We start from the raw sequence: 72,089 nt of genomic DNA, 5'->3' as shown, positions 1-72,089 counted from the left end.
TAAAAATATATAATATACGTGTCTCAATTTCGTTGTTTTCATTTTTTTTATAGAGTGTATACCACTTAGCCAAGATGAGGTCAGAATAGCAATAAATCGGCTGAAGAACAATAAAGCAGCAGGTGCCGATGGTTTACCAGCCGAACCAGACTGGTGGTCAGGAGCATGCGCCAGCTGATTAGTACAATTTGGCTAGAGGAATGCATGCCCAATGATTGGAACCTCAGCATCCTGTGTCCCGGGCACAAAATAGGAGACAAGACAATATATGTGCTAAATGTAGAGGAATTAGTCACCTTCCCATCGCATATAAAGTGCTATCCAGCGTGCTGTGTGGACGACTAAAGTCAATGGTCAATGAAATTATAGGACCATACCAATGCGACTTCTGGCATATTCACCAATGGTCAGATTTTCACTCTGCGCCATATCCTGAAAATGACCCACGAAAAACACATCAACACATTCCACCTATTCGTCGACTATAAAGCCGCATTCGACAGCCCTATTCGTTCAAAGGTAAAGCCATGTCTGCGTTCTGTATTCCTGGAAAATAAATACGGGTATGCAGTACAACTCTAAGTGACACAAGGTCAGCAGTTATAGTCGGAAAGGACCTATCGGAGCCCATTAATACCAAACGAGGATTCAGACAAGGTCATAGTTTGTCGTGTGACCTTTTTAACATCCTGCTGGAAAAGAGGTCATACGAGACACAAAGGTGGACAGAAATGGCACTCTGCACTTCAAACAACACATGTTACCAAGCTGATGGCATCATCGCGAAAGACGTCCATTAGACTCGGACGAACTGTGAAACTTGAGAACTACAGCTTCGAGGTAGTTAATGATTTTATACACCTTGGTACCGCCATAAATAAAACTAATGACATCAGTTTTTAAATTCGGAGAAGGATAGTGTTGGCCAACAGATGCTACTATGGTCTAAGTAAGCAGTTTAGAAACAAGGCCACCTCCTGCCAGACCAAACTCGCACTTTACAAGACGCTAGGTACTTGCGCAAGCAGATGAGACAGCTCTTGGGGTATTTGAGAAAAAAATTCTCCGAAAGATCTTCGGACCGATCAGCGTCGACGGTGAATATCGGCGTCGAATGAACCACTAGCTTTACAATCTATATGCGGAGATTGACATAGTCAGTCGTATCGAGCTGCAGCGACTACAGTGGCTAGGTCATGGACGAGTATGCCCCAGCTCAAAAGGCATATAAAAGCGAGGCTACTGATGGCTCACGCAGAAGGGGAAGGTCACGAACTAGATGAAAAGATCAACATCTCAGAACATAGTCTTTCGAATAGGAGGAGATGAAATCTTTTTTAAGCTCGGCTTATGGAACAACCGTTCTGTAACAAGCCAGCTAAGTAAGTAAGTATTCGATATATAAATTATATATACCGATTTCTCTTACTTATACTAAAATTTGATGGAAAATGTTTGTGTCCTTTATACTATCCTTCTAAAACATCTAGTGGGAAAAATTAGTACACACTTGGAATAAGATCGGTTTTAACCCTATAATTATCTTTCATATTTTTAAATATTTAACATTTAGGCAGATTTTCGGGTTTAGGTCCATTCTGAGACTTATAGTAAAACTTTATGGCAAACACTTCTGTAGAATATTCTGTCCTTCTACAACCCAGTTTTAAATGAATCATTTTCGGAAAAGGGGACAAATGAAAAACATTTCAGACACACAGACTGTGGATTAACGTATTATTCAAATATATCCCTCACATTTGAATTAGTAATATTTCCAAAGGCTAGGTATAAATTGCCTTTGAAAATATTATTATCCTTTATACTATCCTTCTAAAACATCTAGTGGGAAAAATTAGTACACACTTGGAATAAGATCGGTTTTAACCCTATAATTATCTTTCATATTTTTAAGATATTTAACATTTAGGCAGATTTTCGGGTTTAGGTCCATTCTGAGACTTATAGTAAAACTTTATGGCAAACACTTCTGTAGAATATTCTGTCCTTCTACAACCCAGTTTTAAATGAATCATTTTCGGAAAAGGGGACTGAAAAGACATTTCAGAGAGTCGACTGTGGATTAACGTATTATTCAAATATATCCCTCACATTTGAATTAGTAATATTTCCAAAGGCTAGGTATAAATTGCCTTTGAAAATATTACTAATTAAAATTAAATTCAAAAATTTCGTAAAATCTTAATCCGAAATATTGTCATCCGAAATATTGCCACGCCTTTTTAGGTTACATCCCGAGGTAAACTTTAAAAATAACGATGCAGTTTTTTATTTTTATTATTTTTTGTGGTATCATCTAATACCACGCCCTTTTTGCCCTGAACATCAGCGGTGTATACAACATATACGATGTATATAGAATTGTTGTAAGCTTTTGAGTCCAAAAAACATACCTTTCCAAAAATTGTAATTGTTAAATCCCGACTATTTTATTTATACACGATATTTTTCTCCACGGAAGATTTATTTCTATAATCGTTTAAATAATTTGTTTATCTACTCCATATACGCATTCAATTTAATTTTGCCACGAATTCATACTCAAATACATATCTGGTTCAGTAGTATTGTCACACCGGCACAAAGGACATGCTAAGCAAATGTGGTTTCTTTCTTTCTCTTCGCACAAAAAAGAAACACTTGTGAACAAGTGTGGTTGATGTATTCTTCGTTCTCCTTCGTTCTATTTGTGGTGCAACAGTCATTTAAACTAACTAATTGAAAGATACAAAACATAATAAGTCCATTCGCACCACAACAAAACGTCTGATGAAATCTCGATTCTCTTTATTTCGAAGGACACTTTTTAAATACAAACACACACACAAACACATAAAAGAAACCACTTGAGCTTGTATTTATTATTCTAGGACAAAACGCACAAATACACATAGAAAGTCTATACAAATAATTGAAACATGCAACCACTCTGTACAGACACAAATGACCGAATGCAACAAATCACAAATTAAAGAAAATAAATGTTGTGCAGTTGTATTTCTAAACAAATATAAAGGGTTATTTCAATTGGAGCATTATATTGATGTCATAATATATGAGCTTACTAAAATTTATAGAAACATTGAGGAGATTGATCTGAAGGACCTTCAAAATATTGAAAATTAGCACGGTGAAATTTAGAACGATTCATTAAATTGGTCGAATGACAAACTCAATGGGAAACCAGTAAGGAAGGTACTAAAGTCGGACGAGGCCGACTATATGATACCCTTCACCAATATGGGTATATTAAACAGGACTATCAACATTAAATTGGATGAAATAAAATATGTGATATTTATCTAAATGTGAATCGACTTCAAACAAATATCAATAGGTCATCCGCTGGGCTATGTCTGTACTTCTAGAAAACGCAACTAAGTAATTCTATGCTCAATTTTGTACGTTATGCAAAATTTGAAGCCAATCTGACTCACATGAGGAGTTTGATGTGCAATTTACTTAAAATCGGGAAGTTATATCCAAATATTAACCGATTTCAACGAAACTTGTCACAGGTTGGATTATCCTAATTTCAGTACGTTTTATTCGTATTAACCATATATTGATTGGTTCCTTGGTGCGTCAATTACTTAAAATCAATCTATAATATAAGGGAGCTATATCTAAATCTCAACCGATTTTCACGAAACTTGGCACACATCAATCTGGACTAAATTCAGTACGCTATGCCAAATTTCGTGCAAATTGAAGGATTTATAGGGACTTTGGTGCACCATTTACATGACATCGGACGAAACTATATATGGGAGCTACATCTAAATCTGGACCGATTATCACAAAACTTCTCAGATATCACTCTAGGTCAATTCTGTACGCTATGCCAAATTTCGTGTAAATCGAATGATATATAGGGAATTTGATGTACCATTTACATGAAATCGGACGAATCTATATATGGGAGCTATATCTAAATCTGGACCGATTATCACGAAACTTGGCAGACATCACTCTAGGCTCAATTCAGTACGCTGTGCCAAATTTCGTGCAAATCGAAAGATATATAGGGACTTTGGTGTACCATTTACATTAAATCGGACGAAAATATATATATGGGAGCTATATCTAACTCTGGACCGATTATCACGAAATTTGGCAGACGTCATTCTAAGCTCAGTTCAGTACGTTGTACCAAATTTCGTGCAAATCGACAGATATATAGGGTCTATAGTGCATCATTTTCCTTAAATCGGAGGAAACTATATATGGGAGCTATATCTAAATCTGGACCGATTTTCACGAAACTTGGCAGACATCATTCTAGGCTCAATTCAGTACGTTATACCAAATTTCGTGCAAATCGAAGTATATTTAGGGACTTTGGTGCACCATATTAAATCGAACGAAAATGTATATGGGGGCTATATCTAAATCTGAACCGATTTTTCCCAATTTCAATAGGGTTCGTCCTTGGGCCAAACAAATGAGCTGTGCCAAATTTTATCCAATTGTGATTATAAATGCGACCTGTACTTTGTTTACAATTTAACACCAACAGAAGGACAGACGGACGGACATGCATAAATCGACTAAGAAAGTGATTCTATGCATATTCTCAAAAGGAACTATGGGTCTATCTCGTTTCCTGTTACAAACATATGCACAAATACATAATACCCTGTATCACAGTGTGGTGAAGGGTATAAAAATTGGGGAGATTAATCTGAAGGACCTTCAAAATATTGAAAATTAGCACTATTCATTAAATTGGTCGAATGACAAACTCATATCATAAGATTTAGATATAGCACCCGTACACATTTTCTTGTAATGGTGCACCCAATTGGTTGTTGGCGTAGACATCCGTTAACTCCCCTTTGGCTAGATTCTTAAAATATCAAAAATAGCTCGGGACCTTTATGTTGGGTCAATGTCAAATCATGGACTTATTTAGTTTTGTATATCATCCTCCGAAACCCCTAAATGTTTAATTTCTGGTGCTTCACTGAGAAAACTCGAATGAATCCTTAGAAATACTTATAATGGGGTTAATGTGGGTTAAACGTGGACATATATTGATCTATTTCTGCATAGGAAATGAGACTGTAACATTTTTTGGTTTAGTTCTTTAATAAATGGTTTTCTTTAGAAAGGTGTTGTATTTACTATTTCACAACCCTATCTATTAAATAACAAATTAATACAAAGCCAAGTGTAAAAACCATTTAAACAAGAAATAAACTCTGCACACACCCACTTATACAAATAACAATTGCAATTGAACAAACCAGTGAGCGGAGCAGTATAGTCGGACGGGGCCAACCATACGATACCCTACACAACTACCACGAACTCTAACTTTCTGAGGATGTTTATTCCGAGTCTGAGTAGTATTTCGTGATATTTGCCCCCTCTTGTCCGATTAGAGGTCAACAACACCTCTTTCTTACTTTTTTTCGAATATTCAGTACAGTCCTTCTAATTACTTGTCCAGATTACCTTCACGGTGGGTTGTGTTGTGATTTTCGGATTATACTCTACTCGAAAACACACAAAAATTATGTTTTCCGTCCATTTCATCCCAAAATTTTATCCTGATCATCACCGAAAATTGTAGGCGTTGTTCTTGACTATAACTGGAACTTCATGAAAAAGCCATCAGCGCGATATTTCTCCCTCTAATGTGGTAATGGGTTACTAAATAATATCTGAATACATAAGCACCTGTAAATATTTGACTGTAACTCCCACATCTGAGTAGATACATCACTATATTTGGTATCAATTTAAAGGCCAACCACTCCTCTTGGATATGCTATCAACTCCTGGGGTCTACATCCTCCAGGAGTAAATATATATGCCATAGAATACAAATTTTGTCATTCTTCACACAAAAGTCAGGGTCCATTTGACCCGCTAAATATTGACCGATCTTTATCAAAACATGCATGCTTATTCTCTGGCCCGATCCCCTTCTCCATGCAAAAATTCGCGGTGTTTAGGCCATAATTGCGGCCTCTGGAGCGACCAGAAAAACCGACAAAAATTTAGTATTTGGTCCATTTCATCCCCTAAATATTAACCGATCTTTTCCAAAAACAATAGGGGTCTTCATTGACCAGAACCCATCCTACATGCAAAATTTCGTGAAGATTGGTCCATAACTGTGGCCTGTATCGTGTTTACAAATTATAATGGACAGACGGACGGACGGACGGACACACACGACTCAGCTAGTCAGATATGACATACTTAAAGGTGGGTCTAGGACCAGTATTTCGCGGCGTTACAAACATTTGGGGCTGCACAAAGCTATAATACCCTGACAACATAGTTGTGTAGGGTATAACAAATCAGAAAATAATCATCAGTACTACTGAGAAAAAAAAATAAAAACAAAACACTAACAATAAAACGAACAATGAATTGTTAAAGAAAAAGAAACACAAGCCAGATAACAAACATGAACGAACGAAAGAATGAATGAAACACACATCTCAAAATGTCCAACCAAATGGATGTGTACGTACACAACAACAACAGAAATAGACTTCGTCGAAAGTGTCTGAATATTGGACACAAGACAAAAAGGATTCATTGTCCAGTCAGTGGGTATAGCTTTAACCACTGCTTGTCCATTTAAAACAATAACAAAATCAACATCAACATAAGCTTTAACAATAATACAGGCTATGCTGCAACACTGGAGCACACACAGCACCGGCTAACGTCAGGATGTCATTCTGGCATTGCTGCATGGTTAAATCCGAAAGACAAGAAAACGACTTAATTGCCTTTACCAAGACGGAATTAAAATAACAAAAAAATGTAGAAATTACCAACTAGGGGATAACCTTTAAAACGCAAACAAACGGCTTAACACTGACAATATAAATTCTTAATGTCATTTGAACAAAATACATGTCAAATGTAAGTATGTATAAATATGGATTTTTTAATGTCATTTACCCTATAGAGGGTGCAATACATTTAATATTTCGTTTATAACTCGTAGACATTATATAATAATATAACTTATAATAATATTACACTAAATTTTGGGAAGAGACACGAAATGTTGGGTTACCAGCAGAACTATTCAAGACTGGTGGCCAGATGCTGGTCAGGAGCATGCACCAGGTGATTAGTGCAATTTGGCTAGAGGAATGCATGTCCAATGATTGGAACCTCAACATCCTGTATCCCGTGCACAAAAAAGGAGACAAGACGATATGTGCCAACTATAGTAGTCTCCTTCCCATCGCATATAAAGTGTGCTGTGTGAACGACTGAAGCCAATGGTCAATGAAGTCATTGCACCATACCAATGCGGCTTCAGACCTTGCAAATCCACCATTGACCAGATTTTCACCCTGCGCCAAATCCTAAAAAAGACCCACGAAAAACACATACCACCTATTTGCCGACTATAAAGCCGCATTTGACAGCTCTATACGTTCAGAGGTGTTTAAAGCCGTGTCTACGTTCATACGTTCATTAATACGGCTATGCAGGATAACTTTAAGTGGAAAATGTCAGCAGTTAAAATAGGAAAGGACATATCGTAGCCCTTCAATACCGAACGAGGATTCAGATAAGGTGGCAGTTTGTCGTGTGATCTTCTTAACATCCTGTTGGAAAAGGCCATACGAAACAAGGCCACCTCCCGCCAGACCAAACTCACACTTTACAAGAAGCTGATGCTACCCGTGCTATAAGCATGGGTATTTGGTCAAGCAGACGAGGCAGCTCTTGGAGTACTTGAGAAAAAATGCTTCGAAAGATCTACGGGTCTTACTCGATCTTACTCGATTAGTTATAGTGTTAGTTTCGTTTTTTTCTGGGAATAATTGGTCTGCTGTAGCCTGTCCTTGACTGTAAAGCTGTCATCTATTTTTGCCTAGAAACAACGGCTCCTTGCATTTTATGGAGTGGTTGGGTTCATTGCTTATTTAGTATTCCCAATTTCCTCTGGGCGTGGCTAAATACCAACATTCTAATTTAGTGTTATATTTTTTTTGTTTATTCAGATGTTGGTGATTAGAATGTCAGGGGCTTCAGATGCATAGGAATCTCAAGGGCGTTATAAGTCTCTTTTTAAAAATATTCGAAAAATTTCGCTAAAAGTGAATTTTTACTACCCAGCTGGAAATTGAACCCGAGAACCCGGTTGGTAGTCTGACACACAATCCACTACACTACGCCTTTGTCCCCATATAAAGGTTGGGACATGTGCCTAAGATCATCATATGGGGCTGGTTATTAGCTCCTATGCCTATTTTCCAAACAAAGTGGATGTAATTTGACATTCTGAGTTCTTGGTGGATAACAATTCCTATTCAAAAAATTTTCAATGGGTCAAGTTTTGGCACATCTCCCATATAAAGAACGGGACACCTTTTTAAGTTGAAGGTCCTAATCGAATTTTCCAATATGCGTTTTTTATGTACGCAATTATTTTCTTTTTTTACAGAGGACAATAGTTAGCCTTAGCATTAGTCCAATTTTCCAAGCGACATGGCCATATATACTGACATTTCGGGATATCAATGGATATAAACCGTTCGCAGTACCATGAAAATATTTAAATGGGCGGGATTTTTATCTGGATTTTAATCGGGATATGTAAAAACATTGATCATTATAAAACGATCAAAATACCACAATGGGGGCTGTATCAAAACGATGACCGAAATACAAAATTTCGAAGCACTATCTTGAGTATTGCTATTTTTATCATAATTTCAGCTGACATGGCCACATCGACATAGATTATTTTTAAGAATTATACATATGAGTCGTTTAATTTGACAGGGATTTAAGTCCATTTTAGGTTCGGATACAAATCATGGTTTTCTAGAAAAGTTTAAAAAAACTTAACATTAAAATTAATACCACTTAATAATATTTTGGAAACAAATTAAAACCAAACCTTTCAATATCTGAAAAAATTGACTTATACCACTTTTAAAATAAACGACTCATATAAGACTTCAAATGGAATGACAAACAAGGGTATATTAAATTCTAGGTTCCAAAAAAGTGAATTCCCTTTAATACAACATTACTTGTAAATGAACCTAATTGGGACAAACCTATTGGATTTCCGACTTACCCAATATTTACATGGTACAGCCTCTTTTTAGCTTTAATTTGGTATTCTTGGTTCATAGACTAAAAAACCTGTGCGTATTTATACCCTACACAACTATGTTGTCAGGGTATTATAGCTTTGTGCAGCCCCAAATGTTTGTAACGCCGCGAAAAATTGGTCCTAGACCCACCTTTAAGTATACCGATCGTCATATCTCGACTAGCTGAGTCGATCTAGACATGTGTGTCCGTCCGTCCGTCTGTCCATTATAATTTGTAAACACGATACACGCCACAGTTATGGACCAATCTTCACGAAATTTTGCATGTAGGATGGGTTCTGGTCAATGAAGACCCCTATTGTTTTTGGAAAAGATCGGTTAATATTTAGGGGATGAAATGGACCAAATACTAAATTTTTGTCGGTTTTTCTGGTCGCTCCAGAGCACAGTGGGCGAAAAGACTCATCTAGCGGCGTTTAATTAATAGCGCTTAGGGATTTTGTTTTTTTATTTTATGTAATGTTTTTTTTAGTTGAAAATAGATTAAGCTACAGATTTAAACCAAAAAAAAATTAAAATTTAATTTATATATATATATATATATTTTTTTTTAAAGTTTCAATTTTTTAATTTTTTAGACATTGTTTATTTCATTCAGGAAAACATGATTAAGTTGGAATATTTAATGTTTCTCATTCTTTGGGGCTAAAAATATATTAAAATTTAATAATAAAAACATTTTTTAAACATTTATTTATTAATTTTGTTAACAATATTTTTGGCCTTATTCAGACTTCATACATTTCAATTGTTTTCATAACAAACATTTAATTATAAATACAAAAAAAGGAAAAAATACAAATCGAAATATGAAACTATTATTACTATTGTAATAATAGTTTCTTATTCCGATTTGGATACACATTTTTTTGTTTGCCTTGTGGTTTGCCTAAGTTTGAAATCAAGGGATCTGATAAACACAAAAGCGGATGCATTAAGTCTTTCATTTATTTAATCGGGATGTCTTTCGCGTATGGTGCTCACGGAAATTGCGGTAATCTTCTCCGGGCTTCTAACGCTTCTTCCGACATTTTTCCTAATTGAAGTGGTGATACTTTAATTATATCGGCTCCATGTATTAAGATTTTATGTATGGAACACCGCATATAAAACCAAGGATACAATAAGTTCTGCGGTCTGTAAAGCATATTGCCTAAAAGATTCAATATCGACTTTGAGCCCGCAAAAAATGAGATTCTGCTCACTCCGTTCACCAACATTAAATTCTGATCGAAGAATGAGCTTCTTCGAGGCGCGTAACAATATGATCTACCATATCTTTTAAAGGCACTTGAGCTGAATAGTTCGTAAATTGGACTCCATTTGGATAACATGTTAGTTTCGTTTTGATGGAATATTCGTCAAACTTCTTATCGGGTGTTCCGCGATTAGTCAGTGGATTAACTAATAAAAGTTATCCGTCTAACCACTACTTGTTGTTTTCTTCAAATTTGTGGCTGCTTCTACGATCGAATTTCCATTTCTCAGCCAATTTTGCTACAAATTTTCTATTTTTTTTTATTATTAGATGAAATTTATTAGCATTAGCACATGTTAATATTAATAATATTATTAAATAAAATATGGCCTAAACACCGCGAATTTTTGCATGGAGAAGGGGATCGGGCCAGAGAATAAGCATGCATGTTTTGATAAAGATCGGTCAATATTTAGCGGGTCAAATGGACCCTGACTTTTGTGTGAAGAATGACAAAATTTGTATTCTATGGCATATATATTTACTCCTGGAGGTTGTAGACCCCAGGAGTTGATAGCATATCCAAGAGGAGTGGTTGGCCTTTAAATTGATACCAAATATAGTGATGTATCTACTCAGATGTGGGAGTTACAGTCAAATATTTACAGGTGCTTATGTATTCAGATATTATTTAGTAACCCATTACCACATTAGAGGGAGAAATATCGCGCTGATGGCTTTGAAATTTTTCATGAAGTTCCAGTTATAGTCAAGAACAACGCCTACAATTTTCGGTGATGATCAGGATAAAATTTTGGGATGAAATGGACGGAAAACATAATTTTTTGTGTGTTTTCGAGTAGAGTATAATCCGAAAATCACAACACAACCCACCGTGAAGGTAATCTGGACAAGTAATTAGAAGGACTGTACTGAATATTCGAAAAAAGTAAGAAAGATGTGTTGTTGACCTCTAATCGGACAAGAGGGGGCAAATATCACGAAATACTACTCAGACTCGGAATAAACATCCTCAGAAAGATAGAGTTCGTGGTAGTTGTGTAGGGTATCGTATGGTCGGCCCCGTCCGACTATACTGCTCCGCTCACTGGTTTTAATATAGGTCCATGTTTTGAGAAAATGTCCAATTTTAGTTCACAGCCCCAATTTGGTGTTCTATTTCATTATTTTCCCATTTGCTCAATATTTACAATAATGTTTTTAACATAATCTGTTTATTATTTTTATACATTTGTGATTATTTCACAGAAAAATTATAAATAAAATGGCATTGTTATCTCTTTTCTTCTTTTATTCACATATAAGCATACAAATAATCCATTTGTCTAAGTACGGTTATGCCCTGAAGCTTCTTTTTAATCTTGTTTATTTGACTCTTAGTGTCATTAAAATTAATTAAAGCTAAAAATGGCAAAGAAAGGATTAAAAATTTTAGTTAAAAAAAAACACTTCCAAGTAAAGGAATATGTTTTTTAATCACATCCAATCAACTAGGAACAATGTGTAGGGGAGACTGGGGCACCTTCGGCAATCGCGTTTTCGATATGAAGCTCTCACCGTACATCACTAGTTTCGATACATAGATATAGAACATCGAAATAAATAACTGACACAATGTTTGAAATTTCTAGCTAATAAGCTTATTTAGATACGTAGGTTTTTGTATTTTTATAGATGTTTCTGTAATATTTCAATTCCATTTCGTAAGTATTTCGTGTATAAAACTTTTTAAATTTTTAAGACAATATTATTAAAAAATGGTTAACTACGATGTGTATTATTATAAAAATATTTAAAAATATAATGTTTTTACAAATCTGATCAAAAAAATGAAAAAAACTATAAAAAGTACATTCGGGGTACATTCGGCATTTTAAAGTGGGGCGCATTCGGCCATATACAGATTGTGCAATGTTATTTCCTTAAAATGTTTTTGAGTTTGTCTTCGAAAATTGTCTCGAAATTGCATATATAAGATCAAACGTGCTTGTATTGACGGAAATGCGATAGAAAACCCCTACTTCTGATGGTGTGTGCGACCTTGAGATGTAAACGCCCGCCGCTAGAAAATAAAGCCCTATAATTCAAACCTTGTGTGGCGTATTAAAACCAAATAGAGCCTTTAGAGGATCAGAATTTCAACCAGACTGATAGCGATGACAATTACCCGGCTATGACTATGGCGCCGAATGTGCCCCATCAAATGCCGAAGCTACCCCGGGTTGGGGCACATTCGGCGAATTTGAATTTTTTTACAAAACTGTAAAATTTTTTAACTAATACTATTTTTTATATCTTTTCGGTACTATTTTTTATAATTAAGAGTCAGAGGACAATAATCAGCCATAAAGTTGTTATATATGTTGAATAAGTACTGAGATATAGAGCTCTAAAAAAAAGTGCCGAAGGTGCCCCAGTCTCCCCTATATTTTTGTATCTCTTGTCACTTTAATCTCGTTAGAAGTCAAATTTGCAAGTATTTTTATTATGCGCACACAACCTCCAAGGTTTTGTTGTGGCTTCTGGAAACATAAAAATATTATTAATTACACTAAACATAATTTCTTTGCAATAGCAGCAAAATATTCGTCGCACCATAATAGAAAAATTTATCCTTGGTGTATCTCCACTTCTGGGTTTTTGATATTCTCTCCAAGGAGTTTCATCCTCAAAATGAATTTCCCACCGACAGAGTATGTGCTTCTTTTTGTCGCACAGTGTTACCAGGGACAAATGTTGCTTTATTAATACATAGTGTACTAAATTTAGTACCATTCAGTACGAAATAGCACCCTTAATAAACATTAAAATTGTAACACAATCCGTCCACTAAAAATGTAATAGTATTAGTACATTTAGTGTAGTTTAAATCGATTTATATTATACTCACTAATCAAATATCCGAAAATATGTGAGTCACTTATTTTGAAAGTAGTTTAAGTCCATTTTTGGTTCTGATACAAATCTTGATTTTCCAGAAAAGTTTAAAAAAGATATTACGTTTTATATTTTATTAAACAAAATTAATACCACTTAACAATATATTTGAAACAAATAAAACCCAAATCTTCAAATATCTCAATATAAGAAAAATGGACTTAAACCACTTTCAAAAAAATCGACTCACATTTTAATATAATTTTAGTAGTTGGTAAATTTTTTCTTCTGAATAGAAACCTTAAATCATATTTTTACGAATTTATATTTTAACTGCAATGTACACAAACTAACATATAAACATTTCCACCGCTCGGAAGCGGATTAACTGATATTTTACATCGTTTTCCTTTTTTGTCTACATAGAAGTTACTTTTAATATTTCCTCTTCATAACCACTTAAGTTTGGAAAGTACTAAGCGGAGACAACTACAACCAATATATATTTTTAATTTTCTTCTTTCGCCTGACAGTTAGATGTACTTAATTTTTGTACATTCCGTTGTGTTCTGGTTTTACTCTAAATATATGTTTATATAACGCAAATAACTTTTAATTGGATCAGAAGATTTTTTTACATTTTGTTATTGTACCGTGTTCCACTTTTATGTTCAGTTCAGTGGTGTTTTTCGGTTAACCTATTGATTGTAGGTAAAAAATGTTGATATTGTTGTCATTTTAATCATTTTAGTATTCGACATGGGCATATAAGGGTAGGCATGTGCATAGGTTTTCACATCGAAGGTCCTTTGGAACTATATAAACAATTGCTTGTTTGCAGTAATATATTTATTATATGAAAAAATCATTTAGAAAGGGGATGCCTTACTGGTTTTTAGACAATTTTAACCTATAATATTCCGTAATAACAAATATAAACTTCGGCAATAAAATTCGATTTGGGGCGGTACATGGGATTATGTTAGTATAGTATAATAAGTCAACATGAATATTTGAACACAGATATTTTTCAAAAGCCGAATTATAGGCCCATCAAATATATGAAACTCTATAGGTTCTCATTGTACTTGCTGGATCTATAAACTCTTTCGGAAGATATGTATTTATACGCAATGGAGCGTTGCCAAAAATATATACTAGAAGGGTTTGTGAAACTGATATGAAAATGCGGTGTGGAAATACCCAAAGTGGAAGCTTTGTTCGTTTTCATGACGATTTATCGTTATATTATAGACAAAACTGAAGATGTATGGCGGTGAAACAAAACACAAAACGTGCGAGAGCTCTTTAAACCAATGTTGCCAAAATGCCCTTTATAAGTGTTCAAATATTCAATGTCCTTATTCTTTAGAACTTCCTCTAACCGTTTCTGCAAAAATTATAAAAATCGGTTAAGTAGTTGCTGAGTTATTTGCATTGCAATTCAACGATGGTCCGAAATACGCGTCCTGCTCGATTCTGGGCGCCTATTACCTGAAAATGAAAAACCCCACAAAAATTGATCTTTTAAAAATGGAATTTTTTTGTCATAACTGCCAATGTATGTATGTGTAAATACTTCCTGTTGGGTGCTGGGCGCCTATTACCTGAAAATGAAAAACCCCACAAAAATTGATCTTGTAAAAAAGTAAATTATGCATAAATCACAAACAACTCCACATATATATATCTATGTTATGTCGACGAAATGTTTTTGACCTAAAAGTATGCTATACACTCTTTACAACCCAGCAGCAGTCATTCTGAAACTTTGTCGTTTTTAAAATACCGATTTTTGAGGGTTTTTCTTTTTTAGGTAATAGGCGCCCAGCACCGAATAGAAAGTATATTTTGAAGGATGGTACAATTCAAATTCTAATAACTCAGCAAATACTTAACCGATTTTTATAATTTTTGCTGATATGGTAAGAGGGGATATTGAAATTTTCTCACATATAGAAAACATATATAAAACATATATAAAATGGTTTTGTATAAGAGAAAATACATCGCATTTTGTAAAAGTTCCCGGATATGTAAAATATCGACTTTTTCTTTTTTGTATGTCAGCTAAGTAATGTAGCCGAAAAGGGGGGAACTATGAACTAACCTCAACAAATACCAAATCAATTGAAAAAAATGTGAGCTTAGATATTTGTTGTATGATATTACCGTACCAGTGAAGCAACGGATTGGTCGAAGTGTAGAGAAAATCGATGTAGTAGCAAATTAAATACGAAAAAGCCAATTCCATGTTGTTCTCAAAAATTATGCATCATTCAAATTGTCGTGCAGGATGGCATACATCTGCGCAGAAAATTATTGGTATAGGTCCATGTTTTGACTTAGCCCCCATATAAAGGTCCCACTTCATTTTCGGTTTTTGAGAGTTTTTTCAACCGAAAGGGATATAATTTAGCACTTAGATCAAACATCTGCGCAGAAAGTTATCAGTATAGAACCATGTTCTGACTCCATATAAAGGTCCCACACAATTTTCAGTATTTTTTAAAAGTTGCTAAAACACACCATCTATAATTTGAAAAATACATAAAATCTGTCAGTTGTCGGTCGACAAGGACTATGTAAAAATGATTTACATTGTAGATTTTCTGTCCAAGGAATTTTTTAGAAATACATATCCATGTACTTTTACTTTAATTAAATTTTCTGAATGTGTAATAAAGCATCGAAATTTCCACCAAAATATTCTTAAATTAAAAAAAAAAAAAAACAGTAAGGAAAGGAGTATAGTCGGACTGGGCCGACTATATAGTACCCTTCACCACTTTGGGTATATTTTACATATGTCTCCTAACAGACTCCGCCTTTTCGAAAGAATGTTGGCATCAAATTGTACGAACTTGAATATAAGATCTTTACGCCTTTCTGGAACCTATGCTAGATTTCATTTCATTGAACCGATTTTCACGGACGAAATATATATGAGAGCAATATCTAAATCTGGAACGATTTTCACGAAGCTTATCGCACATCATTCTACGCTATGCCAAATTTCGTGTAAATCGAAAGATATATAGGGGCATTGGTGCACTATTTACATAGAATCGGACGAAAATATATATCGTCAGCTAAAATGCAAAAAGGCGTAACTAACAAAAAAAATGAAAATTGAATTTTTGAATGTATATTGTGAATGCCAATAAACTGCATGTGTTGACAAAGTATTACACGTCTGCGGTCATAAATGGAGCTTCTATTAACAAAAAACAAAAAGACGTAACTACAAGTGGGATTATTTGATAATTGCAAAAAGGCGTAACTAACAAAAAATTCACGTTTTTACTTAATTGTTATGACTGCCATTAAACTAAATAACTAAATCTTTGTTGTGTTAGTTCGGCTGTAGGCTTTTTAAAAGTAAAAATCGTTTCTAATTTTGATTTTTAATATTTAATGTTTCCAATATTTCGATTGGATTCTCCAATCATCCTCAGGGAATTGAAGAAAGTTATGTTGTCTTTAAGTCAACGTTCTTACTTCAACTAAATTTGTTAAAAAAATATAGTCTATTATTCGTCATATGCAATATCACCCTGCCGGGCATACTTTTTAATTTCACATGACATGTTTATAGTTTTCATTCAAAACAGTTTTTTGCTTCTCCTACACAATTATGCATTTGTTAGTTACGCCTTTTTGCATTTTAGCTAACGATATGGAAGCTATATCTAAATCTGAACTGAATTTCACGAAACTTTGCACACATTATTCTAGACTTAATTCAGTACGCTGTGCCAAATTTCGTGTACATCAAATGCTATACAGGGACATTGGTGCACACTTTACATAAAATCGGACGAGAATATATATGGGAGCTATATATAAATCTGAACCGATTTTCATGAAACTTTGCACACATCACTCTAGGCTCAATTCAGTACGCTATGCCAAATTTTTTCAAATCGAACGATATATAGGGACATTGGTGCACCATTTATATAAAATCGGACGAAAATATATACGGGAGCTATATCTAAATCTGGACCGATTTTCACGAAACTTTGCACACATCATTCTAGACTCAATTTAGTACGTTGTGCCAAATTTCTTACAAATCGAATGATATATAGGGACATTGGTGCAGCTTTTAATGAAAATCGGAATCGGACTATATATGGGAGCTATTTCTAAATCTGAACCGATTTTTCCCAATTTCAATAGGGTTCGTCCTTGGGCCAAATAGGTGTCCTATGCCAACTTTAATCCAATTCGGATCATAAGTGCGACCTGTACTTTGTTTACAATTTAACATGGACAGACAGACGGACGGTAAGTGGTTTTATGCATATCCTCAAAAGGAACCATGTGTCTATTTCGTTTCTTTTTGCCTGCTACAAACATATGCACGAAGACACAATACCCTGTACCACAGTGTGGTGAAGAGTATAAAAAACTTGAACCATTATTTAAATCTATACATCCTAGTCAAAGTCAGTGCAAAATTTGAAAGCTCTATCTTAAATATTGTAATCGTTATCACGAATTCACTAGACATGGCTCAATCGACCTAGAATTTTATTATAATCAACGACGAAAATTTTTCCTAGTGGTGGGTGATATGAAAACGCTCAAGAATTCCCTCTATCCAATTCTGAAAAAATTATAAAAATTGGTTAAGTATTTCCAGACCAGGAAGTATATTTCGGAGCATGGATGAATTGAAAAGCAAATAACTCAGCAACCCTTTAACCGATTTTTATGAAATTATCAGAACTGGTTGGAGAAAAATATCCTGTAGATTGTAGATGGATGTCAATAGACCCCCAAAAATGCTATGACTACGCTCATAGCATCTTTGGGGGACTATTGACATCAATCAGGACCTAATTCAGTACTCTGTGCAAAATTTTGTCTCAATCGGACAAATATTGGCAGTATGGTGCTCCATTTACATAAAATCGGACGAAACTAAATATGGCTGCTATTTCTAAATCTGAACCGATTCCAACAAAACTTCACATACATAAATCTAGAACCAATTCAGTACGCTGTGCAATTTTTTGTTTCAATCGGAGAAATGTTGGCATTTACATAAAATCGAACGAAAATATATATGGGTGATATATCTAAATTTGAACCGACTTTCTCGAATTTTAATAGGAATCGTCCTTGGCTCAAATAAGTGATCTGTGCCAAATTTCATCCAAATCGGATTAAAAATGCGACCTGTGCACAAAACTACATGGACGAAGAGACTGACGGACATGTATAAATGGACTCAGAAAGTGATTCTCGATGCCTGTTACAAACATATGCACAAATACATAATACCCTGTACCTCAGTGTGGTGAAGGGTATACTGATTAATATTGGTTTTCGATACGATTTTAATTTGTTAAGGGGGGTCGTAATATAATCAGGTTTTTATCGTTTTTTATATTAAAAGTATTTTCATACAAAGCAATATATATATATATATATTAAATTATTTTTAATTTAAATTTTCAAATCGAGTTCTTTAATTTTATTTTTTATGTAGGAACTTGGGAAGGTATCCAAATGACATGTTCCCCACTGTTTATATGGGATATCTGTTAATGGGTTCTGCTGAAAATTAGTACGAAAAACAATGTTATGAAGGAAGAAAAAGTCAAAAGTGTTTTTTTTTTTGTAATTTTTTTATATTTTTTTCTGTATTATTTTAATTTTTTATTTTCAATAAAATTATAAACTTATAATCAAAAATCACTTAAATTTAAGGAAAATGTCTAAATTAAACATTTACGACATTCTACATACAAAAAAATTTTGACAACTTCTATCGATTCTTCAACGTATCTATATGTGTTGATATCTATTACAGTGTTTTTTTCTTTTCTTGTTCAGTTTTTCATAAAGTTTTAATTCTCTGTAAGCTTCATTAAACAATTTCTCAAACACAAATAAGAAGAAAAAGGAAATGTTTTAACAAAAAAATTAAAAAAAAATAAAATAACAAACAAAAAAATGCAAGATGCTTTTTTACAAGATAAAGATAAAAAAACAAAAAAAAATATATATAAATAAACAAAAAACGAAAAAGAAGATGATAATAAAGCTTCCACAGAGAAGAAATTTTAATAATTTCAAGTTCGATATTTACTTTTATGTTCATTTATACGGTTTCCCACGACAACATGGAAAACTTCTTAACTTGTGTTTTCTTTTCTTTTTTTTTTTTTGTAATTTTTTGTTTAAGAAGAAGGAATCTTAATAGGGATAGTTGTTGTTCGTTTAGTAGAAAAGTGTCTTGTTTCATGTTGTAATGTTTTTGTTGTTGTATTGCTGTTCTTTTTTTGTTCTGTATTGGTTTTTTGTAGTTGTGTTTACTAGTATGGGTGTGTCGTGTAGATATGTTGATTGATCGGTTGGTTGGTTGGTGTTAGTTTGTGGCTGTGCTGGGAGTTAATGTGGAGAAATTATGTTGTGATGTTGTGGTGATAGGGGCTTATGAGGAGACAGCACCCTTGGCTACACCCTTTTTACGGCCTTCGCCTTGCAGACCAGCTAAGAGTTCACTTTTGCGGATGCTCTTCAAATCCAAATCGCCGTAGTAGTCCTCGCTGTAATGTAGAGGGATTTTTTTATGTGAGCGGTTAAGGACTGTAGGTAAGGTTTATGATTCTATTTATGATTTATCTAAATTTTAAGTTTTTTTTTTGTATTTCCAATATGGTGAATTTTGTTCTTCGATATGAAATATTGAAGTGTGTAAGATGCACAGTGATTGTATAGATATATAAAAATAGTAAAATGCAATACAAAAAAGAGAAAGCAAGCAGCGGAGTTTAAAATATCAAAAATAAGTGGCATAGATTATTTGACAATGGGAGACAATTTTGGAGAAAGGTATTTTGCTGCGAATACTCCACAATCTCCTAACAAATAACTATAAATGTATCTGCTTATCGAGCACTGTGTAATATTCCCAAGCAAACCTTTATCCTCATTTCATTTGTGAAAGTTGCAGCAATTGAGAATTTCCGAAAACTTCTCCCAATGGAAGAGTTTTATCTTTAACGGATATTTTTGTGATTCCCAATAAAGCATAGTGTATAATTCATTCAAGATGTGTGTTTCATCAAGTAAGCCTTAAAAGCTACCGCTACCCAAAAAAAAAATTATAGAAAAAACAAAGAGAAGAAAATAAAATATAGCACTTACCATCCGGGAACATCTTCAGGATCTTCACAGTTGCCACTGCCATCACTGTCACCAATTTTGAATACAGTACCAATGGGGCAACCATATTCACGAGCAACACCTTCCAAGCAAATGTAGTATTTACGGCAATCTTCGGGGTGAGCATGTCTGGAGAATGAACCAGCATTGGCCAATTCACCGGCAGCGGGGCAAGCGAAACCATTGGCAACTTCTGTTGATAGAGAAAAACAATAACGGATTAGTAAAATATTTTTGTTTGTATTTTTAGTAGGGATTTACCTTCGTTTTTACATTCTGGAACTTGATCGGCCCACATACAGACACGAGCATCACGATCGTAAGCCAAACCGGGAGAACATTGATATCTAGAGGGTTCACCGTTCCAGCAGTTCCAGAAGACATCACATTTGTTCTCATCGGGGAAGATACCGTACAAGCGGGAACAGTGGGGTGTGGAAATTGGGGGTTCTGAAAATGACAAATTAAAAAGAAATGAATAATTAATTAGAAAATATGATAATGAGATACAATTGAAGAAATATTAGTGAAAATTGAGGGTTGGGGAAATCTTATTTGCATATTTATTTGATATGCACCTAAAAGTACGCACCACCTCATTATAAATTCCAATAACTTTTACAATGGAATAATTTAAAGTATTTGTGCCAAATTTATGCACCACGCAAAAAAACTAATTTAAATAATATTTTAATCCAATAGAAACTGTTGTAAATGGGTACACAAATTTCCGTTCCTAAAAGTATGCACCATTCATGTTGATTTATATACAGATCACCTGATTGTAAGATGATTAGAAATAAAATTAAAAAATGGTTTGGCATCTTCTTATTGGACATGATTGAATTCTAATTCCTGAAAATTCTAATTCATATGTGCTGAGATTTTTGATTTTTTAGGAACCTAATTGGTGTACTTTTAAAATCGTGGGATAACATAAGTTTATTGCGTGATTTTCTTATAGATTCTTTGGATCATTTTAAATTATATAAAAAGATTACGGCCAAATATATAAACTCCTGCCATAACTGGATACTGTATAGTTTATGCGGCCTGCAACACATGTTAAAAATCTTTTGATAAAAATTTTGGTTTGAAACAATTCTATTACAGAATACTCTAGAGCTGTGCCTAAAGGTAGGCATAATATGGGCATAGAATTACGAATTTTCAATTTCAGTTTTAAAATAGTTCAAATAGTTATACCCTACACAACTATGTTGTCAGGGTATTATAGCTTTGTGCAGCCCCAAATGTTTGTAACGCCACGAAATATTGGTCCTAGACCCACCTTTAAGTATACCGATCGTCATATCTCGACTAGCTGAGTCGATCTAGACATGTTTGTCCGTCCGTCCGTCCGTCTGTCCATTATAATTTGTAAACAGTTATGGACCAATCTTCACGAAATTTTGCATGTAGGATGGGTTCTGGTCAATGAAGACCCCTATTGTTTTTGGAAAAGATCGGTTAATATTTAGAGGATGGAATGGACCAAATACTAAATTTTTGTCGGTTTTTCAGAGGCCGCAATTATGGCCTAAACACCGCGAATTTTTGCATGGAGAAGGGGATCGGGCCAGAGAATAAGCATGTGTTTTGATAAAGATTCAAATGGAACTTTTGTGTGAAGAATGACAAAATTTGTATTCTATGGCATATATATTTACTCCGGGCGGATGTAGCCCCGAGGAGTGGTTGGCCTTTAAATTGTTACCAAATATAGTGATGTATCTACTCAGATGTGGGAGTTACAGTCAAATATTTACAGGTGCTTATGTATTCAGATATTATTTAGTAACCCATTACCACATTAGAGGGAGAAATATCGCGCTGATGGCTTTGAAATTTTTCATGAAGTTCCAGTTATAGTCAAGAACAACGCCTACAATTTTCGGTGATGATCAGGATAAAATTTTGGGATGAAATGGACGGAAAACATAATTTGTTGTGTGTTTTCGAGTAGAGTATAATCCGAAAATCACAACACAACCCACCGTGAAGGTAATCTGGACAAGTAATTAGAAGGACTGTACTTAATATTCGAAAAAAGTAAGAAAGAGGTGTTGTTGACCTCTAATCGGACAAGAGGGGGCAAATATCACGAAATACTACTCAGACTCGGAATAAACATCCTCAGAAAGTTAGAGTTCGTGGTAGTTGTGTAGGGTATCGTATGGTCGGCCCCGTCCGACTATACTGCTCCGCTCACTGGTTTCATTTTATAGTCGAATATTTGGCGTTACAGCAGCTCTGCTGTATTTCAATAATAATCTCATGTGTTTTCAATTTTATGAAATTTTGCTGATTGTCCTAAAAGTATGCATCACACACTAAATATTTAATAAAGTCGCTCATTTAAGCTCCTCGTTTAGTATGGTAATGGAAAATCGTCATCCCACAAATATTTACTAGAAATCCTACTTAAGTTTAAATTTACAATTGTATTTTACCCTCAAAATAACAAAAATTCTGGAAAATACAGGTCAGACAGATCCTTAGCTTTATGTGCAATTTCAAAACATGAAGGTTTTCCCTTAAACCACTATAAACCACTCCACTGGAGTAGTAGCAGCAAAGGTCCTTGGGCTAATTTTTATCTCATTCTAAAATTCTGCTGAACTCTTTCCCATTGGAATGTCTTAATGATTTTACAGATTTCACTTCTTTCTTGACTTAATATGGTTGGGTATTTAATATTTTATTTTATCTTTATTAAATTTATTTTCATTTCCCCACTTACCCAATTGTGTACGGTCACCGCAATCAACATTGTGCAAGTAGTCACAGTTTTCAGTCAAATATTTTGGATCGGAGGCATCGAAAGCCAAACCATTACCGCAGGTCTTCAATTCAGCCACATTGTTGTCACACTTCCAGTATTTATCGCAGGAAATGTCATGGGGATAAAATCCGAAATCATCGGGACATTTGAATGATTCCTGGGCAACAGCTATAAAAAAGAAGAACAAACATTACATTATTATTTATTCACATAAAAGAGGATTGCAATTAAATCAATATGCGTAATTTATTACAGAGAGAAAACAAAATGAAAAAATGCAAAAACACATATATATACACAATGATAAAACCAACAGAAGTGTCAAAACTAATTAAAAATTATATTATAAACTGTGAGAACATCATCATACAATTAATTAACAGTTCATAGATAACCAAACAACAACGACAGCATTTGAGAGCATTGACAACCATCGAATAAACTTGCATTGTAATGTCAATGACAGTCGAGAATGATGGTAAAAAAATATATATGAACAAACCATTAGATGAACGATTGGGGAATATAAATCAATTGGCGGGGGAGGGGAACGGATTGGCACAAAACCAATATCAAATGACAATAACAAATAGTTAAACATTGCATTATATTTATGAATTAATAAAATATACAACGAGAAGAGGATAATGTGTGTGTGCGTTCGCTAGAAATGAGTATTGGGGTGGAACTAAACACAAATTAGGAAAGGGAAACTTTGCAAGCCCCAAAAATATAATTTTTGGATTTTCAATTTTGAGCTAAATACTTTGGAATAATATTTATCTGTTTTACGATCCACCCTTTTAATTCGCATGTACTCACACATAATTGATTGTTTACATTTTGCGTTTTTGCGGCAAATGATTATTTGACAGTGACAGTAAGTAATATGTGCGAATATGACAAACTACAAACAAATATGAATATTATAATTTTGTAATAAGCCTATCATTTGCGATGTCATGCAGCGAAATGACAAAAAAGAAAAGCAATTGAAATTACCAGGACTTGAAATATTCGACATCATAAATGTTTGCATATACACACATACACACTCACAAACATACATAAATCTACATGCAGATAATTACACATATTCGCAATTAGTCTAATAAGTGTTGGATAGTTTTCAAGGATTAAATTATGCAAATATGTACACAAAATTACACACACACACATACACTCGCACTTATGAATTGAAATGTATGAGCGTGTGTGTGTGTGTGCTAGTATGTTTGGCAGCTTGTTTTAAAATTTGTGTGTGACCACAAATGTATTTTTAATTAATTATTGCAAACTAACACACAATTTTGACATATAATTTCACATTACGCGTGATTAATTGGATAAAAGCGGGGGCAATATTTAATAATTTAAGTACATATATTTATGTATGTGTGTAGAAGTGTGTGTGTGTGAGCGGACATCCATTACGATTATTATTTAAAATACAACAATGACAGCGCATAAAAGCCACTATACAATTTATTATTATAGCCATAGTTAGTGTATAAAATTTAAATTAACATTTAATCCAAATAGTAAGTAATAGTTGTGTGGGGAGAGGGGATAATATAAGTAATATGAAAGTATTAAATTAGGGAAATTACAAGCTTAAGGTAGTGTTGTGGATTAGTGCAAAGTAAATACTTTTTAATCATGGTATTTATTTAGTTTAAAATTCATTTTATTTTTTCGAACACACATTTAGGTGTAATTTTTGTTGTCGAAAGAAAGATTAAATCAAAGAGCCTAAAAGTAGGCATCAAACATTATTATTATGAAGATTTAAAATTTGTATTGTACTTTTCAATATATTTTCAGAATATGAGGATCTTATATGATCAAAATTTTGAAAAATTACAAATCAAAACGTCTTTTTCTTTAAATAAGACAAAGCCTAAAAGTATGCAGTAAGCATCACTAATATTAATGAGGTGTTACAATGGTTCCCAATCAATTAAAAAAAAATATGCTGTGGTTGTGGTCATAGAAATACTAGCAAGTATTCTAAACTACTATCAACTCTAATTAAAAATATGAAAGTATAAAATAGAGTATCACGTTCAAGAACAGAGAGGCTTTAATTATAATTAAGTTGCAGAGACCATTTTACTAAGAGCTCTAATCGGTTATTAGTAGCAGGATGCTCCAAAATGCTTTAATTAATACTGAGACATATTTCAATATATGGTAAAGGTTGCTAGAACATCGCCATATGTTAAAAATTGCTACATGGTGGTATTCTGTGTCTTATTTTAGAATTTGCTTACGTTCATTAGCAGAAGGTAAATGTTCAACGGTACTGATAGAAAAAAATCTTCCAGAACACCTAAAAGTATGCATTATAATAACTTGCGGTATTATAGGCAAGAATAAGTATATCTCCTTTGAAATTTGAGAATTTTTATTGCCTCAAGTAATCACATCTACACATTATGGTATTGGTTATAAGTACACTATTTTTATGTAAACTTTTGTAGATATAGGTCTGGAATATAAATAGCTGCCTCGTACAGTAGCTATTTAAGACAAGTGTAGAACCAAAATATTTATATGATTGTGATGTTTCTTACTCCTGGAAATAGGAAAATTCTTTGCAACGCCTAAAAGTATACACCATACATGACAAAGAAACTATATCGTCATATGGGGAATAGTATGAAATTATATTTCGATGTGTAGTTAGAGTGAAAATATACGTGGAGGAGACCATGAATTTGTCTTCAACAATTAGGAAAGGCAATGAATACTATTTTTTTACTTATTTTTTAAATATGAGAAACAGTTGATTATTCTACGGACTTTCAAGCCTACAAGGAGAAATAGTTGCTGGGTCTGTGGCCTACAAGGACCCTGTATAAAGCTTGTCATTTTTAATCTTTTTTTAATCCCGGTACCAAAGACTACAACTTCCGTAAATTATTATATCGGAAATATTTCAATTTCCCTATTGAATATTTTATTGCGAACACCCCCTCCACAAAGTCAATAACCTGGTTATGGTCTTAAATTTCACGAAGCCATTCAATCGCTATACAACAAAAATTTGCACTTGCTTTGAGCCATGTCTATTAGTTTATAATTGCATTTGCCAGATAATTATTATTCACACAAATATGTATATTATTAGTGGCAGCTAAGCATAACGGCAAGTGTTTATTTCCTTGCCGTTTTCCATGATTTCACATACACATACAACAAAAAATTAACATTTCCCTTTTAAAACTAAACAAAAACGAATTTTTCCTCAAAAAGCATTTCGTGGTTATTCAAAATTTAACAGCAAATTATTACAACACGTCATTGGTTTTGAAAAGCTTATATTGATTTATGTTTGTGGGGAAAGTTTTTTTTTTGGTTTTTTATAAAATATTTTTTTTTTGTTTTAAAAATTAATTTGTTTCAAAACTAAATTACAAACGGAACCATGAAAATTGTAAATAAAAATCTAAAAACTTTCTCTCTCTCTCTCTGTATCTCGTGCAGTCTATTCATTCCCTTGGTGACTCTATAGGATGTGTGCTGTGTGTTTGCTGTTTTGGATTTTCGCAACATTATTTGGAGGATTTTTGTTGTTGTTGTTGTCCGGGATAATACCACAGCAAAAGCCACCGAAAAAGTGTCTGTGTATAAACAAATTTGCAACAAGGCCAACAACAACAAGTTTAACAACAATAATTTAAATGTAATGCAAAGCAAACAAAATAGTAATAATAAAAACAGCAACAACAACAACCACAATTTTGCAACTAACTAAATTACAACTAATACCAGTTTTAAAAACATGACCATGTCTCTGGGCCCTTTGAATTTGCCGGTTTTTTTTTCGTGGCAAACAACCAACACTTTACCACTCGTACATTGGTATTAGGGAGTTGATGTTTTACAAATATATATACAGGCCCCACTAAACAATATTTGGTGTCAGAACAACAGCCCAAAACAAGTGCAATCATAAAGAGATGTGGACAAAAAATTTAGAACAGAGTATGTACAGAGAGGGTCGAAAAAAGGTATGAGAAAAATAATAATTTTTTTCTGCAATTAGAGAGGGAATGAAAAATAATTTCAATATATTTACGAAATCGTTTTGACGCCCACTGTGTATATAAAATATTATTTTTTTCAATTTTAATCAATATACTATTTTTTTGGGACTTTCGGTATATGAAACTAGTAATTTTTTTTTAAATCTGAAGAGGTTTTACATGCTGCTTCTTTTAGAAAAATAAAAATATTTTTTTTTTAAAGAAATATGTTCTTCCCTTTGTTACCCTCTGTAAATATGCAGTTTTTCGCTTAAAGCCAATGTTTATTGGAATTGTAAACATTTTGAAAACAGCTTAAAATTATGCTATGTACTTTTAACACTTTTACACTGGGGTTTTTATATTTTTGTCTGTGCACAAAAAATGCATTTCCATTTACAGGGTGGCTGGAAACTAATTTCCGTTTGCCCTCCCACCTCTACTCATAACAGAAAAAAAACACTCCTACACAAATACAATTTGATTACTAGGAAAATTGCAAAAACGTTTTTGATGGCATTTATATAGAGAGAGACCGACAGACCAACCAACCGACAGACAATTGAATTGAATTGAATTGAAATGGAAATGACCAAACTGTTTCTGTGTCCGTGCGTGTGATAATCTAATTGTACAACCACAAAAATGAGGTGAAACACTGTATTACAAACAAATCCTTGATTTTTGCTGCTGACGCTGTTGTTGTTGTTGCTGTTATTGTCATTTGTATTTTACTTTCATTTAAATAAAAATTGTGTTGTCCTGATGTTGTTGTTGTTTTTTGGTTGATTTGTTAAGCATTTGTATAAATAACGCTATTTAAATATTTGCACACCGAGATGTGAGTGTGAGCGTGTGTTTGTGTGAGAGAAAAATCGCGTTTTTTAAAAAAGGACCTTTTTTTGTTCAATTTCAGTTGTATCAGTTATCGTTTTTGTGAAAAAGGTATTAAGTACCCTGGTTAGTTGTTTAATTGGAATTTTATTTAAATGAAAGTGAGGCAATTTTTTTGTAACAAAACAGGGAAAAAAATTAAATAAATAAACAAATACGGTAAAGTAAACAAGGATTAAATTACAAAAATGTCCTTGAATGGAAAGGATTAAAGGGAGGACTAAACTATCTCTTTTGATAAATTATTTTGTTGGAAATAAGGAAGGAAGAAAAAAGTATTGTTTCCTAATATGAAAAATATATTTAAGACAAGTAAACAATGCCTAAAAATATGCAACAAAGAAGAAAATCGGTATTCAAAAATAAATAACACCTAAAAATATGCAGCTGTCTTTACAAATATTTATATTGTTTAAGGAAATACTATCAATATTTTTTTGTTATTGTTATAGTCATTAAATTCAAATTTATCATTTCACAATAATTTTCTTTAGGGATTCTAGGGATGTTTCTTTTTTTTAATTTGCATATTTTTAATTATGAAATTATAGAGGAATATCATAGTCATATTGGAGTTTTGACACCATTCTATTTATTTTCTTTACATTCTACAAAATCATCTTAAAGAAGCGTAATTGAAATACGTTTATATATCTCGCCCTTCAACAAAGTATATTGACTCCTATAAGTAGGCACCACACATTATTATTTCTGTAATTTAAGCTCCAAAAATAATTTTCATATACACTTTTACCTAATTTTACTAATTATTCTGATCCAAAGAAATCTTTATATCATATATATATATATATATATATTTTCCCCCAAAGAAACATAAGTGGCTCCTAAAGGTAGGCACCACATATCTTAGTCTTTAAATACGATTTAATTAATCTCTTAAAACTGTATTGTTTCCATATAATTTTTTCTATAGTTTTGTTTTTTCAATTGTTTCAATACTCTACACCAAATATTTACCACCAATTATCAACCAACAAATAAAAACATTTATTATAATTAAAGCAATTTTTTGTATCTGGAAATACAAAGTGTTTCTCTTTTCCTCCAACACCACTCTCATCCTGATCCCCTTATAGTATTTCGTATATTGCAAATAATACATGAAAACAATACAAATTGGCAACTATAATTGCAAATACATGTATTTCTATATACAAATATCGAATTGCAGCTGGACAGAAAATAATAACAACAACTAACCAAGCAAATAGCAGCAGCAACAACAATACAATACAACACTGTAATTCCGGCAAAACAAAATATGTGGTTTGTTGGAAAATTTTTGTTAAAAAACAACACATACATCTATACAACAACTGGGGTATTGCGAGTGTATTAAAGTTATTTTCCCCTCGATATACAGCCATACACCCCGTTTGAAAAGCAAGTGCAAAAGTCACTGACCGTTGTTTGTCTTAATACCGGCTTGTATTTTGGGGCCAATGTCATATGCAATAATACTATGCGAAGCCGGAGAGGAAGAGAGAGAGAGCTCCAAAGCCATAAACAAAAGATTTTTATAATTAATGGTAATTTTGTAAAAACAAAATATACACATAATTGCTATTTGCATAAAATATTTGTAGCACTTCGAATATTTGAAGTGGCATGGCGAGACATGTAGCTCACTTAATTAATCGAAGAACAAAAAGCCGCAAAAATGTCTTTGATGAAAACTATATTTTATTAGAAATACTTTGTCTTCTTTTAATATGTCTAAGTATGTGCTAACACGTGGTATTTAGAAAATATTCACAGAAAAAACTATTTGAGTTAATTACTTTGAAACCTCAACAACATGTTGAAAAAATGAAAGGAATTTACTAGTAAATTAGTAATAATGAAAGGCATGTTATTTAACCACAAATGTAAAAAAAGCTAAAGAAGATAGAGGGGGGCATACTTTTAGGCAAGAAGTTCTGGGAAAAAAACTACAGATTTTTATAGTAGTGAGAGGTTTGCGATTTTCCATGAAAGTTGGAAATTTTAATTTAAAAAATAACGAACATTATGATATACGATTTTTTGTTCTAAGATACCCTGAAAAATATATATTTATGGTAGATTAAATTTTCAAATTAAATGTAATTTACTTTTTATAATTGAAGAGATAAATTAAATAATGCACCTAGGACATTTCTGGAAGATATAAATTCCTATTACTTAATGTTTTTAAAGACTCATATGTTTTAGTTGTCATTTGGAAAAGAGATGAGCAATTTTGCACATAATATCGAGAACATTAATCTATTATCATTATTATTCTATAAGCTACCAACAATTTACTGTTCTACATTTCAACAGGTACAAATATTATTTATTAACACGTTGACGGACAGTTGCGTCTATAGCCGTCAAGTTCAAGTTCACTATGTGACATGACGGCTGTAGCAGCACAAATGTGCATTTACCAGCGTACAAGTAGAAGCCTAGTGTCATGTTTTCGAATTTCACTTGTTTCTACTGTCCGTCAACGTGTTAAAATATATCACCCATGTTGAATGCTCCTAAAACTAGGCACCAGACAAAAACGTATTTTATCTGAATTTTGAAATATCTTCAATATATTCATATTACCATATATTCTCTAATATGTATGACTTTTTAAGCAGTTATAAAAAATCTGTTATTGTTTACTATCAATAATAATCTGCTGTGAAAGTCTCATCAGAGCCATCATAAATTTCCATGAAAATCGTGCCAATACCTTTCTGTTTTTTGTTTTCATGGTAAATGAAATCACATCTGATTTTGTTGTTTTATTTTCATTTTCATGCAGACGTGACAAGGAAACCCATCTTACTATCATATTACCGAAATTGCAACAGACAGATTCGTAACTATATTACAACACTTTTAAATCTTGTTAAAAATGTGTTTCCCTTTTACGAATAACAGCAGCATCTAAAAACCCACACACACACACATACTCACAAATACGTTCAACTACGTGTTGTTCAAATTGTAAGAAAAATAACAACAACAGCAACAACAACAACAAAAAAATCGGCATTTACTTTTACACATGTGATTTGACCTAAATACTAAATACAAAAGAAAACTCAAAGTAAAGAAAAAACAACAAAATTGAAAAAAAAAATATTATGTAATAAACCAACCACACATTGCACAGATATACAGACTTATTTCAAGATGAGTAGTACCAACACCACCACCAGCAGAAAACCGGTAGATGCAACCATATCCAACATAAAACCACGACTCCTTTTTAAGCTCAGCAAAAGAAGAAGAAGAAGACAAAAAAAAAACGAAACCTGAAAGGCAACTGTCGCGGTATGACATACTTTAACATCTGCAAAATATTGCGTGTAATTACATGCCACCGAATGTTGTTGTACTACTCACTTTTTGTGCACTCTTATTTCATTTTCGTTGTTGTTGTTTTCAGTTGCCTTTATTTCACTAACAAAAGCCAAAATAACCTTGAGTTGAGTTAGTGAGTGTGTTTCCTTTTTTTGTATTTTATTGTGAAAGGATATGTGAACTCGTATATCTTCACCTGAGGTTGCTGCTATAGAAATAACATGTCGGTATGTAGATATATACGTGCAAATATGTTGCATGTTACCTTGATTGTATAATTTGACAGGCAACAAACAAATAAGAGGAAGAAGAAGAGGAGGATAAAAAGCTATAATAAAAAAGTGAAGTGTAATTTTGAAAAAAAAAAGAAACGAAGGAACGAACGAATGTATATTCGAAACAATTTACATTAATAAGGGAAGGAATACCATTCACTTTTATTTTGTAAAGTAAAATCAAGATACAAGAACAAAACTAGGAAATAACCCTGAGAACGAAGGAAAAGATGATCTGCTTATTATGAGGATGAAGGCTTTTCAAAATCACGTTTTTTATACAAGAAAGTCTAGAACATATTCCAGTGCAGGTTTAAGGACCCAACTGTGTATTTAAAAAATAATGTGTGTATTCAAGGTACCTAAAAGTATGCATCACACAATGTTTATATAATAAAATAATGTGTGTATTCAATTTGGTACACACCATATAAATTATGTAAATATATATATTTATTTAATATGCATTTTGCTTATTATGGGGACACACAATAAATTTAAATATTGCTTTGTATTTTATATACAAATATTTTGTGGAATTGAAATACAACTTCTGATGGAATTAGAATCACATTAAATGATTAAAAGTACTTAGAGACATATAGGTATATAACCTATTTGTCTTCAAGACGCCTAAAAGTATGCATCACACCATATAAATTATTAAAAAATTAAATATATCTATTTACTTAAGATGCTTAACATTTTGCATCACTTTACAAAGTTATAAAATAAATTCAAATTGGAAATTAAGTGGAATTTTAAACAAAAATTGATTTATTTAACATTTTCTACCAATCAGCTGATCCTGTTGGAATTGGATTTTGTATTCCCTCATATAATAATTAGACAGATTTCTGTAGCCATCAAATTCAAATTTAGACCCTTTTCCCCAGTTTCGCTGCAAGTTTCATTTTCTTTTTTCTCGTCAGGGGGAAAACAATTTAAGATTTCCGGTAATTGTTTTCCTCCAAAACAAAAAAATTGTGTCTGCTTGTATGCATGTCATTGAGCGGAACAAACAAAACCGAAAAATATTCATGTCATGCCATTTATGTTATTTATGTGTGTGTTTGTGTGAAAGATAACTGTGGCTGGGTTTCGATTACCAGGCCCCCAAAACATCACACAGTCATACAAATTCGTTTATTGTTATTCAAGCCAAAAACGAAACTCTGAAACTATTACACCACTTTTTTCCGATGACATTTATCACTCTTGGAAAACAATTGTTTTTGGTTTGGCAAAGGCTGGAAACATGTAAACAAACTGGGGAAAATTCGAGACCAAGAAGACAAACCGTCAACAAAGAGGGGAAAACAAAACAAAAAAATCAACACTAACCGAATTGAAACAATTCAAATCAGATCAGTTTTTGTGATTTGTGTGTGCACTTTTTTTTTTGCATACTTTCACTTTGTGTTCAGGGTTGGGTGATGGTACTTAGTCTTTTGTTTCATTTTCTTTGACATTAATAAGTCATGCATAACAATTACAAAATTGAAAAATTATTATGAAATATTTACATAATGGAATATTTCATAAGAAGCCATCAAGGCGAAATAGTTTTTTCAAAGGGTTAAAATTTTCTCGGAAGCCTTGACAATTAAGGAAAAACAATATAATTGAGCAGATATTGTCAAAGATGTTTCATTGAGAGCGCCTGAGACTATGCACCATTCATCGGGGAAATAAATTAAATCAATTGCATATATAGAAACAATGTTTCAGCTTTTCTAAAGACAGAATACATTTGATAGGTTTCTAACAATCTTCAGGGCAAAATAAGATTAAAAATGATTGATTTTGTCGGGTAACATATGTTTAATTGCTAGCCCCCTAAAACTATGCACCGTTCATTGGAGGAAATAAGCAAAATCAATTTAAAATAAAGAAAAAATTTTTAGACTTTTCTATAGCCAGAATTACTCCGCTATATAAGGGTCCAATGATCTTCAGGTGTAAATGAAAATGTAGAGTTATTTTCTCGAAACATATATTTTCTGTAGCATCACCTAAAAATATGCACATTTCGTGAGGGAAATAAATAAAATCGTTTAAAAGTATAGATGTTAGAAGTTCCGATTTCTTCTATTAACAGATGTTCTCTGTTAAATCTCCAATGATCTTCATCGCAAAATAAAATTGATAGGGTCTATGTCTGGTAATATGTGCTACCATTAACAGTGCCTAAAACTATGCACCACACATAGGTGAAATATTCAAAATCAGTTGTAAATTTAAAAGCCACTGAAATTATATCGACAGAAGCTTTCCCATAGGTCTTTGATGATCTTCAGGTGAAATAAAAATTAAAAGGCTTTTATCTGTTAGACAATTTTTACTATTTATACAATTTTTACATTTTTTTATTCTGTCTCAATTTTCCTCTTTTGATTACTTCTTTTTCAGACTTCCATTACAAGATGAAAAAAAATAAAGTCACTGAACTAAAACAAAATACCGGCTTCCATATTTATGTCTTCACACCCAAAAAAACCGAAGCTCTTTGCACTTTCAAGATGCTCTTTACACGCTGCTGGCATTTTGTGTGAGGAAGACAAGACGAACACAAAAAAAAAATCACAACACTTCGCAGTTATGTAACTCAAGGTGTGGTTAAATGTGGAAATCACAACCGATCGAAAAATGGTGTATGCAGACAGCAATTCAGAGAGTGTGAACAAAAACAACACCATATTGTTGACACATTTGGCAAGAGGTTAATAATAATTTATATACACTACTTGCTTGAAAGCAAAAGTGTTAAAATTCCCATTAAAGACCAAAGCTTACACAAAAAAAAATCGTCTGCATAAAATGATGGTGAAGAAAAATAAAAGAAACCAAATAAAGAAATAAAAACCCGTTCATTCACACCGTGGCCTGGTAACCTAGAAAATGGTCAAAAACATCGGCATCGTGACACCTTTGTGATGGCGATGATTATGACGACAACATCGAAGCAGTGACGATGCTCAATAATGTAATGTGGCTATGTCAGCTGATTGGTAAAAATGCTGGTAGATCGCCAGCTGTTTGTAATAATGAATTAGACTGGTTGGCATGAGATTTGTTTATTGATTTTGGTTTTGGACAATTTGATTTGTTCCGCTGACCAACAACAGAAACAAACCACCTTGATGTTATTGGTAATACCCATCATTCAATTTATATTATGTCATCACAATTTTTAATGGTATTTTTTATTTTTATTTATTTTTTGTTTTGTTTGGCAATAAACAATTGAAAGTAATTCTCTTTTGATTTATTTGTTTAAAGTTTTTTGTGATCATTTTTCATGTTATTTAATTGATGATTTGATTGTTTTGATTTATATTGTCCATAAAAATCTTAGTAATCGATAAAAAAAACGAGATTGCTGACAAATCTATTAGTGTCACAATAAAACTGAGGACCTTGATTTGAAACCAGAAAAAACAAACTGTTAATTGATGATGCAATTTTGTGAATATTTGTTTGGAGGTCAATTTTTAGTGTTTTGTTATAAAAATAAAAAAATTGAGAGTATTATTTATTTTTAATTTTTTTCTTCATCGGAAAGAAATTATATATTTTTGATTACATTTCAAAAGAACTCAATTTGATTTTTAGTGGGAAATTTTAAATTACTTTTGTTTTGAGGGCATAAAATAGAAAATATTAATACCTTTATCGTATATTATAGTGATTTTTTTTAATTTTTTTATTGTTTTAGTACAAGTTTTCAATTTTATTTTTAGTGAATTTTTGGAATATTTTTGGGCAATGAATTTAACAATTTAAACCCGCCATTAAAAGAATTAAATATTTTTTTTCTTCTTAATTCCATTACTTGCTTTTTATTTTTATACCGACTCAATAACGTGTCAATTTTATAGATTTTTTTTTAATTTCTTGTTTTGGTTTTCTGCGTATTGGAATTTTTTTCCGCCCAAAACAATCTAGTTTTAATATTATGCAATGTCGTCAAATGTGTAGCAAATCAAACTGGTTCCAAATTCAATTTTTGTTTATGGAAGTATTTCTGAGACGAAATCTTTATATGGAAATTCATTTGAATTTTTATGAGGGGTTTAATTAAAGAAACATGTTTGACAAAAAATATTGAAGGTTGTTTGAGATTGAATCTTGAAGGAATTAAAAAAAAATCAAAGAATTTTTATTGATAGCGTCAGGTTAAAAATAAAACTATTTTTATAGATCTTATATATACGGAAGTTTGTGAACGTTTGTATAATTTAATTCTTCATACAAATTTTCTGGAGATGAATATCATTTAACGGGAGATCCTTCTGTTATCTAGAACATATTTCAAAGGAAAGTCTTGTATATATAGAATATCTCCTAGATATCCAAATATGCGACTTCCGGAAGTCATCTTGAAATATGATTTCCCTTTCATATATATTATATTTTAAAGAATAGATTTTCCGATTCCACTTTGATTAGAAGCATTCGAAGGACCTTCAAAATACACAACCTCCAGGAGTCTTCAATCTCCACACGAAAGACGTTCTGCGGACATGGGATCTTGCAAAGGCCTCTTATAGTCAGACGACCATCATAAGCCTTCCTTATATAGAAGTGCCTTTCTACATATTTTTTACAGAATAAATTTTCAGTTTCGAACTTGTATAGAAGGCATTCGAAGGACGTTCTGCGGCCTTAAGATCTTCTACAGGCCATTTTCGGAATCCACAACCTCCAGAAGTCTTCTATAGATAGGGTAGATATTTTGCACAATAGCTTTTAAAATTTGTATTTATAAGAAGGCACACGAAAGATGTTCTGCAGACAAAGGATCAGAGGCCCCTTATAGTCAGACGACCATCCTTATATAGAAGGCCTTTCTTAGTCAGGCTGTCTTTCAAATTTCCAGATATATGGCCCTCAGAGGACTTATATAAAAAGAAGATCCATTATATGACATGAATATGCCGACGTTCAATTTACTCCTCTCAAAAATAACATCCCATCTGATATTTCCCCTCCCATACATTATCCATAATTGTGCCATGATGATACACGATACAATTTTCTGTTCACCATTCAATGCCATTCAGTTTTGTGATTAATAATTTAATATAATATCACTGTTAATTAGCGTAAAGATTTAATTAATATATACACAGTCACACACACACACAGAGGGAAATTATTCCGGCATGTAAACTGTCAATGGCTTTGTGTCATTATCGTTTGGTTTTTTTTTATTGGAAAAGCATTTTATGATAAAAAGAAAAATGCAAAAAATTAAGTATGGTGTTGTATATATAATAAAATTTTGACAAAATGCCATGGCAATTAGTGGGTGGCTGGGGAAAATATTAACAAACATAAGTAATTATTTATTAATTAAAATGGGGGAAAACATAAAATTCTTGTCATTTAATTTTTATATGAAATTCTTTGCCGGGCAACAAAGGAGAGAGTAATGACAGAAGATATTCCTAAGGGGTATCAGCTACTTTTTAAAGGTATATAAAATACATGATGAAGGTGTTGAACACTCCTTATTATTAAAAAATATATATTTTATATGCCATCTATTTATAACCTATCCCATATTTCTTGTTTTTTTTTTTTCAAAAAATGTCTCTTAAATTACCACATAGCATAGCATAGTTGATGGTTGACGTTTAATCTTTTGCATAAAGAAGGCCTGCCTTACAAATCATTGAACTGACATTTTATGTTATTTCTTCATAGGTTTAACTCTTTTTTTTTTGGTTTTTGAAAAATTGTCTTCATCTTCTTCTTCTTCCTTCTCTGCACAATATATTATGCTGCCAAACAGTCTGCCAGCCAGCCAGCCTGGCCTGGCTTGGTTGTCTGCTGTCAGCCAGTCATTTGCAGTGATTTTGTTTGGGGTTTTGTCGTCTGTGGCAATGGTATTTAAATATTTACTCATCTCTTGAAAATGTCACATGTTTTTTGGTTTCCCTCAATATATACATACGATATGACAGATTTCAGGAAGACAAAAACGAGGAGGAAAATAATAAGTAAAACAAAACATCCATATAATAGTTATTGGCATGACAATTGAAATTTATTATATTTATTTTTGGGTTTGATGAAGAAGAAGAGGATATTTTTAGTACAAAAAGTGTTTATTAGATTCTTCAGTAGTTTGAGAGGAAAATAATTTATATATCACAGGTAAAGCAAGACCTGGTCAGGGGAAGTGGTTAGGGGTAGTGTATGATACAGGTAATCACCAGATTTTTGAAGGCAGGTGATTGATCTTACGTCTTATAAGAATAAACCGAATTTTTACTGAATAATTTTTATCGAAGATGGAAAATTCTCCAAATTTGAAAAAAAATATGTCATTTCAAATGGTCAACGATTTTTACCTAAAAAAATCCTAACCAACAATTTTTTTTTTTATTTTTAACTAAAAAATCCTTCCAATAAAAATATTTAAATTATTTTTTATAATTATTTGATTATTATATTTTGTTGAAAATCCTCCACTCGACAATCAATATCGAAAAAATGTATCCAAATTAATTTTAAATGATTTCATTTAGCAACAAATCAATTATGCTATTGTTTTGATTATTCACTTAACATAATAATTAATGGTCTAGATAACAAAAATCACAAAAATTTATGTCATTAAAATTTAATTAAAAATTAATTTCGGCCACTTGATATTAGAAAAATAAATTAAATATATATATGTGAATTTTCAATTCATTTTTTTCTCTCTTTCATTTTTATCAAACATATATTTATTTTTATATTGAAAAATTAATTATGCCAAAGTATTAATATTTTAAAACATATATGTAAAAAAGGCCAATGACTCTTGACATTTATGTAAAGTGGCTGAGGCAAAAAACCCGAAGAGTAATAATAAATGAAATTAAATAAACTATAAATAAAATCGAGCTATGGGCCTATAGCAAAAAAAGCTTATGGAAAAGAAAAATTGTGAAAAACTTCTCCTCCCTTACTCCCACATTCCCTCTTCAGCGGGAAAGTAACGTTGACTGTTATTGCATATTAAATTATTATTATTACCGTTTTTTCCCCAATCACAATGAACAACACTTGTGAGTAACAAATATTTAAACATGGTGTATGTATCAGTTCAAAGAAGTAAACACTTAATACCGTATGATAGTCGCACTGTGGCCAGACATACAAACGTGTACGTACATATATACACATAATGTTTGCCAGGTTTATTTTATGTTATTTGTTTGTTTTTAAAACTCTGTGTTTTAAATAATATTCGTATATGTACGTGTATGCTGTTGTGTACTTAAATGTGTTAACAATACACATTAACATATGTAAATATATATTTATGGGAATTGTTTTTTAAAATGTTTATAATAGAATGTAATGAATACAAATTATTATTTAATTGTTAAAACATAAATACATTGCCATGGGATATAGGAAAGAAAAGTGTGGCAATGGTGAGGAGGGAGAGGTTTTTATAATAAAAGAAGAAGATTTGAAAAATATTTGCAACGTGATTTTGTGGAGAGAATTTCATAATTTTCTTAAGGTCATATGCTTAGGGATGGATTTAGCTTTGTATTATGATATAAGACCATATTTTTCGGTGGTGAATTAAATTCGAAGTTTCAGAAAAGAAATGCCCACCTAGTTAGTGCCTTGGAGAGGGAAGGGGATTAATTCTTTATGCTGATGCACAAAATGTTCATACTTGGAAAAAAATTATAGTACCAAAAACCTCAAAAGGTTTGAAAGAAATTTTCCATAAGAATTTTTTTTTGCCATTGAGAAACCCAAAACTTTGTCTGGCTCATAAATTTTTGTGGGTCTAAAATTTGATGTTTTTATCACGGACCATGAGGTTCAGTTAATTTATTACATTTTTAATGGTGTGATCCTTTTATTAAATTTATAAAAAATACAATTTTTTCGGTATAAAAAATGTCTCTTAAATTACCACATAGCATAGCAGTTGATGGCTGACGATTAATCTTTTGCATAAAGAAGGCCTGCCTTACAAATCATTGAACTGACATTTTATGTTATTTCTTCATAGGTTTAATTTTTTTTGAACAGACTTTTTCTTTATTTTGCGGTGTAAACAGACTCTTTCTCCATTTTTATGGCTGGTAGGCCCAAATGTGTCAGATGGCTGTACTGATAGATTTCTCGTAAAGTATCGATCAAACAATTTCAGATTTATGCTCGTTGGAAGCGTGAAATTTCGCAGTAAAAACAAATTATTTTGCTGTTTTTTGTTTGGTGCATTCAGTTGTGAATTACAGGGTGTTTGGAAAACTGATCGAAGTTGACGTGCAGTCGTAACATCGCCCAGGAGCTAAAAATCTACCATAAAACTGTTTTAAATCATTTACAATAGATCAGAAATGGCCAGAATTGGTCAGCAGGGGAGTTGTCGGTTCCACCACGACAACGCTAGACCACACACAACTACAGTGACTCGCCAGAAACTTCGGGAGCTTGGTTGAGAAGTTTTTAATGCATCCGCCATACAGTTCGGACTTGGCACCAAGTGATTATCATATTTTTCTTGTATGTAAAATTGCTTTAATTATAAAAAATTGGTATCTAGGGAGGATTGTGAAAATCGACTAATCGAATTTTTTGCAAATAGAGAGCAGGAGAGGCATTATAAAGTTACCTTTAAAATGGCAACAAAACACACAACAAAATGGTGCAAATTTGGCCCAACTCAGACATTCCGAAGCATGTTAAATAAAGTCCTATATTTCATATAAAAATAATGGATTTCGATTTCATTATCACTTCATTGGGTGGCGCCCATATGTAACGGTACCTCCAACATTTTGGTTTTAGAAACATTTAAAAATGGATGGAAAATATTAAATATAATTCCAATCGATTTTAGATATTTTGAATGTCCACTTCATGTTGGAGGTATAAAAGTTTCGGTTCGGCCGAAATTATCAAAGGCCAAAATTATTATTCCCGAAATTCTAAGACCCTTTATTTGATCCACCAATAATTAATTTAATTTGTTTACTTTTGTATTTATTTATTTATTGCTCTCCAATATTTATTATCCACCCTAATATATTCAAATTTAACATAACTTATTTTAAAGCATATTTTTTCCCCATAATTATTTCGTTTCTTTCTTCTACACCATATTAAATTGACCATGGCAAAAATACTATAATAATAAAATAAAATTGGTGTATATTAATTTTTTAACTCAATTAATTGTATATAAATTATTAATAAATAACAACATAACAATAACAATAAATGCCTCATTACTTATATTTGTTTTTATTTGTAAAACAACAGCAGCAACAACAAAAAAACATTTACAACATTCATAATAATTTATTGATGTGCGACTGATTGTACATACATACATATGTATTTATTGTGAAGTTATAAAGTTACAATTGAGAATTGCCGTACATATTTTCAAAGAATTAAAAATTGTGGTATATAAATGACATACTTATATTTTCATATATGAAAAATATATTTTCTTGATTTTTAAATTATTTACTTTTCTGTGTTGGCAACTTTTACCCATTTAAATTGGTTGCTGGCCGGCCACAAGCACACACACACATGCCAAAGACACTGAAATGCTCTTTGGTATTTATTAAACATTTTTTGTTGCTGTTGCTACCATTCACGATAGTTGGCCGCAATATTGTCAATAATTATTTAATACCGTATGATAAATATTTCAAAAGTCAAATTCATATACATTTACAAGCACATTTTTAATATGGTCACTATTGAAATATTTATTTGAGTTTATATGTGTGAGAATGTCTGCCTGTACAAAAAAACCAGTTGACATTGAATGGAGCACTACTAATCAGCTACTACATACATATATTTTGTGCAATTGCAAATATAGAGAAAAACTATGCACCAGACCGAGACTTATTAACGGTATGGTATGGCTTGGCATGACATCTTGGCATTTACCAAGATTGTTAGTTTTGCATTGATTTCCTGTTGGGTAACATTCTAACGAAAATAAACTATGAAAAACTTGGCTGTATCTGTGTGTGTATTTGTATTGAATTAAGTGTGTTAATTAAATGATGGCATAGAAGGTTAGAGCGGGTGTGAAAAAGAGTATCAGGTTTGGTTTCTCAGATTTGCAATAAGGCATAGTTATTTTTAAGTTGTTGTTTATTTTTATAAAGAAAAAATAATTGGTATTGGAGACAGTGGAAAGAAATAAATGTCATAAATTAACTAAAAGGGGTTCCTATACGATTTTTAAAATGAAAATAGTTTATTAGCCAATCCAGTAGTTAAACGAATTAAAATAGAATTTATTTCAAGACCATATTTAGTTTCTCGATAATTTTTTTAAACATTTGTATATAAATTCCGAGCTTTTTTGTCTCTGGTCTCAAGTATTTTACCTCCCCTTAGCGCCATTTAAATTTTAATATGCCAATATTTTTTTTCATATATGAATATTGAATGCTATTTTAACTTGACCTTTTACTCGAGACTCAATATTTATATGTAAAACATTTTAAATGTATAACAATTTGAAAAGTTGTTATGCAAATTGCGCCTGTATTAGCCGTGTACGTCATAAACTTGATGCCATTTGGGAGAGCATAAAATATTGATGTTGTTGTATTACAACAACGTCAAACACACAAAAGAGATCAAGGTTAAATGACATTTAAATATCATTTAAAACACGTTGCTATACATATCGACCTTTGTCAATATCAAGGAATTTATTTTTTTAGATTAAAATGTGAATATGAAGGTAAGACACGCCCAGAATTTAAGGTGAGATGGATTGAATGGAATTTAGGCTGGAATGGGATAAATCACGTTCAGAATTGGAAGGGAAATTAATAGAATGCAATTTGGGCTCAAAATTGAGATGTGAAGGTATACAACACCCTCATTTGGAGGTGCACTAGTTAGTGATTTTCTTTATACCTTCTAGATTTGAAAATTACTCTGTAGACATCAATTTTGAATGGTATGGAATTTAGGCTGGATTGAGATGTTAAGGTAAACCACGCCCTCATTTGGAGGTGCATTAGATATAGATAATAAGTGGATTCTGATTCTGTTGATACAAGGGAAGGCGATCACCCCCAGAATCGGGGGTAAAATGTTTAGAAGGGGATTAACATTTATATGAAAGTGAAGGAAAACGAAGGTAAACCACGCTCTGATTCAGAGGTGAACAAGTTTTGTGAATTTTAGCAGATGAATTATTTTCTTCAGACTTTCAGAATAATGCAGGTCTTCTGTAGATCTTTTATGGGAAAAATGACAAAAAGGATTTATGGAGTTATTCCATAGAAAAAGTGAAATATTTTTCATGTTTTTTGCACATAAAATACAGTTCACAGGTCCTCTATACACAAAAGAAATATGTAAGGTGGAAACCCATTCACATATCATCTAGAGATAGAATATCTTTTATATGACATCTGTGTGTAAAAGACCCGCTATAAAACTTCGTAATAAAGAGATACCTTTTATATGTCATCTGTAACAAGAACACTTTCTATATACAAGGAGATCTTCTACAGACCGAAGTTATTCTCTATGTATTCTATAGGGAAAATACTTTTTATAGATTTTTTTTTATAGATAGAAGATTTTTTATAAGATTTTTATATACAGAAAAATAATTCTGCAGATCTTAAATATATAGAGGGCCATTAATAAATTCTATATATATATATATATATATGGATAATCCGTTATTGGAATTTGTTCTGTGGATCTTCTATGTGTAGGCGCTTTTGAAGAGGCCTTCTTTATGTGAATGCATTTTCAGAAAACTTCTATATAATGAGACCTAGAGGAAATTCTTCTAGTTCCTATAGAAGAATATTTTAATAGATCTTCTTGTATTGTACAATGTGAAGTCTTTTTTTTAGATTTTGCAGAAAGAAGCTCTATGAATTTATTATTTATTCAATAGGTAGATAATCTTTTAAATGTATTATTTTATAGGGAGTTATAGAGAGTCTGATCTGCTTGCAGATCTTCTATAACAAATAAACAATCACGACACACAAATTTCCAAATTTCTAAAAAAACATTAAGTAACATTTCCTTCTCTTACCCTCACTTTTGTCTGCCAGTGTTACAAACAAGTTATCTCGTGTGTTTTTTTTTCGATTTTTAGTGCCTCTGCAAACGAAACCTATATGAGGCATCATCATTACGTTAATAACTTATAAGGCTTTTCTGGAAATGATCATGCAATCCATAAACAAAATAAACTATTATAACAGCAACAACAACTAACCCAGTTTTGTGGCACTATGTAAGTATGTATGTGTTTTTCTTACCTTATAAGAAATAAGGCAAAAAATGTCATAACGAAAACCATGGTTATTGATAAATTTACAAAAAATAACAGAAAACCACTAAATCAACCACTAATTGCAATGGAAATGCAGAAAATTAATGATGAAGTAAACAAAAAAATAAATAAATAAAAAAAATACTTCAAAATGTCATAAGAAGATTATTAGCCATCATCATCATTGCCATTATTATATCAAAGAGGGCAACAACATTTTAGGGTTCATTAAAGTTTTGTTTTCATCACCATTAAATATCAACAATTTTTTAATTTCAAATTCCTTTTATTTAAAATGCTATTTTTGTTTTTGAAAACAACATCGAAAAACAAAATCTCATAATCCACCAAAAACTTGCTGGTGCAGCACACAGCAGTTGCCGTTAAAACTATTATTGCAAAATATCAACATTTTTAGATAAACATTTTTTTAAGGCGTGTAATGTAGAAATTACGAATTCGTATAACATTAGTTACGCCGCTTTGACTTTTTTCATCAACAAAAAAAGTCTTCTTGGTGTTGTTGTTGGTCTATTATTTTCGTTGCTGTTGTTGTTTGTTTTATATTTAAACCGTATTTGTTTTTTGCCATCTACTTAACATGCAAAATGCACTGGTTTTGAGACGGTGAGGTTTTACAGACAGTCATTCCAGCCAGTCATGTTACCAATACCATCCAACCAATCTCTGGCTCTGTTGCAGAATGCTGTAATAGCACTATTCCCTCCCTCCCTTCCTCTTCTCAACTCTACCATTTACATCAACAATTTTTTTTTTTTTGATTTTTCGTTGATGTTGTTGACTAAGAAATTGAATGTGGCAAAAGTGATTGAAGTTTGTTTTTCTCGTTTTTCGTTATAGCTGTGTATAGATTTCTTGCAATGAGGAGACAAACGGCAATAACAACAGCAGCAACAACAATATGTTTTGCCTTCACTGCATTTACAGTTTTGTTGCTATCTATATATGTATGTAGGTTGGTTTTTTGGCAAACTGATTTGTTATGGATTGAAGTTAATAACATCAATTACTCAAGTCAACGTTGTTGTTGTTATTGTTGTTGTCGTCATTGTCGTTTCTCTTCCATTTTATTTATTTGTTTATCTAAGAAGGGCTTTTGAATGCAAATACTGTGCAATTATGTAAAGTAAAAGTTAATACACGCACACACAGACACACATTCAAAGCGTCATTATGTGATTGATGAAAATGAAAGGGATTGCAGATAAATTGCATTGAAATTGAAAGGGAATTTATTTATGGACCGCGAAAATGAGATTGGAAGCTATAAGGGGCCTCAAGGAGATTTAACAAAAATGTCCACAAAGGACATTGCCACAGAAGTACGATTTAAATAATTTTAGGGACACGATGTACCAACCGGTGTTTAGAAGAGCTTTATTTTGGTTCATAGGTTGGCTTTGGCGATATGCAGGCGTTTAGAGCGGATAAAGCTCGCTGGATAAACGTTGTGACTAATGAACATAAACATATTCTAAACACCGGCTGTTAAAAGAATCGGCCCTACGTTGGGCGCCATTCTTGTACCAGCCTATCTATCACCTTTAAACAGAACCAGAAGATTCTATAGGGGAGATTCAATGGATTATGAGTTCTGTAAATGGATGATAACGACAAATAATGCCGGAATATAAAGTCTTATTCTCTAAGAGAGAAATGAGAACGAGCGGTAGAGTCTTAGAAAGAAAAAAAATATTATTTTTTTTATAAAGAAATATATTTTGAACTTCGAAGTTTTATGTCGTATAGATCCTAGATAAATAACACAACAAAACATGTCTATGTTATTAGACTGTTAACAATATGTTGATAACATTTAATGTGATGTTATAATAATTACTGGGTATTGGATCTCTGAATCCGGGGGTGCATAGAGTTCGGAAAGGTATTAAGGAGCTCAATAAAGATCCGAATAGTATTTAAGTAATCGATATACTCAAATAATTATTGAAGATCTAAAAGAAATGACCGAAAAATTGGTATTGAGAAGATCTGAGATCGGAATAGGCAATGAAGCTCCAAATAAAGATCATATCAGGTAAAGTGAAGCTCATGTGGGGTTCGAATAATATCTGATTATTCGTTTATATACCCAAATAAATATTGGATATATTTATAGAGGTCGGATTATTGATTACCGGGCTCTGTAGAGGTGGGAGGCTCTGTAAAATTCCGAAGATGTAAGAATTTATACATTCTATTAGGGTTCGAACAGGCAATGTCGACTTCTGCAATTAGTTATGTGGACTACCAAAAGGTATACATAGGCATAGAAGAAGATCTAATCGGAATTGAAAAGTTCTTTAGAGATCAGAATTGAGGTTAATTGAATTTAAAAAAGCTACTGAAAAGTATAAATATTATGGGAGGATCCTAAGCCTTTTATAGAACATCTCGCAAATTTCGGGGAAATATATATCAAAAGACGTTCTATAATATATTTCATATTTAATTTGGAATTATGTAAACATTCTGTAGACTTTATGTTAATAACATTACATTTTAACAGTGTGTTAAGAAATAACAGTATTTTATTATGTTAATACTGTTAAACAATTGTATATCCTCCGAAACATAATTTTCAGTCGATCGTGGAGTTTTAATCTTCAGAGAGTTTTAACATTTACTAGAAAATATGATTAATAACTCTGTTGACACAATGTTAATAACAGAAAACTAAATGTAATGTTACACACTTAATTAAGTTTTCCAAAAATTTAGATTTTTTACAGGACAACTGGTAAAAAATGTGATGCCTTGAATAAAATGTAAACATAGAAAACTAATTGTAATTTACAGTTGACTTCATTAAATGTTAAATGGGAACTAATTGGGTATTTCTCAGACTTTTGAACTAAGGATAATTGTATTTGGAACAATTCTGAATTGATTTTTTATATTTATTTATTATTATTTTTTTAATTGTCATGAGGCTTTATTTGAAGAGTTTCTCCATGTGAATAGCAGGAAATCCGTGAAATCTTTATTATATTTAAAAATATATAGAAAATCTTTGGCAAATTTTGGCACACTGTTAATGGAAATGATGTATTGGCTTTACATGGCTTGTGAATTTAATTCAAAGTTGAATCCTTTTGTCAAATGCAAAATTTTCCTTATGTTAACAACATACTGGCAACACAATGTTAACAACATGACAGTAACAAAAATGTACGTTAAGTAAACTTATGTCAAAAAAATTAATTAAAATTTATTTCGAAATCCTTATAAATGATCAGAAAAATATCCTTCAGTTTTATTATATATTTTTTTTTTTTTGGAATCACTGTTAACAGGATCAGCTTTAACAGGAAACGAGAAAATTACAAAGTCTATGCACTACGACTATAAGAAATATTTGAAGAAAGTTGTAAATTAGGAGGCAGGGAACCACAAATGAAAATATTTGTTTTTACACTTTAACATTTATACAACTGCCACCACTGACGGGTTATTTCCGTTGAATATCCACTTTTTAAAATTTGTTTATCCTTAATGGAATTTTTATTGCGAATGTCACAAAATTTAAAATCCATAACGTTGATTTTATTACTTCTTCAAAATTAGCCACTTTAATTGTTATTGTTTCTTATTTCATTGTGGAATTTTTTTTTTAACTTTATAGTCTCACTTAATATTGTTGTTTTGGTATTTTTAGACAACACTTTTGTGAGCTTATTTGTTTTAAGACATTTTTATCCTTTTAAGTTGTTTGGTATTTCATTTTTTTTCATGGCACTTCGCTGGTTTAATCATCGTGGAATTTCTTTGAAATTTCTTGTCCATTTTTTGCATTTTTTCTATACAATGTTTTTTTCTTTTTTTCTTGATTATTTAAATACATACCGGCTCCAAAGAGTGCAACAAATACAATCATAAACTTCTTCATTTTGTGTGAGTGTGTTTTGTTTTTTATTTGATTTTCTTTGATATTAACAAACAAAAAAACTCCTCCGTAATCTCTGTACAGACGCTGCGAACAATTTGTGTGTGTCTGGAGTTACCTGAGACAACGAAATACTTGAACCGACTGTGTGTGATTGGCGGTCTTACATTCGCTTTTTATACCGCTGCGAATGTGCGCACGCGTGCATGAGCTATTGGAAAAAATGTCGCTTGCGTTGAATTGTGATTATTTTTTTCGGTTTGAGTACACGGCACATGGGCTAGTTGTTGGTGTAGGCCAACAAAGCAAAAACAACAACAAATGCTTAGTTGGTTAAGGCAGCAGCAAACATCAGCTAGCCAGCCAACGAAGCAGCAGCAAAAATAGTTTTCGTTAAAGACAACACAATGGAAAAGAAAAGAGCGCATTACAATGAAAACGAAGAAAAAAACGCAATGAAAATACGAAAGTCAACACAAAAGAAAAATTCACCAACCATTGAACCAATGGCTAAAGAAAATTGTACTCTGGAAAAAGAAGAGAAACAAAATTTTGTATGGCTAAGCATGCTCATGCATTTAACTAAAACGTATATTAGACTCTGAGATTATGCATAGCTTAAAACGTTAAGTGTCAAGCTTTTTGATGGCTTTACTCAAAACAAACGAGTAACTACTCAATTCAAGAAACAGCAACAACTCTTAGTCATGCCAACTTTGTCAGGGTTGGTAAAATTAATATGTTGGTACGTTTTGAGATATAATAATCAGGGTTTTTACGAGATTCGCAATTTTTCGAAATATGGTTTCTTTGTGTGAGATTACCAAAAGATGACTATTGATGAACATACACAAATATATATTTGATACAAATATTACCATGATGTTTATTTAAAATATTGAATAATGTTTGTTCCAAATCAGATACTCAATCCCCTTCATATGAAATTTAAATTTGATTTAAAATTTTGGCATCTTATGGAAGTAGTACCAGACGTTGTATGCTGATAGCGTTTGTTAAAAATAATATGATTTGTAAAATTCGAATACTCCATTCGCTTTATGATATATAATATATAATTGACAATTGCAGACGGAGTGGGACGACAGCTTTGTAAAGAGTATAACATTGTGTGAATTTTGTATCAAATCAGATATTCCGACAGGGGGTACCAGAAGGATCGCCGTTTGGAAGGAATATTACGATGTGTAAAAAAGTTTGGATCAAATAGGACATTTAATTCACTTGATATTGGATTACGAAATTAAAAAAAAATGACAATGTGAGGATATGACAAACGTAGCAGACCGGCCGGTCCCATCTTCGGACATAATCTAGGTAATTTAAACATATTACAATATTCAAAGTTTCGATGAAATTGGAAATTTTGTTCGCATGTTTTACAAATGTTTACCCTTTGTGGGAGTATGCCCATAAGTCCCATCTTTCAACATAATACAGTCATAGTTAAAATATTCGGGTGTGCAAAGTTTGGTTTGAATCGGATACTCTGTTCGTCTAATATTAGAAAAATCATTTCAGCACAATTTTAACAATTTTGTGGTCAAAAACATTGACCCTTTGTGCGGAGGTACAAGAAGAAGTGGACCAATGGTTACTATCTTCGGACGGGATCTAGGATTGGTAAAAATATTACGATGTGCAAAGGTTTGGTCAAATCGGAATTCCATTCGCTTAATACTGAATTTATAAAAACAGAAAATGTTGACCCTTTGTGTGGGAGGTACAGGAAGGAGTAGACCAATGAGTCCCATATTCGGACAGGATCTAGGATTGGTAAAGATAAAATTTTGTGCAAAGTTTTGTTTATTATATTATGTTATTAAATCAATTTTCAGCAACATTTTTACCATTTTGCGGGGGAGGTACCAAAATGATTGGACAGATATTCCCCATCTTCGAACTTAAACTAAGTTTGAAAAAATATTACTATGTTCAATGTTTGGATTGACTCGGTTAATCCATTCGAGAGTTATCGTGCGCACCAGCCAGCCAGGCAGACAGACGACATTTGTTAATCGAATCAGCCATAAGGCTGACTGTATAAATACATACAATTATGATCATTATTTAAGCTCTATTATTAGCCAAAACTGAATCCTATAGAGTAACTTCGGGTAATGTGGGCTATGCGTCTAATGTGGACCACCCCCATAACTAAGAAAATTATTGATTGGGCGCATTTAATATGCGAGGAGAAATTCTATCCTCTGAAAATTCGATATGCGAAATTACAGCTGCTTGGGTTGAATAATGAAGCCAGGATCTTCAAAATATCGCAATGGTGGTCCACATTACCCGAAGTTACTCTATAATTTTTTGACCGATCCTGGAGTAGACTTCAAAAATAAATTATTTTGTCCACCTTATGGTGGAGAATTTATGCGCCTTCTTTATATCCTCTACCGTAATCCGAAACTAATTATTTTATTCAGAATAAGTCACTGGTCTCTCAGATGTAGGTATATAAGACATTCGAAGGATAAAAGGTGGTGAATTTCAAAGCCTTGAAATATTCCAGGGTGTTGAAGACTGACATACATATATGCAGGAAATGATCAAGTTAAACTCATGTTTAAACCTAGACCTCATATAAAAATAACACACTTTTTTGGTATATAGAAGAACCCTACCCTATTCTTATTAAATTTCCTGGTTTTTGAAAACTGATATATATTAATAGATTGGATATTGGAAAACTTGGATAGGAGTTTCAACATACCAACGATTAAAAGGTACTTATATACGGCGGCTATCCTAAAATAATTCACTAAATTATAAAAATAACTTTTTTCACGATATTTCTTAAAACGAAATTTCGGTGGCGGTTCTATAATGGTCTTAGGAGTATTTTATAGCGACGGAAAGCTTGCTTTGACATTTCCTAGTTGTCGGATGAATTCAATGGAGTACATTCAAGCCTTGGAAGATATATTATTGCCATATTGGGAAAACAGCAACAATGAGGGACTCGGTTTTCAGCAGGAAGTTTTTAAAGTTATATTTTCGCAATAGTTCAAAATCCGTATAGGGTCATTTGTTGAAACGGATATTATCAATAGAAAATGCAATTAAATCAGCGATATTTTCAAAACATTTTATGCCACATTCATGTTTGCGTATTAAAGCTAGAAGTGAAATTAAAAAAAAAACACGCAAAATCGAGCTTCAAAATGTTAGCATCATTTACAGTTAGATGCAGTTCTAATTTTGAAAAATGATATAAAAGAAACGTAGTCCCCATTTTGTTGGCTTCTAGTTTTACTTTGACACGAAGACCGTGAAATGACTGGCTTAGTCAAAAATCGATAGAGAACATAAAATAATTGGTTCGCCTCAACCTGTTTTAGACATTATTTACATTAAAGTAGATACAGCTTCAACCCAAATAAAGTTTGGAAGTCAATATCATGAAAAATTTGCAACGACAGATCAATTAACCCAAAACTATTCACTTGTTTCATATATGCTTTAAAAATTGGCAATATTGCCATATGTATGTATGTCTGCTCCAAGAACCTATTATACCAAACAGCAATACCAAAACGTAAACCGCAGTAAATATTTCGAGGTATTGCAAACCGAATGACTGAATTAATAGGAGTATATATTAATTTATACCTAGCTATTTTTTTGTTTATATCGGATAGCAAAGTATATAAAAATTTTAAAGTAATTTTATTAATAGTTTTCTAGTAACCTCATCGATATGTATGACTATCGGGAAAACTACGTTTAATATTTTTGTGAATTGCTTTCGTTCCTTCATAAAACCAACTTATACTGAAATAATTGTTTTGAAATTTCCACTTGACTTTTTAAACAGTCATTCTATTGCTTGAAGTTGCGAATGGGATCTGAGTGATGGTCAATTTATTTAATTTATTTCGGTAGATCTGTTTAATTTATTTTCGTTAGATCTGTTCTTTTGTATCGACGCACGTCTCTAAAAACCTAATTGTATCCATAAGGTACAAACTGTCAACACTGAAACATGGCCTGAACACACAAACAACAATAATTATTCTTTTGTTTTTTTTTACATTTAGCTATTGTACACAACAACATTGTAGTTGTGGCCAATGTTCGCTGTTTGGCTGGTTACAAGCAGAGATGGCACGTAAATGGCATTGTAGTCAGAAACGTGGCCAAATCCATTAGGTTTTTGACAAAATAGCTATTTCCATTAATCAATTTGGAAATTACGCATTCTTTACTCAAATTAATATAAAATTTCAAAATTTTCTTCTCAAAAAAATTTAAAAATTTTTATCAGTTCTACTAAGGAATAGTCAGATATATGTCCAATAAAAATATATTCATGAAAATAAATGTATATGCTGATAATATTGAAATAAATGACGTTTACTACATTTATTATATTTTATACAGGTATATGTCGTTTTCAACGTTTGCACCTTTTTGACAGTCGAAAACCTAATAATTCGTCACAAGGACCATCCCTGGTTACAAGCCTTTGGCTCTCGTTATAGTATGCTTGTTGTTGTTGTTTATTTTCGCTTCAATTTTCCTTTTTTTTTTGTATTTTTTCACCAAGTTTCTGGTTGTTTCTTGTCTATAGATTTTTGTATGCATGTTGCGCATGCGTCATAAAACATTCAGTCGACGTTGTTGTCAGTGTTTGCGCTGACGTTGCGGTCGCTGTGTGTCGGCGTTTACGACAACTACAACAAATTTTCGTCTGTCCGTCCGTCAATACATTTGTACAATTTTTAGTGTAAAGTAAATAAAACGAATTACTATTACTATTATTAATCAGTTTGATTTCTTGTGGTATTTGTTTTATAAACTTTAAAATCGATGATGTCTGGGCTGGTTGGCTCGCTGGCTGGCTGGTGGTTTGGAGTATTAGCGGTATTTACACCAAACACCACACCACCTGAATTTCATTCATCTGGAGAGGGGTTATACAAATTGATATTTTTGTTTTGTTTTTCTTGGCATTTGATTTTCATTCCGTTGTTTTTATTTTAGTTTTGTTTTTCTTTCGAATATTTTCATTTTGCCAACCAACTACCTTCGTTGTGATGACAATAGATTTATGGGGTGAACTACATAATATTTGTAAGTCCAAAGTTGTTTTGTTTTTCGATTTTTTTTTGCAATAGCTGTACTCTACATCGCTATTTGTATATACGAATGCAAATGTTATTCTGTTATTGCAAAAGTGGCGCTGTCTATTTTTTCATAACTTTTCAATAAATATTTACGTCCATTTTTTTTTGTATTTTGTAGAGCAAAAATTATCGCCGTTGGACATAAATATTGAATATTTCATATTTTATGTTTGTGTTGTGCCTTGTTGTTATTGTTTTCGTTTTTTTTTTTTTTTTTTTTTTGGGAAAAAGGAGGGAATGATAGAAAAAACTTGTGTTATTAATTTGACTGTCGATTTTTTATTTTTATTTCATTCTTTATGGAGTTTTTTTATTATTAAAACGTTGAGTAGGAAATATAGTTTCCCATTTGTTTACAGGAGAAGCTTTGCGCAACGAAACACAAAAAAGGAAATACAATAATGAAAATATGCATGCGAAATAAAAATAATGAAATAATATTATTGAACGCTTAAAATATGTTAAAAATAGTTTATAATTATTTTTGGATAATTGAAATTGTTTTGTTGTTTATTTACAAAAATTTACTTTGTAAGTGATATCAATTTCTTCCATATTAATGACTTCGAAAAGTGTTTGAAAAAAATATATATATAGAAAAATTAGTTATCGTTGGTTGTTACAAATTTGGTAGAAAATAAAATTGAGAACCGGTAAGGAAAGTATAAAAAAATTAACCGATATGTTTTGAAACATATTAAACAATGTTTGAAACTTTACTGGTATGAACTGAGATTATTAACTTCCGACAAAAATTAACCAAATATCATATTTATGTTATATTTACATGAAATCGGTTGACAATTTATATAGTTGCTATATCTTAATTTACACAAAATTCAACAAAATTAATAACACGTATTTCAGGTTTCGATTTGCAAAATTGGGCTGTGCCAAATTTCATAGCATAGGTCTGCAGAATGAGGCATCTGTAAGACCGCCTGTTGTGCGAGGAATGTGAGTAGCATGGATGCAGAACCTTTATTTTCAAAAATCATCCCTAAACCAGGATTTTTTTTTTAACATCCACCATAAGGTGGAGTGTAGATTAAATTAGTCATTCTGATAGCAATACCTCGAAATATTTACCAGAAACGAATAAAGTAGTTATATCCGTTAATCAGAATAAAATCCAGCTTCTATTTATGAATGTCCGTCTGTCTGCCCCTCCGTCTGTTGAAATCACTATAGAGATCGTAATATTAAAGATAGAGCTTTGACATTTTACGCATACATTGCTTTTACTTCTAGGATGTTTGGTATTAAAAATGGAAAATATCGGTCATCGTTTTGGTATAGCCCACATGTAGTGGTATCCCGAAATATTCGATATTTTGGGAATTTTTAGCATTAGGTACAAAATATTACAAAACGTTCTCTTTTCAAAGTACGGTATATTGGCAGTAATATGGTATTTTGAATTTACATAAAATATAAAAAGTTCGGCCCTGTCGAACTTAACGACTTTTGGGTGGCATATTGAGACCTGATCTAGATTTAGTAAGGATAATAGGTTGTACAAACATCGGTTTAAATCGGATAGTCTGTTCGCATGATATTATAAAATTAATGTTTAGGACAATTTTGACAATTTTCAGATGGAATGGACCGATATTCCCCTTCTTTGAACTTAAACTAAGTTTGGGAGTAATATTACGATATGCAATGTTGCTCCGTTCGAGAGTTATCGTGCGCACCAGACGGTCAGACAGACAGACGAAGGGACATTTGTAAGTCGACTCCAAATTGTCTGAAACGGATTTGGTCCAAAGCAACATGGGGTCTAAAACCAATATTTCCATGAGGCACAATTTCACTGTATCAAAGTGTATATGCTAATGGGGGTATATACACTTTGATAAGGCTGAGGGTATAAAAAGGCTTGACAACTGCAGAATTTTTCGAAAATTAAATTTATCGGTCCACAGCTTATTTTACTTGTCGGAAAATGGTGCATATTTTAAAACTCCATATTTGATTTAAATATTGTACATAGCAATAAGGATATAATTATCTGAGGCACAGATTGATTAACCAGTGAGCGGAGCAGTATAGTCGGACGGGGCCGACAATACGATATCCTACACAACTAACACGGAACTCTAACTTTTTGCGGATGTTTATTCTGAGCCTGGGCAATATTTCGTGATATTTGCTCAATCTGGCCCGATTAGAGGTCAACAGCACCTATTCCTTACACTGACATATTTTCCGAATATTACTATTCATATTCAGTACAGCCCTTCTATTTAATTGTCGAGATTCCTTCACCTTGGGTTGTGTTGTGATGTTCGGCCTATTTTTCGCATCGACTCACAAAACACACAAAATTAAGTTTTCGGTCCACTTCATCCCAATATTATAATCTGATTATCACGGAATATTATAGGCGCTGTCCTTGACCATAATTGGAACCTCATGCAAAAATTCAAAAGCGATCAGCGCTATATTTCCGTCCTCTAGTGTGGTAATGGGTTACTAAATAATATCTGAATACGTAAGCACTTGCACATAATTAAGTGTAACTCCCACATCCGAGAACACACGACAATATAATTGGTATCAGATTAAAGGTCAAGCACTCCTCTTGGATATACTATCAACTTCTCGGGACTATGTGCTTCAGGAGTAAATATATACGCAATAGAATACAAATTTTGTAATTTTACACACAAAAGTAAGGGTCCATTTGACTCGCTAAATATTGGCCGATCTTTATCAAAACTGGAATGCTTATTCTTTGGCCCGATCTCCTTCTCCATGTAAAATTTCGCAATGTTTGGACCATAATTGCGGCTTTGGAGCGACCAAAAAATCGGACAAAAATAATGTTTTTGATCCATTTCAATCCCTTAAATATTAACTGATCTTTACCAACAACAATAGGGGCCTTCATTGGCCAAAACCCATCTTACATGCAAAATTTCGTGAAGATTGGTCCATAACTGTGGCCGGTATCGTGTTTACAAATTATAATGGACAGACGGACGGACGGACACACATGTCTAGATCGATTCAGCTAGTCGAGATATTACGATCGGTATACTTAAAGGTGGGTCTAGGACCGATATTTCGCGGCGTTACAAACTCTTGGGGCTGCACAAAGCTATAATACCCTGTCAACATAGTTGTGTAGGGTATAATTATGAATTCGAAAATTATGAGTTTTTTTATATTTCGGTAAATTATTGGGAAAATATGCTCTATAATGAAATTAACATTTTATAATTTTCTCAACACAAAAAAGGGTATGTCCAGGGCAAATTTAATATAAAAATTTGGATACACTGGGACCCTAATAACAAACTAAAGGTCGACTACAAGAGATTATTTTGTTTACTTTGACCGGTATTATTAACATGCCCCCATTTTTAGAAGACTAAATTTCATGTCATGAAGATCACATTATATATATTATCATTAAAGGTATTTCAATCCCTTGGAGCAATATAGAATTTAGGTGAATTGGCTGAGTAGTTAACATTTTGAATAAAGCAAATTATAGTAACATTTTCTTCATCATAAAAATAATATTAATAAATAAACTTATACACAGATCAACAACCTGAATTGAAGTTCAAAGGAATTACAAAAAAATAAATAAAATTTCTTCATAAATCTCCAAAGTAATTTGCAATTTGTCGGTAATCATAATTTCTGCATTACACAAAAAATCGATTGCCGTGATTTATAGCAAATCAATGTAAAATCATTGCAAATAAAAAACAAACTCGAAATGTGACATAGTGACAACAGCATGATAAAATAACAGAAAAAAGTCACTAGTAATCCTCATCAATAGACAATAAATATGTATCTATAGTGTGTATAACAATCAAGCGAGCAATCACCAACCACTACGCCATAATCTTTCATAATTGCACAACAATTGCAGACAAAGCGAAATAGCGTTGCAAACAACAACAACAACAACGGCAGCACCAGCGAGGAGAAATGAAATTGCAAAGCTGGCAATGGCAAATGATCGTTCATTAAAATTAATGACACTTGAATGGTTGCAACTAAAAACTAAAAAAAGCTGGAAGCTGGGCCGGCCTGCAACAATGTGAAACGTCATGGAAACAAAATAGACACACACACAAAAAAATGTGCGCAGTAGTAGTAACAGTTGAAATGAAGCAAACGAACTTTTGAATGGAGGAGATACAGACATACATCCATCACATCATCACCGTCATCATCATCAATGGACGACAACATCAATTCAAAGTGATGGTCAACAAGATACAAAAAAAAAAAAAAAATAGTCGAAGCCAAGATAAATGATTTGACAAAGTGGCCGTTGTTGTTGTATCTGCTGCTGCTGTTGCTTTGCATATATTTTTTTTAAACAGACAGTTTACATTTTAATGTAAGTGACACACTCACACATATGAAGTCACATTAACTTTGTGCTTTTGTTGCTCGATAGATGTCAGTTGGTAGTAACCTTTAGGAAAGATCAAGCGATTGTCAGCTAGCCATTCAGCCAACCAAACAGCCACTCAATCGACCAACAACTACTCAGCAAACACTCACTCACATTGCACACAATCAGAGTACATTTGAAATTGTTTGTAGAAATAAAAGACCAACCCGACTAGTTGCGATCGACCTAAAAAGAGGCCATTTACAGTCGATAGAAATGATGGTGAGGTTGATTTGCTACGGTATTAATCAATACATTTGTGTATAAGCAATGGCATTGGGTGTAATCCAGTGGCGGAATACATATATATGTATATATTTATAATGCATTAAGAAAGTTTGTGTATATGTTTTCAGTATAAATAGGGTGTTGGGGATATAAACAATTTATATTATATATATATATTCTACATCGGAATATAATTTTATGTCTATTCAGCCATATTCGTTTGTCTGATAAAATCACGATTTAGATTTTAATTTAATATATAACTTTAAATTTTGCATAATAATTTTTATTGCAAATGTTGTATATTGCTCAATGATTTGATATATCTCCCATATAACGATACCGCTTTCTTTATTTTAAAAGTTTGGTCCGCTTCTACCACACAAAAGAATGTTGGCAAGCAAAAAATGATCGATATAAGTCCAGTCGCTATATTTAAGGCCTTGTCGTATTCCAACAGAAATAAATGTAATTTGATAATTTGGCTTTTCGAAGGGTGATTTACATCTCTGCAGAACATATAGGCCCAATTTTAACACCTAAACACCCAAATAAAGGGTTTAGCCACATTATCCAATTGAACTTGAAAATTCGGGTTCTTGGAAGGTAGAAACATCTTTTCAAATGTTTCCCGATATACAAATTTAGAGGATTTAATTGCATTCAGCATTACGAGGTCACGTAGTCATCATACATTGAAAATGTGTTGATAAAAGTGGTTGTACTTGGGTGGTGAAAACCATCTCTGTAGAAAATAATCTACATAGGACAACGTTTTGATATAACACACACACAAAGGTCCCTCCCTATTTTCAGTATTTTTAAGGGTTTAGCCACATTTTCCCACCGAAAAGGGTTGCAATGGACTTATAGTGTTAATAGTATCATAGGAGACACTTGTCGATATAATTTTGTGTTTAACATAGCCCCCATATAAAGGCTACATTCATCCACCGAAGTGTCTGTAATTTGAAATTCCGGGTTCTTGGAAAATGCAAACAGTTTTCCAGAATCGGTTCAATGCATGTTTATTTTTTAATGGATCCGCATACAAAGGTCGCATCTAATTTTCGGTTTTGAAATTCCAAGCCCAACCTAGGTAAAAGTGATTTCGTATTTAACTTTCTCAGAAAATAAGCAGGCTTAAATGTCATAGTCTGCATATAAAGGTCCCAATATATATAAGAAATTTTGAATGCAGAGAATAAAAGGTTTGACTTACAAAAGGTGTGAATTTAAGGAACGGCCGTAGGTGTAAGCCTCTTTAAAATTTTTTTAGCGATCTACTATTAGCTTGGTTTTTAATAATTTGTCAGAGACCTTCCAAAAGTTCGGATCTTAAAAATAATATTTATCCAAGGACCATAATATTTATTCCTAGGCAAATATAAGCGAGGATTTTTTAATTATTTTTAAGGACCAATTTTATTTTTCCAAGGACCTGAAGGATCCATGGAGTTGTCATAAACTCAGAGCTTAAAAAAACATATTTTTTAAAGGACCATAATTTTATTTAGTATGCCAATAATAAACATGGGACCAAGGAAATTTAAAATTATTTTTAAGTACCAAATTTTTTAACGGATTTTTTTTTTTCATTTTACTAGGATTCAACATTAGCGTGGATTTTTTCAAGGATCTAAAATAGGCATGGATCTTTCAGGAACTTGTCATAAGCTCAAATCTTTTCGTAGGCCAATAACAAACGTGGATTTTTTTGATTATCGAAATCAAGGAGCAAAAATAAGCTTGGAGTTTTCAAAATTAATTTGTCAATGACGATAACATTAAATTATCTGAAGGGAGTCTCTTATAAGAGCTGAAGTGAGTCCTTATGTGCGAGATGAATTTAGCGGAAGGGAGATTTTAAGACTATACGTTTGTTTTTTCAAGGAATAAACGTGGATTTTGTTAATTTTTTTTTTTTTTGAGTACTGAAGTGAATTATTTAAAACTATTATTTGAAGGACCTAATATTGGCGTGGATTATTTTTTAATTATTTTTTGAAGGACCAAACAAAACATGAGCTGAATAGAGTCTCTATTGATCTAAAGGGAGGCTTCATAGACGAGCTGATGGGAGTCTTCGTAGACCTGAGGGGAGTTTTCAAATATCCGAAGGAAGTTTTTCAAACGAAAAATGTCTTTATTGCAAATCTAAAGGGAGTCATCGTAGGCGATATGAGAAGAGATACCGAGCTGATTTGAGTCGAGCAGAGAGGAGACGTGCTGATATTAGTTTATTTTTATTATTATTATTTGATATTACCTCGAAGACCTAAAAAAGTGATATTTTTTAAACTAGTGATATTTTTTGAAGGAGTCGATATTTTTGCAGGGTCTAACATTTGCTAACAATAGGGTGGATTTTTAAAACTATTTTTAAAGGAAATGTCATAAGCCTGGATGTTGGATATTTTTAACTATTTTTTAAATAATTTGTCATTAGCCTGGATTTTATATAATTTTTATACGCTACACAACTATGTTGTCAGGGTATTATAGCTTTGTGCAGCCCCAAAAGTGTGTAACCCATGATAATTCGAAATAGATGTCATGGCGAGAAATAGGAGCTATTGACCTCTAATTGGTTAAAAGGGTGCAATAATCGCGAAATACTGCCCATTCTTAGAATCTAGATCTGCAGAAAGTTAGAGTTCCGTGGTAGTTGTGTAGAGTATCATATGTTCGGCCCAGTCCGACTATACTGCTCCGCTCACTGGTTTTCAACTAGTACTAATATGAGATGTTTTTATTTTTAATGACTGATGATAAAAGGTTTTTATATTAATATTTGTTTAAGATTTTTAATATGTTGTGTGTTGTGTTTTATTTTATTTTTAGGATAACGGGTTTTATTCTTCCAAGTGAATCCCTATTTTCTACATGAAATTTTAAAAAAAAAATAATTAAATCAATGCAAAATATGAAAATTGCTTTATGACAACCATAATTAAATAATCAAATTAATATCATAAAAATTCAGTGCAAAAATAATCTCCCAGCCAAAAACAACCACAACATTTCACTTACATAATGATCAACATGGCATGCAACAGCAACATAAAAGTCCTTGACTCCGCCTCTGATTTGTTCTTATATTCGATAATAATTGGAACATGAAACACATACGAGTATACAACAAAATCTACCTACAAACATACCAACATACTCGTACATTGAAAAACATCAAAATTGAAAAGTAATCGAAAGCCATGCGATATAAAAAGGTGCAAATCCATAGCGATTAAATTACTTGGAGCCTGTTAAAAAAAATGATTCAAGGTTTCGGAATGCAGGAAGAGTATTGAATTCCAATTTAACTTTGCCTGCTATTAATGGGAGCTGGTGAGCTGAGTTTTTTGTTTTTCTCTACTTGACTTGTTTTATAATAAATGCATCAGCAGCAGCAGTATGTCTACAAACAGAAATTGATGTTGGCCAGTTGTTGTCGATGATTTTTTTTGTCGTGCTTTGCGCCAGTTATTTTCATTTCATACTGTTTGCCGTAGCAGTAGTACAACTGAAACTATAAACACCCAACCCAATGTTGTTGATGTTGTCATGGCAAAAGAAACATACACCTTGGGTAGGATTTGATGAGATCCCAATCAATGAAAAATATGGAATGGGATTTTTTCTGGGGAAGGTTTTAACAGACTAAAAGGAGAATTTATAGTCGAGCTGAAGCGAGAGCGACGAGCTAAGGGAGTCTTTATAGACGAGCTGAAGGGAGTCTTTATAGACGAGCTGAAGGGAGTCTTTATAGACGAGCTGAATGGAGTCTTTATAGACGAGCTGAAGGGAGTCTTTATAGACGAGCTGAAGGGAGTCTTTATAGACGAGCTGAAGGGAGTCTTTATAGACGAGCTGAAGGGAGTCTTTATAGACGAGCTGAAGGGAGTCTTTATAGACGAGCTGAAGGGAGTCTTTATAGACGAGCTGAAGGGAGTCTTTATAGACGAGCTGAAGGGAGTCTTTATAGACGAGCTGAAGGGAGTCTTTATAGACGAGCTGAAGGGAGTCTTTATAGACGAGCTGAAGGGAGTCTTTATAGACGAGCTGAATGGAGTCTTTATAGACGAGCTGAAGGGAGTCTTTATAGACGAGCTGAAGGGAGTCTTTATAGACGAGCTGAAGGGAGTCTTTATAGACGAGCTGAAGGGAGTCTTTATAGACGAGCTGAAGGGAGTCTTTATAGACGAGCTGAAGGGAGTCTTTATAGACGAGCTGAAGGGAGTCTTTATAGACGAGCTGAAGGGAGTCTTTATAGACGAGCTGAAGGGAGTCTTTATAGACGAGCTGAAGACGAGCTGAAGGGAGTCTTTATAGACGAGCTGAAGGGAGTCTTTATAGACGAGCTGAAGGGAGTCTTTATAGACGAGCTGAAGGGAGTCTTTATAGACGAGCTGAAGGGAGTCTTTATAGACGAGCTGAAGGGAGTCTTTATAGACGAGCTGAAGGGAGTCTTTATAGACGAGCTGAAGGGAGTCTTTATGGACGAGCTGAAGGGACTCTTTATAGACGAGCTGAAGGGAGTCTTTATAGACGAGCTGAAGGGACTCTTTATAGACGAGCTGATGGGAGTCTTTATAGACGAGCTGAAGGGAATCTTTATAGACGAGCTGAAGGGAGTCTTTATAGACGAGCTGATGGGAGTCTTTATAGACGAGCTGAAGGGAGTCTTTATAGACGAGCTGAAGGGAGTCTTTATAGACGAGCTGAAGGGAGTCTTTATAGACGAGCTGAAGGGAGTCTTTATAGATGAGCTGAAGGGAGTTTTTATAGACGAGCTGAAGGGAGTCTTTATAGACGAGCTGAAGGGAGTTTTTATAGACGAGCTGAAGGGAGTCTTTATAGACGAGCTGAAGGGAGTCTTTATAGACGAGGTGAAGGGAGTCTTTATAGACGAGCTGAAGGGAGTCTTTATAGAAGAGCTGATAGGAGTCTTTATAGAAGAGCTGAAGGGAGAGCAGAAAGGCAGAAAATATTCCCCGTACATTAGTCTTTAGTTTGAAACTACGGAAGTCTCTATAAACCACATTCCACAGCCATGCGTTACATTCACAGCTACATCCATATCTCCTTGACCACTGTGCAAAGTTGTTTGATAGCTAGTCTGACGGCTGACCGGGCAAACAGGCAGGCTGGCAAGCAATTGTTGAATGTTTGGGTGTGAAGTATGGTTTATTGTCATACCATAAACACACAGCCACATACATATCGTATGCTCAACGTCATCCCCGTCGTGGCCGTATTGTTTGCACTCTGAAGCTTTGGTGGTCTTATTGTTTGCTGATGTTAAATTAAGTTTTCTCTCGCCCATATTGCTCTCGTTTTCAAAACAATACAAAAAATATGTTTTTAGTTCAAATGTCCGCCTCTATCTGACAATATCTCTCTTTAGATTGTCTCTCTGCTGTTTGCTGCCTTGCAACAAAATAAATCTTTGAGTTGTTCCTTTGTTTCCTTCATCTTTTTTGTGGTTGCATTGTGCCACATGCCCAAAGACTGTTTGTCCGTTTGTAGTAAATAAATATGTACGTCTGTCGGCCTGTCTTTCGGGTTGGCTGGCTGATTGGTTTGTTTATATTGCCCAAATGACTTTCAGTTTCTCGGACGGTCATTTCAAGTGTTGAGTATGTCTGACGTTTCGATGTTGATTTCGATGTTGTCTTGGTCTTTCGCGGTATGTGTGAATATCTCTTATACGAGATCACAACTATAATAACGAGTATGACACTTATTTTTTGCACTCTTTCTTGTGTCTGTTTTTTTTTTCTATATAAACAAAATATAAAAAATATGGTACAAAAAACCCACCTACCTTGTCGCTACAACTGGCTTTCGCTTTCAATATTCACTCACTTTGAATGTGTGGAGCAGTATTTCTAGTAGTTTTTTTTTTTCATAGCTAGCTAGATTTTATTATGTATCAGAACAAAAAATAAATATCCATCAAAAAAATCCAAATTGTATTAATGAACTCAGAGGCAATTTGAAAAGAATGTGAATTGGAAATGTAGCCTATTTCTAATGGAATACTGAACGGCGGTGTGTGTCGCAGCAAATTGTAGTCTCTATATACCCATTGTCAAATGTGCAAATTAAATAATTTTTTGTTGTGCTTATATATTGATATGTGATAAAAGTAGAAAATATTTTCAGAATTTTTTGGATACGTCATAAAACGGGTTCGGAATATTCTACAGATTTTATTCTAGAATAAGAATATTAAATGAATTGCCTAATGGTTTCTTTGGACATCATCAAGTACCAGGTGGTATCAGAGCACTTTAGCCAGGTGTGATTTCAATAATATTTAAAACTTGTACAAATTGTGTTGACATCAGCCAAAGGGTGTCTTTATCTACGATCTGAAGGATGTCTCTTAACAGACGAGCAAAAAGAAGTTTTTATAGACGTGTTGAATGCGGTCATCATAGATGAGCTGAAGGGAGGGTTTATAGACGAGCTGAAGGGAGTCTTTATAGACGAACTGTCTTTGTAGACGTAAGACAGCGTCGAGCGTAAGACAGTATTTATGGACTACAAGAGGTTCTTATAAACGAGCTGAAGGGAATATCTTTAAGTCGATCTGAAGGAAGTATTTATAGACGAGCTTAGTGCAGTCTTTATTGACGAGTTGAAATGAGTCATCTATATTATATTATAAAGTTGGAAGGAGTTTTTGTAGACAAATTAAATCAGTCTTTATAGAGGATTTGAGGGTAGTCTTTGTAGAAGAGCTGAAAGGAGTCTTAATGGATGAGCTGATGGCAGTTGTTATAAACGGGCTTAAAGAAGACTTCACAGACGAGCTGGAGGGATTATTTTTAGACTAGGTAAATGGAGTTTTTATAAGCGAGCTAAAGGAGTTTTTATAGGCGAATTGAAAGGAGTATTTATATGGGATTTGGGGGAGTCATTATAGACGAGCTGAAGGGTGTCTTGATAGACGAGCTTAAGAGAATCTGTATAGAGGGGAATCCTTATAAATGTGCTGAAGGGAGTGTTCATAGACCTTAGGAGATCTGAAAAGATATTTTAAGACGAGATGAAGGGTAAGTACCTTCGGAGCTGAATATAATCTTTATAGGTTGACCAAGGCATCAGAAAACGAAAATTAAGCCGTGCCTTTGCAGAGAGTTTTTTTTTAACAGGAAGTTTTTTTATTCTCCACGAATCTGAAATACTAAACTACAACCGCTTCAAACAAGGAGCGCGACCTTTATGTGAAGATAATAGTCCCGACCCATGAACCCATATGACTATATCAGTTATATTGGCGGAGGGTACAAAAATGTTCATTTAAGGGAACCCCCCTCCCACATTCTCGATTTTAATTTTTCAAGATTTTCAATGGGCTGGTAAATCAATACCAATGCTTGTTAAGGTTTGTAACTTTGCACATATATACGTTTTGGATAATCGCTGATTTTTTACCAAAAACCAAGTTAAAAAATAAGGAAGATCTTGACCGATTGGCTTTATCCTAGTTCATACGAGAGCTATACAATCCCAGAAAAACGTTGCAAAATTTGGAACCGATTGGATTATTAGTTTTTGAGTTATCGTGCCCGCCATTCGCAAAAAAATGTTTAGAGAAAAACGCGTTAAAAGTTTGAGAAGCCCTTTAGCCGTCACTTGATGCTGACACCATAAATCGGCTATATCTTCAAGAGTTCTTGAGATTTTCACTTGAAATTTTGTAAAGACATTCTTTAATCAGTGTAGATTCGAATTATATCAACAAAAATTTTGACCCCGAGAATGGGGGGTCCCCTTAATGGTTTTTTGGTCCTTTGAAATATATTCTTAAAACTCCTTGCTTACATTACTGTTCGCCTGTTACTTTGAAAAATAATTGTATAAAATCTAAACTTAAAGGACATTTCTCTTTAACAAATTGATGCTATCGGGTTTTGTAAATGTATCCAGTAAGGAAAGTTCAAAGTCAGATGGGGCCGACTGTATGATACCCTTCACCACTTAGGGATGAGCGTGAAGATAAATTGTTGAAAGTTAAATTGTAATGTTATTAACAGAGCTCTGTTAAGCCATTAACAGAGCTCTTTTAAAAGGTTAACAGAATTGAAAAATAATCAAATTTAATAGATTTTACGATTATTTTTATTTAAAATTAATAAAAATAAGTAGGATTAGGACAAAATTAACAAATGTGCTACCCCAATGCAATAAAACATAATAATTACTGCACATGCAGCAACACTGTAGGTATTTGCAATTAAGCCCACTGTCCGAAAATTTCAAAACCTGGGACTAAGCGAATACCCACGATGGAAAGGTCAGTCCATGGGCTTTCAGAATATATATAGTTTATATCCGAAATCAATTTCGGATATAATAAATTTTTCGACTTTTTTTAAAATTGTACAATTTAACCGTAGGTCTGGTAATTGATATGGTCCAACTATTAGGCCCACTGTCCCGAAATTCCAAAACCTGGGACTAAGCGAATACCCGCGATTGAAAGATCACTCCTTGTGCTTTCAGAAAATATATAGTTTGTATCCGAAATCAATTTCGGATATAATAAATTGTTTGACTTTATTTAAATTTTAATTTTTTTGATATCTGATATGGTCCAACTGTTAGGCCCACTGTCCGAAAATTTCAAAACCTGGGACTAAGCGAATACCCACGATGGAAAGGTCAGTCCATGGGCTTTCAGAATATATATAGTTTATATCCGAAATCAATTTCGGATATAATAAATTTTTCGACTTTTTTTAAAATTGTACAATTTAACCGTAGGTCTGGTAATTGATATGGTCCAACTATTAGGCCCACTGTCCCGAAATTCCAAAACCTGGGACTAAGCGAATACCCGCGATTGAAAGATCACTCCTTGGGCTTTCAGAAAATATATAGTTTGTATCCGAAATCAATTTCGGATATAATAAATTGCTTGACTTTATTTAAATTGTAATTTTTTTGATATCTGATATGGTCCAACTGTTAGGCCCACTGTCCGAAAATTTCAAATTCTGGGACTAAGCGAATACCCACGATGGAAAGGTCAGTCCATGGGCTTTCAGAATATATATAGTTTATATCCGAAATCCATTTCGGATATAATAAATTTTTCGACTTTTTTTAAACTTGTACAATTTAACCGTAGGTCTGGTAATTGATATGGTCCAACTATTAGGCCCACTGTCCCGAAATTCCAAACCTGGGACTAAGCGAATACCCGCGATTGAAAGATCACTCCTTGGGCTTTCAGAAAATATATAGTTTGTATCCGAAATCAATTTCGGATATAATAAATTGTTTGACTTTATTTAAATTGTAAATTTTTTGATATCTGATATGGTCCAACTGTTAGGCCCACTGTCCGAAAATTTCAAAACCTGGGACTAAGCGAATACCCACGATGGAAAGGTCAGTCCATGGGCTTTCAGAATATATATAGTTTATATCCGAAATCAATTTCGGATATAATAAATTTTTCGACTTTTTTTAAAATTGTACAATTTAACCGTAGGTCTGGTAATTGATATGGTCCAACTATTAGGCCCACTGTCCCGAAATTCCAAAACCTGGGACTAAGCGAATACCCGCGATTGAAAGATCACTCCTTGGGCTTTCAGAAAATATATAGTTTGTATCCGAAATCAATTTCGGATATAATAAATTGTTTGACTTTATTTAAATTGTAAATTTTTTGATATCTGATATGGTCCAACTGTTAGGCCCACTGTCCGAAAATTTCAAAACCTGGGACTAAGCGAATACCCACGATGGAAAGGTCAGTCCATGGGCTTTCAGAATATATATAGTTTATATCCGAAATCAATTTCGGATATAATAAATTTTTCGACTTTTTTTTTAAAATTGTACAATTTAACCGTAGGTCTGGTAATTGATATGGTCCAACTATTAGGCCCACTGTCCCGAAATTCCAAAACCTGGGACTAAGCGAATACCCGCGATTGAAAGATCACTCCTTGGGCTTTCAGAAAATATATAGTTTGTATCCGAAATCAATTTCGGATATAATAAATTGTTTGACTTTATTTAAATTGTAATTTTTTTGATATCTGATATGGTCCAACTGTTAGGCCCACTGTCCGAAAATTTCAAAACCTGGGACTAAGCGAATACCCACGATGGAAAGGTCAGTCCATGGGCTTTCAGAATATATATAGTTTATATCCGAAATCAATTTCGGATATAATAAATTTTTCGACTTTTTTTAAAATTGTACAATTTAACCGTAGGTCTGGTAATTGATATGGTCCAACTATTAGGCCCACTGTCCCGAAATTCCAAAACCTGGGACTAAGCGAATACCCGCGATTGAAAGATCACTCCTTGGGCTTTCAGAAAATATATAGTTTGTATCCGAAATCAATTTCGGATATAATAAATTGTTTGACTTTATTTAAATTGTAAATTTTTTTATATCTGATATGGTCCAACTGTTAGGCCCACTGTCCGAAAATTTCAAAACCTGGGACTAAGCGAATACCCACGATGGAAAGGTCAGTCCATGGGCTTTCAGAATATATATAGTTTATATCCGAAATCAATTTCGGATATAATAAATTTTTCGACTTTTTTTAAAATTGTACAATTTAACCGTAGGTCTGGTAATTGATATGGTCCAACTATTAGGCCCACTGTCCCGAAATTCCAAAACCTGGGACTAAGCGAATACCCGCGATTGAAAGATCACTCCTTGGGCTTTCAGAAAATATATAGTTTGTATCCGAAATCAATTTCGGATATAATAAATTGTTTGACTTTATTTAAATTGTAATTTTTTTGATATCTGATATGGTCCAACTGTTAGGCCCACTGTCCGAAAATTTCAAAACCTGGGACTAAGCGAATACCCACGATGGAAAGGTCAGTCCATGGGCTTTCAGAATATATATAGTTTATATCCGAAATCAATTTCGGATATAATAAATTTTTCGACTTTTTTTTAAAATTGTACAATTTAACCGTAGGTCTGGTAATTGATATGGTCCAACTATTAGGCCCACTGTCCCGAAATTCCAAAACCTGGGACTAAGCGAATACCCGCGATTGAAAGATCACTCCTTGGGCTTTCAGAAAATATATAGTTTGTATCCGAAATCAATTTCGGATATAATAAATTGTTTGACTTTATTTAAATTGTAATTTTTTTGATATCTGATATGGTCCAACTGTTAGGCCCACTGTCCGAAAATTTCAAAACCTGGGACTAAGCGAATACCCACGATGGAAAGGTCAGTCCATGGGCTTTCATAGTTTATATCCGAAATTTATATATATTGTAAAATTTCAAAACCTGGGACTAAGCGAATACCCACGATGGAAAGGTCAGTCCATGGGCTTTCAGAGTATATATAGTTTATATCCGAAATCAATTTCAGATATTGACAATTTTTCGAATTTTTTTTCTGAATATATATAGTTTATATCCGAAATCAGTTTCGGATATTTTTTTTATTTTATTTATATTGTAAAATTTCTGTAAAACAGGTAAAAATTGTATCATTTTATCTTCAGAAGTCATTCAAATCCACAGAACGTTTTTGGTACCTGTTTTTTTGGTGTACTATTGACACATTATGAGTTTTACAATACTTTGCAATAAAATGTCAAAGATTTTTATGACTTTTTCTCTTTGCATTCATAAATCGCAATAAATGTGTCTAAAATTTTTTAAAGAAATACCCACACCAATAAAAATTAGCCTTCCTTTTAAAGCCCTTTTTATAAAAAAAAAAAATAAAAAAATTAGGTAAAATCGCCAACCGGGTTTGAACCGCGTGCACCATGTTTCATAAAGTGAGTGCGCAACCGCATGAACCACAGTTGTAATTTGTGAGATGACAGCGATTGTATGTACTTTATGCTAGTTCAGTTTCATTGCTTAGAGACTTCTATATTCGCGCTATTTTATATTTTTTTGAAATGCAATTTTTCCAATGAAAATGCGTATACCCAAATAAACATATTAACAGAAATTTGTTAGGAAATCGTGATACCTTCAGCTTTTAAGAAGATTTCGTGAACATGACCCTTTTAAATTCCTCAGAATTGATTTAAACATTATTGAAATTGTTTTATTTATGTCTTGCATTGAATAGGATATTTATTATTGTTATTTAAGAAGGATGATATTTGACATTCTATTTCTCCCATTTACATACATATATGATTTTTGCTTTTATTATATGTTTTATTTAAGGATATAAATATGTTGAAAATTTTGGAAAATTTTTTTTTTGCTTCAACGTGTACTTTTTTTTAAAAACGCGCTTTATTTTTCACATGTTTGTCAATGTGTGATTCACTGATCTTTTAATTATGCTGTCGAGCGCGTGTTACACACACACACACACAAACAAAAACGCTTACTGTGTTAGGGTGGTTTTTTAGCAGAAAAATTTAACGTTCTGCAATTATGTGTTGTTGTATTGCAGCGACAAGCAAAATGATCTCATTTGCACAACGTCGAAATAAGTTTCACGTTCATACACACAGAAATACACTGATTTGCCACATGTTAAAAATTGTCTTCGGTGGTCGAAGTGGTAAGCCGGTTGCTGTCTTATATGGGTGCGTTTTACAATAAGGTCGTAGGTTCAAACCCCACGGCTGGCGTTTTAATTTATTTGACAACTTAATTTTTAGAAATTTGATGTTTTATCCGCTTTAAACCTTCTTTTTTAGCTTTTTATTTTTCCTTAGTTATATTAAAAAAATATTCGAAATAAACAATAATGATAATTATAAGAATATTAAAAATCGTTTTAAAAAATTAAAAAAGTAGTGTTGGCGGGTTATTTGGGATACCATTTGTATTTTTTTTTTTTTTTTGTTGCAAAATAGTCTGGCTGAATCCCAGTTTGTTGTTTTTATAAAAAAAAAAAAAACAACTATTTCGTTCACCGAGGGTTAAGAGAGTTTCAGCCTGACTATTTTGCAAAAAAAAAAACAAAATACAAATGGCATCCCAAATAACCCGCCAACACTACTTTTTTAATTTTTTAAAACGCTTTTTAAAATTCTTATAATTATCATTATTGTTTATTTCGAATATTTTTTTTAATATAACTAAGGAAAAATAAAAAGCTAAAACAGAAGGTTTAAAGCGGATAAAACATCAAATTTCTAAAAATTAAGTTGTCAAATAAATTAAAACGCCAGCCGTGGGGTTTGAACCTACGACCTTATTGTAAAACGCACCCATATAAGACAGCAACCGGCTTACCACTTCGACCACCGAAGACAATTTCTAACATGTGGCAAATCAGTGTATTTCTGTGTGTATGAACGTGAAACTTATTTCGACGTTGTGCAAATGAGATCATTTTGCTTGTCGCTGCGTTTTTGTTTGTGTGTGTGTGTGTGTAACACGCGCTCGACAGCATAATTAAAAGATCAGTGAATCACACATTGACAAACATGTGAAAAATAAAGCGCGTTTTTAAAAAAAAGTACACGTTGAAGCAAAAAAAATTTTTTTCCAAAATTTTCAACATTTTTATATCCTTAAATAAAACATATAATAAAAGCAAAAATCATATATCTATGTAAATGGGAGAAATAGAATGTCAAATATCATCCTTCTTAAATAACAATAATAAATATCCTATTCAATGCAAGACATAAATAAAACAATTTCAATAATGTTTAAATCAATTCTGAGGAATTTAAAAGGGTCATGTTCACGAAATCTTCTTAAAAGCTGAAGGTATCACGATTTCCTAACAAATTTCTGTTAATATGTTTATTTGGGTATACGCATTTTCATTGGAAAAATTGCATTTCAAAAAAATATAAAATAGCGCGAATATAGAAGTCTCTAAGCAATGAAACTGAACTAGCATAAAGTACATACAATCGCTGTCATCTCACAAACTACAACTGTGGTTCATGCGGTTGCGCACTCACTTTATGAAACATGGTGCACGCGGTTCAAACCCGGTTGGCGATTTTACCTAATTTTTTTTATTTTTTTTTAATAAAAAGGGCTTTAAAAGGAAGGCTAATTTTTATTGGTGTGGGTATTTCTTTAAAAAATTTTAGACACATTTATTGCGATTTATGAATGCAAAGAGAAAAAGTCATAAAAATATCTTCATTCGAAAAATTCTTTGACATTTTATTGCAAAGTATTGTAAAACTCATAATGTGTCAATAGTGCACCAAAAAAACAGGTACCAAAAACGTTCTGTGGATTTGAATGACTTCTGAAGATAAAATGATACAATTTTTACCTGTCTTACAGAAATTTTACAATATAAATAAAATAAAAAAAAATATC

At 32.7% G+C, this 72,089-nt stretch overlaps 1 protein-coding gene across 1 annotated transcript; it reads right to left on the bottom strand.

Moving 5' to 3' along the window:
- Positions 1–19,592: 19,592 nt before the first annotated feature.
- Positions 19,593–48,120, bottom strand: LOC133321472 (protein obstructor-E). Its single transcript, XM_061530567.1, has 5 exons — positions 47,938–48,120; positions 23,162–23,371; positions 20,680–20,868; positions 20,401–20,611; positions 19,593–19,799 (listed from the first exon to the last, which is right to left on the bottom strand). The coding sequence occupies exons 1-5, from the start codon at positions 47,978–47,980 to the stop codon at positions 19,685–19,687; spliced, it is 768 nt and encodes a 255-aa protein (XP_061386551.1). The 5' UTR covers positions 47,981–48,120; the 3' UTR covers positions 19,593–19,684.
- Between the last annotated feature and the right edge of the window lie 23,969 nt (positions 48,121–72,089).

This window comes from Musca vetustissima, unplaced genomic scaffold (genome assembly GCF_032173495.1).
Source record: "Musca vetustissima isolate MV318-11 ecotype Yass unplaced genomic scaffold, APGP_CSIRO_Mvet_v1 utg16843, whole genome shotgun sequence".
Classification (NCBI taxonomy): domain Eukaryota; kingdom Metazoa; phylum Arthropoda; class Insecta; order Diptera; family Muscidae; genus Musca; species Musca vetustissima.
Note: the sequence above shows the minus strand (reverse complement) of the source record. Positions and strands in the feature narration are given on the sequence as shown.

Excerpts from the sequence above, each read along its gene's own strand:
- LOC133321472 (XM_061530567.1), bottom strand. The coding sequence starts at position 47,980 with ATGAAGAAGTTTATGATTGTATTTGTTGCACTCTTTGGAGCCG. Across the intron at positions 23,372-47,937 it reads TGTTGCACTCTTTGGAGCCG|CTGTTGCCCAGGAATCATTC; the intron begins GTATGTATTTAA and ends TCTTTTTTATAG. Across the intron at positions 19,800-20,400 it reads CCTGAAGATGTTCCCGGATG|CGAGGACTACTACGGCGATT; the intron begins GTAAGTGCTATA and ends TCTACATTACAG.